General features: G+C 38.0%; 2 pseudogenes; one reads left to right on the forward strand and one right to left on the reverse strand.

Moving 5' to 3' along the window:
* Positions 1-27,665: 27,665 nt before the first annotated feature.
* Positions 27,666-28,247, forward strand: LOC122735820 (annotated as a pseudogene).
* Positions 28,248-51,454: 23,207 nt separating this feature from the next.
* LOC122725477 lies at positions 51,455-51,962 on the reverse strand (annotated as a pseudogene).
* Between the last annotated feature and the right edge of the window lie 20,127 nt (positions 51,963-72,089).

Genomic DNA, 72,089 nt, shown 5'->3' on the forward strand with positions numbered 1-72,089 from the left:
GTATTTTGATGCTTTTGGGTTTAGCAAACACAACTTAGTCACATTATTTGACTCTTCATGGAATACCTGTGAATAATACTTCTATTTATCTGCAAATTCTTTATGACTTTCTGTTTCATTGATGGCAAGAATACCAATTTTGATGTAGTTTAGCTATTTCTGTCAGTGTTTTACCTGCTTAGTTAATAGGCAAAAACCTTTCATTTAGGCCAATGATAATTAAATTGATATTTTTCTTCTAGCCTAAAAATGAAGTGATTCTTAAATGGTCTGCTGTCGTTTCTGCCTCTCTGCACCTTTCCCTACAGAAATATAAGGGGGCAATGGAGGATTAGGGTAATTTTGTATTTTTGTCTCATTTGTTCGAAGGAAAAATATATCTGTTTCATGGATTTTGGGGGCAGGGCAGGGAGATAGACCTCTGATTTCATTGGTAAAGGGAATTCCTCAAGAATTAACTTTCTGTCCATACAAATATGCACTTGCTCTGTTACTTATATTCTTAAAAAGTTGCCTGGGGTGGGGGCAGCTAGGTGGTGCAGTGGATAAAGCACAGGCCCTGGATTCAGGAGGACCTCAGTTCAAATCTGGCCTCAGATACTTACTAACTGTGTGATCCTATGCAAGTCACTTAACCCTCATTGCCCCACCAAAAAAAAAGTTGCCTGGGGAACTGGAGAAGGGAAAGGAAATAAATAATCATTTAATAACCACCTACTATGTACCAAGCACTTTACAAATATTATGCCACATAACCCTGACAGTAGATGCTATTATTATACCCATTTTCCAGTTGAGGAAACTGAGACAGACAGTGGTTAGCTGCCTTGCCCAGAGTCAAACAATTAATAATGTTTGAGGCCATATTTGAATTCAGACCTTCTTGACTCCAGGCCCAGTGCTCTATCCATTGAGCCATCTAGTTACTTCTAGTTAAGTGACTCACTCAGGGTTACCCAGGGACTTGAACTTAGATATTCCAAACTTTAAGGTTAGCTATATGCTATGCTTCTTCATTTCTCATCAGTTACTCTATTCTGTGTACCCTTCATTTCCCCTCACCCCCAATCCTTTTCAGCACTCTTTCATGTATTGTCTTCTCCCACTAGACTGTAAGATCTTTGTGGGCAGGGACTATCTTTTTCTCATTTTCATCCTCAGCATTTAGCACAGTGTGTGGCACATTGTAAATGCTTAATGTTTATTGACTATTGACTGATGATTTCCATGCTATCTCTCACTGATATCATGGAAGAAATGAATAAGAAAATAAGGAGAGAGATTCATCAGAAGGATGATGAATTTCCAATGAAGCCTTTATGGTAAATTTGTGGAAAGATATAGACTAGAGTCAAATAGGATAGACAAGTATGGATCAATTGTGATCTGCATCATTAAAAGAATTACCCGGGGCAGCTAGATGGCGCAGTGGTTAAAGCATTGGCCCTGGATTCAGGAGTACCTGAGTTCAAATCTGGCCTCAGACACTTGACACTTACTATTTGTGACCCTGGGCAAGTCACTTAACCCCCCATTGCCTCACTAAAAAAAAAAAAAAAGAATTACCCACATCTGTGAGTTCACAGATACATTGAAGCATCTGTCATGGAGTTCCTTAGATAAAAAAAATGTCACGTCAAAGGATATGAATAGGCAGTTTTTTGATGAAGAAATCAAAGCCATACCCACACGCACACACATATATAGTCATATGAAAAAATGCTCTAAATCATTATTGATGAGAGAAATGCAAATTAAAACAACTTTGATATATCATCTCAAATCTATCTGATTGGCTAAAATGATAGAAGGAGGAAATGAGAAATGTTGGAGTGGATGAGAAAAATTTGTACCCTAATTGGGATACTTAATGCCAGATCATTCTTACTGAACAGGACCAGAATAGTGGCTATCAATGCTAGGTGGTGGTCAAATTGATTAACCTTCCACTTATCAGTATCAAGTAAGCCATAAAATAGGGGAATATATGTTCATCAAATGTATTTTCTAATCTTGGGTAATAACTGCACAGACTCTGAAAGGAAGAAGGATCCCTATAGATAGCAATATTCTCCAGATGCTCTTATTTTCTGATGATACTGTGCTAATTACATCAGGATACAATATATTGTAGGGCCTCCTCATTGCAATTGAGTCAATCAAATGAGGTCAGTCTAGCAACCAATGTGCATATTTACTCATAGGTGAATATGGAGTAAATATTATCCAGTTTTTAACAAGCAATTGGATGAGTAGTCCATTGGGTTTCTACACCAATTCAAGTATCTTGCACTGCCAACACAGATGTAAAAATATCTGGATAAACATTACTATTATAAAGAGGCTTGAATAAGATACAATCTGCTTAGATGGAAGGATTACCCACAGTGATGAGGTCATTGAAGAATTTAGATGTAAAGATAAGTTGAGAAGAATCTCTATATCATTGGGTAGGCTACCTTCATCCACAAATGGTGAATTTTAAGATCCTCAAACCATTTTGGAAGCAGTTGGTTCTAGGATCCTCAGTTGGAAGGAAGCTTAGTACCATCTAGTCCAACCCTCTAATTTTATACAGATGAAGAAACTGAGTCCCAGAAAAAGTAAGTGTTTTTCTTTTCCTATGGCCATATAGATAGTAAGTGGTATAATCAATATTTGAATCCAGGTGCTCAGATTACAAATTCAGTGTTGTCTTTCTAAATGGATCTCTATGCAAATCAGAATCATTAGGTCAGTATTCCAATTTCCTTATTTTCTCTAAGGTTATTTAGATTTGAAATGAACTAAGTTTGGGTAGACCCAAGAATCATCTGAAATTCCTAGTTTCTTCATGTAAAGGAGGGTGGGAATTTGGTTTCCATGAAGCCTCCCCACAACCATAGCTTATAAAGTTACAGAAAATTGAGGATAACAAAAGCATAGTAGTGATAATGTGTTAAGTTGTTATCACCTAGTGAATCCTTGGCGGAGGGTGAACACCTTTATCTTATTAAATTAAATGTCCAGCCACTTTGGATTTAAAAAAAAAATGGTCATACCTACATAGGGTGTTAAAATTACTAATACCTGGACAAATGCATCAATTTAAGGGACTATACTCTAGAAGCCACTTGAGACCCAGAAGGAAGGAGGGAATTTATGTCTTTTCTCTACCCCCTTAGGTCATGTAGCTTTGAAGGGGAGTTATTTGGCCAGGAGGAGACACTATATCCAGTGGGGAGTAGAGATAAACATCATAGACAGACAGGGACACAGAAAGGCAATCATGTGAATTTGAAGAAGCAGCATCTCTTGCAGCAGAAAATAAATATTCCACACATGCCAGAGACCTGTGGATTCAAGAAAGTGATAGTCCTGGCATTTGAGAGACACACTGTAGAGAGAAGATGCTGGAAGCCTACCTGAGCAATCTGCACAGCAGGGATGCTGAACCCAAGGGGAAATTTGTGACGTCAAAGACTCTGTACAAAGAAAAAGACATTGAGGTCATGGATCTGAAAGCTATGAGTTGCCTTGGCCACATTTTCCCTATGTATTGGCCTTTCCAACATTGTACTCTAAATCTGTACCCACTCATCCCACAATATTATGTCTATTTATAGGAAAGTGTGGCCCAGATTTGTTGGAAGAATACTGTATAGCTATAAGTACTTTTTTTAGTATGTCATAATAACAAATGTCATCGTTAATATCTAATCATATTGATTTATTAACTGTTCATTGGAAACCCACTGGTGGGGACTCATGAGCTATATCAATAGAAAAACATGCTTATGGTATGTAGGTATAGGGTAATCTCTGGAATCTGACACATCACCTACCTTCTATGGACATAAATCATGAATATAAGTGCAAGTTGTAGAAGGAACTCCAAGGTAAGGGGTGCTAAAATTATGGAGCAAACCAATAATATTATATCATACTCAACCCCTTGGATTAGATAGCTCTGCTATTTTGTCACACAAGTGAGGACACAAGCTTTCAGTTCCACACTCTGCTCATTGTTGTCATTTAGTAAGTGTTAATGATCTTTCTTTCATCTATGTTTCACCCTCTTACCTCATCCTGATATGAAGGTGGTCTTGAGTTCTTAGTTGCCAAGGCTTTGTGTTTAAACCTAGTCACAAATGGTATTTGTGTATTGAGGGGATCTATCTACCTAAATTCAGAGAGGCTCATCACCAGTTTAGCTTCAGGATAGTAATTTCGTTTGGCTGTTAGTAACTCAAAGACAGATCATCTCCTAAGTCAAAAGATTTTAGATCTGTATAAGTATATGGAATAGTGTAATGATGAAATCATGGATCTAAGTTGAAGGAAAAGAGGTACATGGTATAGATATTTGCTGGTGTCTAACAATTCCTTCTCTGTGGCTGCAGTAAGTTGAAGGGAAATAAATCCCTGGTGAGAATACTCAGTTAAAAAAAAATAAAGCAGTAATTTCCTTGTTTCAAATGGGAAATGAGATACATTGATGACAGAGAAATAAATACGAAATGTGAAAAAAATGGTTCAGTTGAAACAGTTGGGAAAAATAAAGATAAGAGAATCATCGGATTATAGACAGATAGGATTATAGGTTTAGAGCTGCAAAAGACCTTCAAGGTCCTTTATCTCAATTCCCTCATTTTACAAGTGAGGAAAATAAGTCCTAAAGATGATAAGTAGATTGGTCAGGGTCACACATGTTGAAAGTTGCATAGCTGGGATTTAAGCAAAGGGCTTTTGACTCCAAATCCTTCCCTTTTTCTACTGCACCATAGTATCCCATTTGATGTTAAAGGCTGACATACATTTCTCCTAAATCCCCATTGATCAGTTTATTTCAGAGCTCTCACTTAACAACCATAACTAATGAGTCACCTGCCTTCATTTAATGAGATTCTCTTGTCTCAGGCCTGATCCTTTTTGTCCCCCATTGACTTTGCCATCACACTAAATCTTGGAAAATGGTGGGCAGAATTCATTTTCAAAATGATTAAACTGTGAGTGAAGGCTAAAGAAGACCTCACCAGCAAAATTGAAAAGGCATAATAATTTCCACCTTCAGAAAAGTCATTCTTTGGCAAGTCTAGGCAAGTAGAAAACACGGCATATAGAGGATGTGATCACTTTTCCATTTTTAGTGATTCTCCAATTAAAGCAAAGATAATTTGTATATGATTTGTTTTCTGTTTATCTCAGTAATGCAAGCATGGTTTATTTCTGAATGTTGCTGGGTGATATATTTGATAAAAAGGTTATTGCATATAGCTATGGTTTTATCTTCTCCTTGATCTAATCACTTCCTATAGGAATTAGGGTAAAGTTAAACCTATTTTGGGGGCATCTTTTATTCAATTTCAAAAGTGCCCCATGCAGATTTGTTAATGTATGTACATGTGCTTGTGTGCATGCATGCACATGTGCATATATGCGCATACACACACATTTTGACCTGTGATTTTGTTGGTATAAGGAATGCATAGTGAGTAAACCCTCTCTACTTCATCTACTTTGCAACTTGATAGGCTCAGAGAGTTACCTGGGTGCACTGAGAGGTTAAATAACTTGCTCAACCAGTCAGTATGTATCAGAGATTTGACTTGATCTGGTCTTTCTGGCTCTGAGGCCAGCTCTCTATTCATTATACCATATGCAAGAGGCTGCAAAATTAATTACAGGTTGTGTAAGGGCCAAATTTAGTATGGGGAGAGTTAATTGGGCAGATCATTGTAATATTGGGGTAAGAAAGGAGATTAATAGCCTCTTTCAAAAAAAACAAAGCAGGTTTTATTAATGGGAACAAATGTAAAACACGAGTAAGTTTAATAGAACTAGGGACAATGAGAAAGGGAATAAGGGAAGGAAAAAATATGACCCACTTCCCAAATGATTAGAATCTGAATCTCTGGGTGAAAAAATGTCCCAGGCACCCCCGAACCTGCCTCCAGAGCTAGCTTTGCCTCAACAACACAAACTCACCACCTCCCAGAATCCACAGTTCTAAGGAGAACCAGCTGTGCAATGCCCCTCTCCCTCTCTCTCACATGCCAGAGTGAGTCCTCTCCTCCCTTCTCTCTCCCAGAAGCCCCCTCTCCCACAGGAAACAGGGCTACACACACACACACACACACACACACACACACACACACACACACACACACATAGCCCCAAGCTAATTGGCTGGCAGCCCTGACTGACAGGACTAACAGGCGGCTCTACAAATGCAAGCCAGCCAGCTTCTGGATGCCAAAGACCACCTGACTTGTCCTCAACAGGCTTCTCATCATGGCAGAGCTTCCCTTCAGTATAATTTGGCCAGGCCCATGTAGGTGTGTGGGTGTCCAGTGTGAGGTCAGATCTCATGGGTGTGCACTGGGGTTTCTAATTTTAGCCAAAGATGGGGTCATAGAAACCCCAAATCACGATTAATTCCTTACAGTTGTAACTTTAAATTCCCTACTTTTGAAATTTAATAAATGCTAATTACCTAATAGCAGCAATGTTAATAAGGATAGTAATAGTGTATCTGAACTTCATTGTTGCTGTTCAGTCATTTCAGTCATGACTGACTTTTTGTGACCCCATTTGGGGTTTTCTTGGCAGAGATACAGGAGTGGTTTGCCATTTCTTTCTCCAGCTCATTTTACAGATGAAGAAACTGAGGTAAATGGGGTTAAGTGATTTGCCCAGGGTCACATAGCTAGTGAGTGTCTGAGGCAGACTTGAGTTCAGGAAGATGGGTCTTCCAGATTCTAAGACCAGTGCTCTATCCACTGTGCAACCAATGTATAGGATATTGGGCATGGAATCAAGAAGACCTAGGTTCAAATCCAGTCTCAGATACTTAATAGTTGTAAGATCCTGGGCAAGGAGTTTACCCTCTTTATGCCTTGGTTTTCTCATTTTTAAAATGAGGAGGTTAGATTCAATGTCCCCAAATGTCCCCTCCAGTCCTAAATCCATGTTCCTATTTTCATTCAATAGTCTTTAGTTAAGTGAGTGGCAGCATGACTTATTTGTCAGAGAGCTAGCCTTGAAACCAAGAATACCTGGGTTTGAGTCCTACCAGAATCCTGGGCAAGTCATTTAACCTCTTAGTGCTCAAAGTAACTCTCTAAAACTTTAGATTGTATAGAAGGTACCAATCTGAATTAGTAGAATCCCCTATGCCATAACATCCTAAGTTCAGTCCCTAGCTGTATCCCTTAGATAAAGTCATTCAGTCAAGTATACATTTACTTAATGATAGTATTGCTCAGCTCATATTATTCCTTGTATTCAAGGATAGCAAATGCCTTGCTAAAATCAAAACAGGTTACGTGACTGTATTTTCTGAGCTACCTAATAGAACTCTTAAAACAGGAAGTGAGTTCAATTTGACATGATTTGTTCTTAGTGAACCTATACTGGCTCCAATTAATCATCACAAAGTGCTCATAAGCCCTATATTTTAATTGGTTTAAGAATGTTTCCTGGGAGGAGTCATTCCCTAAATGATAAATGGTAAAGGGATATGAATAGTTTTCAGAAGAAGAAATTCAAGATATCCAGAGCATATAAAATAATTTTCCAAATGACTACTGAAATAGTGAGAGAAAACAACTCGGGCTTCACCTCACAACCAGTAGATTAACAAAGATGGCAAAAAATGAAGATGATAAAATGCCAGCAGGGCTGTGGGAGGACAGGCACACAAACACTGTTGGTAGAATTGCAAACAATTTCAAAATTTTATATAAATATGGATATGGATATGGCTATAGATATAGCTTATCTGTACATACACTTTGACCCATCAATAGCTACATCTGTACATAATCTCTGTGATCTATCAATAGTTATACTAGACATAAAGTCCAGGGAAGTTAAAGACAGAGGAAAAAGTCAAACATATACAAAATTGTCCATAGCAGCTCCTTGGTAAGTAGCAAAGAACTAGAAGGAAGGTTGATGCCTATTGTAAGAAAATAATGGGTTTTGCCAACACCCAAAGGTCCCAGCTTGAGGGGATTAATTTGGATTGATTGGATTGACTGAGATTGACTGACTTCACTGATTAACTCACTTAAAGTTAATTCACTTGAAGCCACACCTGCCTGGCCCTCAGGAGGGTGTATTCTCAGAGACTGTGGACTCTAACCTCAACACAGGACCCCTCTCAAGTCCAGTGAACCAATGGATTTGGGTGATGCTAGCCAATTAGCTTGAAGCAGTGTGGAAGGACTGCCTCTCCTTGGGACACAGAGGGAGTTTCCATGCTCAGTTCATCTCTCAAACAGGCTGGTGGAGGAATACTTGAAGATTCTAGGCTAGATAGGCCTTTCCTTAACTTTCTGAGCCAGGCGTTCTCTTTTTACTAATAAATGCTTAATGCCCAAAACTGCTGCTAAAGCTTCTAATTTATAAGTAAACCCTAGCTAGCTTTCCCTACACTTGGGACAAGAATAAGGCGACCACACATTAGATTTTAAACATCACAGTAGCAAAGTAAGTCAATCTCAGTCAATCCAATCAATCCAAATCAACCCCTCAAACTGGGCCCTTTGGGAATTTGGCAAAGCCCATTATTTTCTTACACTATTGATAGGGGGATGGCTTAACAAGTTGGTGTTGGTGGAAGAATTGGTAGAAATTTAAAGATTATAACTTAAAACTTTTCTAATATTTTGGATACACCCTGTATAGTGGAACCTTATCATACCATAAGAAATAGCACCAGAGTGGGCAGAGCCAAGATGGCAGAGAAAAGGTAATAACCCTCTCAGAGTTCTCCACATGATCACTCCAAATAACCTCCAAATAATGCCATAAGACAATTCCTAGAGCAGCAGAACCCACAAAAGGATGGGGGGTGGGATATCATTTTCCAGCCAAAGATGATTTAGAAGGTCAGCAGGAAAGGTCTCCTGTGCCAGGGTGGGAATGGAGCCCAGACCTGGGCCACACCAACACAGATCCAGCAGAAAGCAGGCTGCACCAGAGAAAGAGACATCTGGAACTGCTTAATCAGCTGCAGCCATGACTACTTCTGAAACTCAGCTCATGGTTTGGGGAGAATGTGGAGAGGCTGGCTGGGGGAGAATACCGGGGTCGATGCTGGTGCTGAGGTGGAACTCAGTTGTCTTTCTCATGCTGGGAACCAGGAAGCAGTCTTCAGTGGTGGGCCCAGGTCAGGGAGGGGCACAGACATGCCTGCAAGCCAGCAACCATAGTGAGACAGAATTTTGTTTCCAAGTTAAAGAGCAAGTGAGCCTGGGGCTATTTATAAACCAAAGCACAGGCCAGCAAAGTGAAGAACCTGCCTTTCCTTAAATTAATCCACCTGGGACCCCCTAAAGCTTGGGACAGTACATCCTGGAGGTAGTGCCCCACTTTAAGAAGGAGTTAAAAGTCAAGAAATAGCCTAGAAAAAAAGCGAACAGACAGAAAAAAATGAAGACCATTGAAAGTTTCTTTGGTGACAAGGATGATCAAAATATACCTTCAGAAGACAACAAAGTCAAAGCTCCTACATCCAAAGCTTCCAAGAAAAATATGAATTGGTCTCAGGCCATGGAAGTGCTCAAAAAGGACTTTGAAGATAAAGTAAGAGAAGAGGAAAAAATGGAAAGAGAAATGACAGTGATGCAGGAAAGTCATGAAAAAAAAAGTCAACAGCTTGAAAAGCCAAATGGAAAAGCTCTCTGAAGAAAATAATTGCTTAAGAATTAGGATTGAACAAATGGAAACTGATGACTTTATGAGAAATCAAGACACAATAAAGCAAATCCAAATAAATGAAAAAAATAGGGGGCAATATGAAGTATCTCCTTGGAAAAACAGTTGAACTGGAAAATAGATCCAGGAAAGATAATTTGAAAATTATTGGACTACCTGAAAACCATGATAAAAAAGGGATTATCAGGGGAAATTGCCCTGATATTCTAGAAGCAGAAGTTAAAATAGAAATTGAAAGACTCCACTGATCACCTCCTGAAAAAGATCCCAAAATAAAAACTTCCAGGAATTTAAAAAAAATGACTAATTACCCAGAAATTATGCCTCTCAAACATTGTAAACATCACAATATGTATCTCATCCTATGTCTAAAGCTTGGAGCTGATGAGTATTTGTTAAGGTAATACCTATTTGTAATACTTCATCTGGGACCACTCCTGAACTCAAAGCCTCTCAATTAAAATTAGATGGTAAGTTTAGGCTAGAGAGGTTTTCTTATTGAATCAAAGGATAGGCTCTAACCTAGAGGTAAAGTTCTCATTCCTCTCTGGCTTGCACTCTGGACTTCTACCATGCCTCAGCTTTTCTTCCTGAAGCTTCACTCCAGTGCTAAAATTCCCACATTGGAAGTACCTCTGTGGCCTTTCCCTCTCTTTGTATGGCTTCTCCCAGAACCTTCAATGAAGGATGATGCCCAGGTCAGCTATGCCTCAATCTTCTCCTGGATGGACTCCAGACTTCCTCTACCAGGCCCTTATACCAGATACCTTCCCTACCCCACCTTTCAGCTTACTTTTTTTAGTGTGTCCTATTCATTTAAAAATATATATACTTTTTAAATTTTTTCCCTCAATTTCTTCAATTACACATTAAATGGATTTAAAAAAATTAAAAGTAGTTCTGAGTTCCAAATTCTATCCCTCTCAACATCCTTGGGATGGTAAGCAATCTGACATACTTTATACATGGACTACCATGTAAAACATTTCCATATTAGTCATTTTGTACAAGAAGATGAATAAAAGAAAGGAAGGAAGGAAGAAAAGAAGAAAAAAAGGAAGGAAAGAAGGAAGGAAGGGAGGGAGGGAGTAAGGAAGAAACAAAGAAAGAAAAGTAGTAAGCTTCAGTATGTATTCAGATAGTATCAGTTCTTTGTCTAGAGGTGGATGATATGCTTCATCATTAGTCCTTTCAGATTGTCTTAGATTATTGTATTGCTCAGCTTCCTTTTATGTGCTATCATACCCCATTAGAATGTAAGCTTCTTGAGGAAGAGGACTCTCTTTCTACTTGTATTTCTATTTCTCACAAAGTTGCATGGTCTAGTGGTTCTCAGCATCCATATTCCACAGTTCCTTTTTTTTTTCTGGATTTGGAGGGCCTTTTCCATCATGAGTCCTTTGGAACTTTCTTGTACCATTGGATTGGTGAGAAGAATCTACTCTATCACATTTGATCAACACATAATGTTGATGATACTGTGTATAATGTTCTTCTGGTTCTGCTCATCTCACTCATCATCAATTCATGCAAGTCCTTTCAGGTTTCTCTGAACTCCTCCTGCTCATCATTTCTTAAAGCACAATAGAATTCCATTACATTCATATACCACAACTTGTTCAGCAATTCCTCAGTTGATGGGCATCCCCTCAATTTCCAATTCCTTGCGGCCACAAAAAGAGCAGCTATAAATATTTTTGTACATGTGGGTCCTTTTCCCCAACCTTTATTATTGTTAAAGCATTCCATGAGAGAGAGAGTATGGCATAATGGCTTCAATATTATCCTCTGAGTCAGGAAGATCTATATTTAACTTCTACCTCTGAGGCATATGATTCTGTTCCTGACAACGGGCAAGTCACATAACCTTTAAGTATACCCAGGTTACTAGCTAAGAGAAATAAAGACAGTTAATGTTGAGGGTCCATGGAAGGAGTTTACAGACTGAGAATTCCATAAATGGATGAAATTGTAGGTTGGAACTGTTCACAATGCTTTGTACATAGTAGCTATTTAAAATAATACAATTGTTGGATGGCTGTTGAAAGAACGAGTCCTTTAATAAGGCAAGTTGAATTTTCCAATGGAGAAAGGTATGAATTCAGTCCAGCATATTTGTCAGTAGACTTTGGATTGCCGTGGTTCCTCAGCAGAAAATGCTTAGTGAAAACCGAATAGTGGCACTGTCTTTCTAAAGGAGCAACTGTTTGAGAGCTGGTGGTTCCATATGTAATCAGATTGTGATTGGTCTTTGTTCTAGGAAAAAGAAATAAATCATACTTTATTCACACCACACTTTTCATAAGGCGGCATCTGAATGGGTCTTAATGCTAGGGCCACATCTTATTTAAGACCATCTTGGGACTAAGTCATGAGGAGGAATTAGTCAGAGTTGCAGCAGATGTGACTGTTCACTCTCACCCTTAAGGTGACAAGTCTTAAATTGTGATTATATTTAAAATTCAGGGAGAGCACATGTTGGAGGCTCTTCCAACACATAAATTTGGTGTGGGGAGAAGCAAGGGCTCTGATAAGCATACTTGTCTTTACAGGACCTGTTATAATTGAACTCAGCTGGTAGGCAACTATCTAACCAAAGAAACTATTCATGACTCCCCAATCTCTTTATCCCACCAGTACACAGTCTTTTCATTCTTCTGTTTATGGGGAATAGGCTCAATGTGTGTATGCATATGCATACATTCACACACACAATGCACACATACGCACACATACATTCATTCATGCATACATACATAAAAGGGTCTATATACTAGATTGGAATAATTTATCCTTTTCCATCAGAATTTAAATCTATTTCTTCTATTGATCTTTATAATACCTATATAAGTTTGGAGAATTGTTTATTTATGTGAAATAAATGTGATAAATGGATAGAAGCAGAGATAGGTAGATAGGTTAGATAAATGTATAGAACTATAATTTCAAGGGTATAGAGAACTCCTAGGAAAGAAACTTCCTCTCTCAATGCAGATGCATAGCTATTATAATCTTACAGAGTTGCTTGGGGACACTGAAACGTTAAATGACTAGCCAGCCATTGTAGCCAGGATTTAAACCTAGGTTGTCCTTAATCTAAGGCTAGTTGTTTTATGTTTGTGTACATGTGTGTATGTACATATGTATGTGCATGTATGTATCAGCTAGGTGGCTTAGTGGATTGATCTGGGCTTGAATCAGGAAGACTCATTTTCCTGACTTCAAATCTGGCCTCATACACTCACTAGGTGTGTGACCCTGGGCAAGTAACTTAACCCTGTTTGCTTCAGTTTCCTCATCTGTAAAATGAACTGGAGAAGGAAATGGCAAACTACTCCAGTATCTTTGCCAAGAAAAACTCAAATGAAGTTACAAAAAAGTCAGACATGACTGAAAAATGACAGAACAACACACACACACACACACATATATGTGCATATATATACACATACATATAACATTGTTTATATTCTGAATATTCTTCAGTGATAGAAAAAAAAATGAAGGTGGAGAAATGCCTGATGCCCCAAATCATTTGATGCCCAAACTTCCTTATTTGCACAAAATTCTAAATCTTAAATAAAAACACATCTACATGGCATTTAAAGTGTACTAAGCCCCTTTCTCACAATAGCCTGTGATAGAAGTCTAAGTATTATTCTTCCTGTATTATGGATGAGGCTACAGAGCCTCTTAGAGGTTAAACAACCTGTCCAAGGTCACACAAAGTTAGAGATTCAGGTCTTCTGACTTGAAATTGAGTGCTCTTTCTACTAGATCATAAATGCCCCTGCTCTACAAGAAAGAACAGCTCCTTGGATGGTTTTCAAGTATAAAACTTCCGCAAAGAGGGGCTGATTGGTTGGGTAGAGTGACTGTAGTAATAGGAGGGTGTGAAATTCCCTGAGTGACATAACAGTACCCAGTACCCCAAATAATTATACACCTGTTATCTAGTTCCTAAGATCCAGTCTGCTCTTGATATTATTGGATCCCCATGAAAATCCCAGGGAGGAGGCCTGCATTTCCTCAGCAGCCTATGGTTAAGAGAGAAAGGAGAAAAAAAAAGCAATCAGATTTCATGGTATGTCTCAGAGTCCTGGAGAAATCCCATTAACATTGTCTGAAGCATTTGTTAAACTCAAACAAACAATTATCCAAGCTTACCTAGGTTTTATGAAAAGCAATAGAAGAAATAGGCTTAAACACTGGGTGATAGGATAAACCATTCAAATCTAGTACATCACCTATAAACAGCAGTTTCCAGGAGGCCCTGAATGGAAAACAGTGAACCCAGACCCATGAGACACTTGAAATTTGATGCAAAATAGCCAAATAAATGGAAACCATACAGATTTTCATTGTTAAGGTTGCTAGTACTATTATTTGTTAAAGAAAAAAGATAATAAGGTAACACCCCCCCACCCCACCCCACTCCCCATGAAGCATTTCCTAATTCCATGGATTCTATCCAATTGTCAACTCAGAGCCCCTAAGGACAGTCACGTATAGGCACCTTTCTTTTCCCAGAATACCAAAACTCTGTAATTCCCATACAATTCTTGTCCTCCAACACTAGCATTATTTGGAGGTTCTCCTGTACCATTTCTTGTGCTCAACTGGAAATTTGACTGTGGAAGATGGAGTCAGGAAACCCAAATCATCACTGGGTAATCCAAATGTACATAAACCATTGTAATCTTAATTCTCTTTTCTATGGTATAGTGGCAAAATAGGGAGAGCGCTAGACTTTATTATAGAGTCAGGAAGATCTAAGTTAAAAACCAATCATATACTTACTTAGCAGCTGTGTGAAGCTGGGGAATTCACTTAACCTCTGCCTCAGTTTCCCTGTATCATAGGGACAATAGCATCTACCACGTGGGATGTTCGTGACATAACACGTGTAAGATACTTTGCAGACCTTCTAACACTATTTTTGTATTCCTCAGTTATTGTTATTTTTACTATTCTTCATGATCATAACAATAGAACAACGGTAGTGTCAGGGCAGGGTTTATTACACTTACACAGTAAAAGGCAGGATTTCTAGGTGTCTTTCTAATACAGTTATCCCTTCCACATTGTGGGAGTTAGGGATGCTTCCACCCCTCCCCCCATCCCCCATTCCCACTCCCTGTGATCTGGAAAAATTGGCATAAAATTTTTTTGTCCTCCTTTCATACCAGAGAAGAAGTATGAATTTTTTCCTTTTATTTTATGGAGTATTTACACTATTAAAAAAATATGTTATTATACAATAGTATACATATATTTTATGTATTTCTGAGTTTCTAAATTTTTTTCTGTGTCATCTTCTGGTCTTTGAATGTTTTCTGTGGCTTCTGTAAAACTCTCCTGAAATTCCCATTTAATTTCTTTTGCTGACCCACAATATGTCGATACCACAATGGAGAAAGTCATGATGTGGAAGGGATAACTGTGGTCTATTCCTTATACAAAGTAGATGAAGAGGGTATGCTGGGGGAAAGAATCTGCTTACTTTTCCAGTCTTCTTACCTGTTCCTCCAGTCTGTCCATTTTACCATCCAGTCATACTGGTTTTTTTGGTTTTTGTTTTATTTGAAGGGCAATTGGGTTTAAGTGACTTGCCCAGGGTCACACAGCTAGTAAGCAGTCATACTGTTTTACTAGCCATTACTTACACATGCCGCTTCTTCTCCCATCTCTGTGTCTTTGTACTGACCATGTCCATTGGGGCAGCTAGGTGGTAGAATAGATAGCACTGATGCTGAAATTGGAAGGACCTGAGTTCAAATATCACCTCAGACAGTTACTAGCTGGGTGACCCTGGGCAAGTCACTTAATCCCTATTGCTTTAAATATCTGGGGCTATCTCCAGTCAGCTGATGTATATCTTGCCACGAGACCTAGATGGCTCTGGAGGAGAGAGTGAGCTTGGTGACCTTGCACAACCCTCCCTCACTTAAATCCAATTCAGTGCAAGTCATGATATTACCCTGATGTCACCATCCTCTTCAAGAATGAAGGAAAAACAGCAACAACTGACTAAATTCTTGCTTCCTACTTCCAACTCTTTCATTTTCTTGTTTCCTTTCAGATTAATTTCAAAGGATTCTTCCTGCATAAAGCTTTTCTGGTCTTCCCTGCTAGTGAGCACCTTCCCCTCCAAAGTTACCAGGTTTCTGCTTTGCATCTGTTTGGTATACCCTTACATATGCATTTGCATAAACCCATAAGTCTCTACATTATCTCCCCCACTGGAATGGAAATTCCTTAAGCGATCTGGCTTTTGTCTTTGTAATTTCCTTGCCAGGTGCCTGGCACCCAGTAGGTCCTTTAATAAAAACACTTGCTTGTAGGATCAGGTGATTAAAATCACTACATGAGTATTAGGGAAAATGCTAACTAAGGTACTTTACTAAAGTAAAGGTCTTTAGGAAATGATGAAGATGAACATGGTAGCTTAAATTAATTTCTTGCTTTTTAATGTTTGCAAAGCGTTTCTTATATGTTAACTCATTTGGCAATGTTCAGAGACTAGTTAAGAAGGTTAGAAGTAAAGAGCAAATACTTTTAGGGACCATCAAATGAACACATCTACAAATAATGCAAAAACAGAAACTGCCTATGTGAGTTGTTCTCAACTGCACTAAGACTTTTGAGACAACCTGCATATTTCTTTAAACGCTTCATTTTTTTTTTCTAAATTATGGTGGCAATGGAATACTCACAGATTCAGTGATCTTTCCACTATGCTATTCAAACTTCCTTACTTTGGTTGTGAACTTGCCCTAGCCATCATTACCACCTTCCCTCCCCGAACCAGAAACTATTGCTGCATTTGTTAAATAATTTTTGCCTTGATAAAATCCAAGCCTTAGCTCAGTGGGCTTTCCTTCTTTCCTGCCCACCTGCCTCACACACACTACTCAGTCACATTTCTATCATTCTCTCTGTAAATCAGTATCACTAAAATGAAATATGTTTCTTCTCGACTGGGGCCAGGAGGCAAACAGTGGTGACTAGAGTTCACAAATATGCAAGCAGTGGGTAATGCAAAACCCAAATGTTTATCTAACGATTATTATGCTGAGTGAGAGTATAAGCAACCTTATCTTTGCATGCAGAACAGCCTTTATTTGCTGAACATGGAGAGAAACAAGGAGACCTTACCTTGGACAACTCCATGTTCCTAAAGCTTTCTTTTAGGAAAGGGGGATGTGGTAGCCAACAGGGACAAACTACTCTTCTTTTACACTTGGACATACGAACATGCCAAGTCAAAGTTGTCTAGAATAAAGAGGGATTGAAAATTATTTGTGAAAGGATGCTGGATGCCAAGGAGAGGTCATTGCTTGGGAAATTATCACAGAAGTATAACAGAGGAAATACCCAGAACTATCTCAAGTGTAAGGTAAATCAAGGTGACCACCCCAAGGGGCTCTGCCTTAGGGAAGACGACCAGGTGTTAGATTAACAATGACTTAGGGAGACATTTGGTAGGGAAAAGTAGAAATATCTAGCAGCTGGTACTGAAAATGACCAAAGATTTACTGTATACACACACATACTGTATACACACACATACACATACACACACACACACACTCATACACAGTGCATGCATGTGTGTGCAATTCATATATATGAATATATTATATACATGCATAATTGATATATACATCTATGTTCACAATATTTGATTAATGTATTTTAAGTATTAACACATTTAATCTTAAGTATTAAAATATTTCACATTAAACAATGATTAATATTTATATGAATATATTCAATGATATATAATTACCCACCAACATCCATGTATACAGCTAAGTGACTTGCCCAGTATCACAAAGCTAGTAAGCATGTGAGGCTGGGTTTGAACTCAGATCTTCATGACTCCAAGGCTCCAGTGCTCTATGCATCACACTACCTAGCTGCCTCTATGAATAAGCACTTTCTAAAGAAATGCAAACTCTTAATAAGTATATGAAAGAACGATATAAATCACTTACAGTAAGAGAAATGCAGATTAAAACAGAAACTTCATAATTATGGATAGGACAGTGCAATGGGAAGCTCTCCTGCTACTTACTTTCAGAGTACAAAAAACCAGAGAGGATTCTTTGCTAAAAGTGACTGCCTTGCCCCTGTCAATCACCTCACTATTAGAATCCTGCTGCAAAACCCTGGATCTTACACTTTGTACTAATCTTCCCCATTTTTAAAATCCTGATTTTTGTCTCTGCTTCTACTTTGTCCACTATGGGGCATCTTTCCATGAGGTTTTGGTTTCCCGTATGCTTAGGAACCTCCTGATCTGGCTTTTCTCTGGATCCCCAAACTAGAAAGACTTCAACCACCATCATAGAATGCATTCAGACACAGCTCTTGGTGAGTTGGGGAGTAGCAACAACAACAGAGCAATTCAATAGACTGTTCTTTTGAGATGTCTTTTCCCCTTCAGGGAGAATTTGGTATTCATTCTAACTTCATATAATTATAAAAATCATAGAGGATGACTTGGGAAACACTCAGTATGATTGACCTCTCACTAATCACCACAACATCTCTCTCTCTCTCTCTCTCTCTCTCTCTCTCTCTCTCTCTCTCTCTCTCTCTCTCTCTCTCCTATACTGGGTTGCATCTCTCATCATATTCAGGAAGAGATAGCTTGAGCACCATGTCTGGCAATCATCTTTTCAGCCTCCTTGAAATGGTTTCAGACAATGGCTCAATTCTACCTCTAGATGTAATTTTCCACTAGCTGCGGGATTATTCAAAAAGGTAGGGAAACAGATGGGAAGGGGAGATGGGAAGGGGAAATCTGATCTTGAATTTGAATCACCTGAGCTGAATCCGAGTGCTAGATTATTACAACATGAGGACACACTAATGGGAACTGGTTCAAATACAAAGCCATTCCAGGATGATCTTTTCTCGTGTCATCTTTGAAATTCCTCTGCACTTCTGCAGTTTTCTCACCATTAAATTTTCTCACCATATTATGCAGCTCCCAATGAACTTCAATGCCTTGACTTGCCCCACCCCTAGCCTCGAGTCTAGGGTACATGGTCAATGATTGTGAATTACTTTGAAACCATAATTTGTGAGATAAATACATTAATAAGATAACATGTCCAACTAACTGCTCGACTTTCAGTAATCAACTAAAGTCCATGCAATGATTTCACTTCCATTGCGTTTGAAGCTCTCTGTATAAACAGAAAACATTATAAGAAAAAGCCAGGCTTAGTGGAATAAGCCAATTGTTGGCAGAATGACACCTCCTAGGGAGGAAAGCATAAGCAAGCATTTGGATTATTTTATGATTGCTTCATGGAAGCCAGGGATTTCCATGCAGGATGTGGGAGGAAAAAAAAATTGGCTTCTTGTCCAACACATCCAATCAACTCTCCATCCTTGTAAACTTTCAGAGGTTCACTCACGACCCAAACTTCTCTGGCCATGCCAATTTTCTTTTCTTTTTCTTTTTTTTTTTTTTTTTTTGGTGAGGCAACTGGGGTTAAGTGACTTGCCAGGGTCACACAGCTAGTGTCAATTGTCTGAGGCTGGATTTGAACTCAGGTACTCCTGACTCCAGGGCCGATGTTCTATCCACTGTGCCACCTAGCTGCCCCACCAATTTCCTTTTATAAGCATCTGACTTGGCAAGGAAGTACCTTTTGCCTTGTTGAATAGACTGCTTGTAGGGTTATGCTTAATTCTATTCAAATTAGCATTTAATTATCAGTGATGGCTGAGGCAGGATTCGAAACCAGTACCTCTGACTCTAGAGCCATACTATTTTTACTCCATCACAATATTTCTCCATTGAAATCAATCACTCAACCAACAGGTATTTTAAAAGTACCTACTATGTACCAGGCACTGTGTTAAGTTGAGGAATAAAACAATCCCTACCATCAAAGAGCTTATATTCAAATGGGAGAGATGAAAAGTATATATATATATATATATATATATATACACACACATGTATTTTGTTGTTGTTTCAGTCATGTATATTTACATAAATATAAAGTGAATAAATGTAAATATATGCAAAGTAGTTAAATGCAAAGGGTTTTTTTTGTTTGTTTTTTTGCGGGGCAATGAGGGTTAAGTGACTTGCCCAGGGTCATACAGCTAGTTAAGGGTCAAGTGTCTGAGGTCAGATTTGAACTCAGGTCCTCCTGAATCCAGGGCTGGTGCTTTATCCACTGCGCCACCCAGCTGCCCCAAATGCAAGGTATTTTAGGAAGGAATTAGCAGTTGGAGGAATTCTAGAAGGAAATTAGAAAATTTATTTGTACTCTAATACATATTTGTTATTTACCTCTAGTAACTCCACAGGTCTATTGTGGATCCACAATAAACCCCATTCCACTCCCAAATGCCAATCTTCTCATACACAAATGAATTTTATAACAGCTCCATGGTGATATCTCTGTACTGGGGTCCCTTAATCCCCCCAACCTAAAGAAAATTCAGACTTTTCTCTATCATTGCTCCCTGAAAACAGCATGCCATCTTCGAAGTCTAAGGATGTCATAGTCCTGTATGAATCTAGAATCCATTAATTTCCATAATTCCTCCTTGAAAATCTTTTTATTTTTTAAAAAAGATTTTCATTCTGTTTAGCTCTAAACAGAAAAAAGGAAGAACAACATTGTGTAGTCAATAGAGGGGGAAAGGAAACAAGCATTTATAAAGTACCTAATATGTGCCAGGCACTATGATAAGTACTTTATAAATATTATCTCATGTGATCCTTACCACAATCTTGTAAATTAGGTGTTATTATTCACATTTTACAGTTGAGGAAACTGAGGCAGACAGATGTTAGGTGAGTTGTCCAGTGTCCCACAGCTGGTGAATGTCAGAGGCTGAATCTGAACCCAGATCTTCTCAGCTCTGGGCCCAGAGCTATACTCACTGTGGCTCATAGAGAGCTATGGGACTCAGGGCTAGTCACTTAACTTCTCACTGTTCTAAGTGACTCTCTAATATGGTAAGTAGTAGAAAAGCTTCTGACCTGCAGTGATAAAGGGAGTTTGCACACCTGAGAGCTCCCCATTCCAATGAAATGAAAGGCTAAGGCTCTCTCCCTGTGGTCCCAGGAAGATTTAATACAACTTGAAGGTAAAAAGCAGCTTTTGCCCTGTGGTTTAGGGAAGAAACAAAGTAGAGGACAACTAAAGGAAACAAAAGGAGTGGATGCTACCAGCTACAATATAAACCAGTTAGTGTAGTTGGACAATAAATTTGACTTTAAGTGTTCTGGCTGAAAAGATAAAACAGGAAAATGCACCGAGTTACATGGTTCTTGTTTTCTGCCCACAGAAAGCACATAAATTCATCAGCAAAGACAGAATTTCCCACCCTGGTACTAAAGTTAAATATGAATTTATTACATGGGTTCTTATATAAAGGACATTGAGTAATAGTTGAAAAATAGCTTTGAATAAAAGTTTACATAAAACACAGAAACAATCCTAGAGGTAGACCCAAGATGGTGGATTTCCCTCTCAATAATTTTAAAATAATACCTTCAATCAAATTTTGGAGTGTCAGAGCCAACAAAAGTTCAAGGTGAGACATTTTTTCCCAGTCAAAAAAAAATTTAGGAGATCTGCAAGAGAGGCCTATGACACCAGGGTAGAGGTCTGTCTAGAGTATGCAACAACAGCAACAGCAACAGCAGCAGCAGCAGCACTGTGAACTCTCAGCCCAGAAACAGTAAGGGAGTCAGACAAGTGGTCAGAAAGGGATGGCTGGGGACTCTGTTGGCACTGGGTGTAGCTAGCACTGATTGGCAACTCTATTGCTCATATGCAGTTCTGGATCACAGTTCCAGAGCCAAGAGTAGCATTAGTATTTGCAGTGTCAAGAAAGCAGGGGCCCTTACTGGATAAAGAGAAGACCACAGACCAGTAGATCACTGACCACACCTCTCCCTGGATCATGCTACCTTGGAAGCACCAAAAACTTTCTTAGAATTAAGTCTGAAAATAGCAACGTGAAAGAGTCTGAAGCTTGGGTAGTGCTTCTCCAGCCCCAGTCTTTTTAAGTAGAGTCTTTAAAGACTATTAAATAACTAAGAATCGGGATCTCCTTTCTTTAGGCAAAGCCAGCTATCTCAGGCTAACACAGAAAGTGAAAAATCTCTTCCCCTGTTGTACCCCCCAAAAAGGGCTCCTCCTTGGAGTTTTCTGTTCATCTAGCAAGAAGCCTGGGTGTGTGTATACACACACACACACACACACACACACACACACACACACACACACACACACACAAATAATATAGTCTTTTATTCAAGTTTTCTTATATAAAATGACAAATATGGTAATGTTTTACATAATTTCACATGTATAACCTATATCTGATTGCTTACCACCTTAGGGAAGGAGGATGGCAGGGAGGGAAAAAAGGATAGAATTTGGAACTCAAAACTTTAAATAAAAAATGTTTATTACTTTATTTTTTGGGGGCAGGGCAATGATGGTTAAGTGACTTGCCCAAGGTCACACAGCTAGTAAGTGTCTGAGGCTGAATTCGAACTCAGGTCCTCCTGAATCTAGGACTGGTGCTTTATCCACTGCGCCACCTAGCTGCCCCCTCAAAATGTTTATTATTAAAAAAAGAAGAAGAAGAAGCCTGGGTATGCTGAAACAATATAACAGTTGAAGTTAGGGTTAAGTATATTCAAGGCAAATTTGCTACAGTCACCTGTTCTCTATTCTCATCCCCACATTAAGTTTTAGTTTTCATGGTTTCCCTCTGAGCCCTTGTAAGGGATACTGGATTGCTCATTACTAAGCTAGGCTTGTGGTAATGCAGATGTCCAAACCTTTCTTTAGCCACAATTAGGGTTCAATTACCTCAGAGGATGGAGGAGTAAGATGGAATGGTGACTTTATTCTCCTCTATAATTCTGGAGGTTTATTATTATATTCTCTGAGAGCTAAAAGGATTACATGATAATAATTATCATACACAGTGTACAGTTGTGGATCATGTGACCTTGAGTCTCTTGTAATTTTATCTTTTGGCGAATGCTATGCCTTTTTTTTTTAATGAGGCAATTGGGGTTAAGTGACTTGCCCAGGGTCACACAGCTAGTAAGTGTTAAGTGTCTGAGGCTGGATTTGAACTCAGGTACTTCTGACTCCAGGGCCGGTGCTCTATCCACTTCGCCACCTAGCTGCCCCAATGCTATGCCTTTTTAACAAAGTGCCTCCTTTCATACTCTTGAGAATGCAAAGTTAAGGTGACTCATCAATGTGACAGTCCAATAAAAGCTTTGATCTAGACTTCTGACATTATCAATATAGCAAAATCTTTGTGAGGAAATTCCCTCTACCAATGATTTGTCAATCACTGCATAACTAGGATCGGTCAGAGGTGGGAGGTCTTCCTGACTACAGGGTTGGCTCTCTATCCATCATCTTATGCTACCTCCCTCTGACAACTTAGCTTGTCTTAAAAGAAGCATTGGCTTTAGAACAATAGAGACCACAGTCTTCCTCAACTCTACCCCGAGCACATCTAAAGCACTGTGTCCTGCTGAATATTCCACATTTTAGGAAAGATATTGATAAGCTGGAAAACATTCAGAAGAGTAACAGGAATAGGAAAAATGTAAAGAATTCATTGTTATTTGAGGTTTTTATGCCCCGGCGCGCACTGGCCTCGGGCTCCGCAAACCGCACCGTGCTCCACCCACTGGTTGTAGCCGTTGCCAGGGCTCTGGCACCTCACGTCATCACCACTCGCCGAGGCCTACATGGGCCTGGCAAAATTATAATGATTGGAAGCCTAGTGAGGGCAGTCATGTGACTGTCAGAGGGGCCATCCCATTGGCTGGGGCTGTGTGGGGGTGTTTCTAGGTTTGGGGGAGGAGAAGTGGGCATTCTAGGTGGAAGCTGGAAAGCGACAGGCGTTCTGCTGTGTATTTTCAGCTGATTCCTGGGCAGTGGTATTTTTTCAGGTATTATAATTTCCCTTTCCCCATTTTATTTCCTTTCCCTTGATCTTACTGATCCTGTTTGTGTTTTGTTTTTTTTAAGTTCGTTCTTGTTAAAATAAATCTCGTTCTGTTTTGAGGGAGACTGTCGATCTCCTTCCTTGCCCTAATATTGCGGCGAGCAGCTTAGCTAGCACTCCCCAATTAAAAATTGGGCCCCACAAAAGTGAGATAAGAGAATGGAAAATCAACCATGCCATAACATAGCTGAATTGATGGGTTCATGGTGTGGTGGAAAAAAATACAAGATTAGAAATCAGAAGACTTAGGTTTGAATTTTGACACTACTGCTTATATTAACCATGGGGGAGTTAGTTAACCTATCTGGGACTCGGTTTTGCCATTTGTATAATGGATGACTTCTCTGGTTTCCTTTCAGTTCTACATATATGAGCCTAGCTTTAGCTTGGAGAAAGCTTCAAGAGAGGTAGGGGCATAATAGTTATCACCAAGTACTTGAAGAGCTGTTGCATGGAAGAAGGATCAGATGTTCTCTTTGCTCACAGTGGGTAGAACTAAGGGCACAATCTTTATATCTATAAACTAGAAAGATGTAAATTTCAGCTTTATATTAGGAAAATCTTGCTAGCAATTATAGCTGTCCCAAACTGGGATGGGTCACCTCATGAGGCAGTGAGCTCCCCTTTCCCCCAACATATACACATTATTGACTTTTCAAGCAGGGATGGGAAGACTGTTTGTTGGGAACATTATGGAAGCATCTGCTGTTCAGATATGCTTTGGGCTAGATGTCCTCTGAGGTCCCTTCTAATTCTGAGATACTATGATTCAAAATTCAAGTATTGGGCCAAAGATAATAGATCTAAGAACATTTCAACAATTAGGAGAAAGGATCTAGGATTTTCGTTTTTCTACATAATGACATGTAGAATTGCACCATTAGCTCCAATCATTGAACCATTTCATTCAGTTTAAAACATAAAATGCACCGAGCCAAGAGATTATCCTGTTTGGCCAATGATTGTAAGGATCAAATACAGAAGAACATATCTTGCCAAGTTTAGAACCTACTCAAAATTCATGCATATGATATTTCAACCTGAACTCAAACCTTTTGGTGTTTGAATTAATTTACTCTTGGCAAAGAAAGTGTCCAAAGCAAAAAAAAAAAATCCCTCATGGAGGCTTATTTTAAAAGTTCACATAGTTTTTTGGACATCTTATAGCTTTTAGAAAAAAAAAATCCCAATCTTTTCAGTGTAAATGAATTGGAAACATATGGATTAAATTACCCTCAAAATACTTTGGGGTTTAAAAATTTAAAAAAAACAACAACAACATGATTTTGGTAAATCTGGATAATGTTTTGGTTTTTACAAACTCTAAATATTTGAAGCACATGTAGAAATCCAAAATATATCCCTGAAATGGACTTCTCTTCATGCCAAACTTATTCTAATTATTTGTTTTATAGCTAAGGCACATAGAGACTAAGGGTTGGGTCATCCATTTGACAGTTCTTGAAGAGATCACACTGGAGCTTTTTTTTAACAGATTATTTTGTTGACCATGTGGAGGACTGGACAAATTAGAAAGGAGAACTGCAGAATTAGATGAGGTTATTGCAATAGATCAGGCACGATGTAATATGGGTCTGAACTGGCTGTGTAAATGGGGAGAAAGGGGTGAAGGCAATATATTTTGTATAGTAGGATGACATTTAGTTGAATATAGGGAAGAGAAAAGGGAAGGGGTCAATAAAGACAATGAATTCCGCTTTAGACATTTAGAATTCGAGATACTCATGGGAGGGCCAGCAAGACACAGGCAGAAAAACCACTGGCAATCGAATCAGAGGACTGGCATGCACACTTATCCCTTTGACATCATGGCGGTTAGGGTTGCAGGGCCCCCACAATCTGGAAAATGCATGTAAAATATTTTGGTCCTCTCTTTGTATCAGAGAAGTCTGAATTATTATGGTATTAAAAGATAAAACATGTTGATATTATACAATACTATACATATATCTTATGTATTTCTGATTTTCTAAACTTTTTTCTGTTTCATCTGCTGGCCTTCATGTGTAATCCATCTACAGTTTGCACAAAACTCCCCCCAAATTCCCATTTAATTTTTTATGCCAACCCATGATATATGGAAACTGTGATGTGGAAAGTTGCAATGTGGAAAGAATAACTATAACTTTAGTCAAGTCAGTTGACCTTTTTGGGTCTCAGGTTATTCATCTGCAAAATGAGGACAGGTATGTTGGTTGCCCTTGCAATCCTTGACATAGTGACTTGGCATCATGAGACTTTTCCTATGTCCAACTCAATTTGAAAGGCGGCCTTACTTGAGATGATAGTAACAAGACTTCCCTGCTTGCTCATATCCCCTACTTAACTTCTTTCTTCCCTCTTTCATGTAATTTTTAATGTATCATTGACATTCTTCCTTTCCCTTCCCTTCCCTGCCCTGCCCTCCCCTCCCCTCCTCTCCCCTCCCCTTCCCTTTTTCTCTCATTTTCTGCCTTTCTTTTCCTTTATTTTTTGTATCACTACTCTTTTGACACCACCCCCTTCCATAGAGGGCCTCTTTTGCATCAGACAAAATAAATTACCATAATGGCCACATCAAAATGTGTTTGTCTCATTCTACAATTTGATCCCATTACTCCTCTTCCAAGAAATGGAAATCATGTTTGTCATCAATCTTTCAACATTTAGCCATTGTATGAAATTATGGTGTTTTTTGTTTTGTTTTGTTTTGCAGTGCAATGAAGGTTGAGTGACTTGTCCAGGGTCACACAGCTAGTAAGTGTCAAGTGTCTGAGGCCAGATTTGAAATTGGGTCCTCCTGAATCCAGGACCAGTGCTTTATCCACTGTGCCACCTAGCTCCCTCCTAAATTAGTTCTTAAATATTTCAAGGTAGTTTTCCATTATAATACTATAGTCATGGTATTAATTAATCTCCTGATTCTGCTTATTTCCCTATGCATTGATTCATGTAAGTTTTTCCAGGTCTCTTTAAATCTGTAATTTTTGCCATTTCTTATAAATTATAGTATTATAATATTCCATTGCATTCATATATCATGTTCAATTATTCTCCATTTGATGAACTCTCCATTTCCAATTCTTTGCTACAATAAAAAATACAACTATAAATGTTTTTGTTCATGTGGGTCCTTTCTCTTTTTAAAAAACTTCTTTAGGGTAAAGGCCTAGTTGGGGTATTTCTATCTTGTTGGGCCAAGAGTAATCACAATTTGAACTCTTTCTTTCTAGTCACTTGAGATATTTTTTTTTCCTTTGACCAAGAAGCTACAGATATTGGCTATGATATTTTTGGATGCTGCCAATTTGGGATTTTTTCAGGTGGATTCTTTCTATTTTTTTCTTTGCCCTTTTGCTCTAAAAGACATGAATAGTTTTCTTTTATGGTTTCTTGAAATATAATCTACAGTTTATTTATCTAGTCATGGCTTTCAGAGAGTCTGCTGGTTCTAAAATAATCTCTACTTGGGGCAGCTAGGTGGCACAGTGGATAAAACACTGGCCCTGGATTCAGTAGTACCCTAGTTCAAATCTGGCCTCAGACACTTAACACTTACTAGCTGTGTGACCCTGGGCAAGTCACTTAACCCCCATTGCCTGCAAAAAAAAAAACAAAAAGAGAGGTCAGAGTTTCTGATTCCCCTAGTGTGCCCAGACCAAAGCACCTTCAAGTGTTTTGCCAACTTATTGTTCAATACTGAATTTGATGTTCACTGGTGTTTCCCTTTGCCTTCATTGATCACTGCTTCTTCTGGCACCTTTAAAAACTTTTCTAGGGTGTTTCTGAGGGGCTCTAAGTTTGGCTATAATCTTTCATAGCACCATCTTTACAGAGAGAAAATCAATGTTAATTGAAAAATTGAAAACAACATAAAAATTGTTGAACCCAGATGCTCTTTCTTTGGCCCTTTCACCACCAGAATGAAGACCATTCAAAGCAACCAGACTGTCGACAACCCAGAAAATGCTGACATCTCTCTTAAGGGTCATACAGTTATTGTGAAGGGGCCCAGAGGAATCCTCCATAGGGATTTCAACCATATCAATGTTGAGCTCAGTCTCCTTGGAAAGAAGAAAAAAAGGCTCTGGGTGGACAAATGGTGGGGAAAGGGAAAAGAACTTGCAACTGTTCAAACTATCTGTAGTCAAGTACAAAACATGATCAAAGGTGTTACTCTGGGGTTTTGTTACAAGATGAGGACTGTCTATGTATGCTCACTTCCCCATCAATGTTTTTATTCAAGAGAATAACTTGTCAAAATCAGAAATTTCTTGGGTGAAAAATATCTCCAAAGAAGTGCGCATGAGACCAGGTGTGGCTTTTGCTGCTTCTCAAGCCCCAAAAGATGAGTTAATTCTTGAAGGAAATGATATTAAACTTGTATCAAACTCAGCTGCCCTGATCCAACAGGCCACTACAGTAAAAAAACCAAGGATATGAGAAAAATTTTGGATGGTATCTATGTTTCTGAGAAAGGCACAGTGTGACAAGCTGATGAATAAGTTGGAAAAGATGCCAAAGGCAGTGTCCTGAGGAGTCAACACTTATTCAGATGTCAAAATAAAAATGCTTTTTGAAAAAAAAAATATTGTTGAGCTGGATGGTGAAAAACAAAACCTAAAAAAAAAAAGCCTAGAAGAGATCAGCTAATAAGAGGAGAAAGTTTTGTTGTGGTTTTTGAAAACTTTATTGCAACTCAGAAACCCTATGGAAGAAATCCTGTTCACAGATTTAGTTAGCTTCCAATCACTTTCATTTGCTTTGAGTTTCTATACCCAAAATTTCATGAGAAAGTTCCAAATGATTAGGAAGTATCTTTATTAGGCAACTCCAAGAGTGTGGTAAGAGTACTCAATTTAAAATAAGGAGATGGTAATTTGAAGTTCAGCTCTAACATTTAACTCCAAACTGGGAGGAAAAAGAGAACACTTAGGGGATGTTGCTGGGGAAGAATTTACTCAGTTGGGCATTGTTGGGGAAAGAAACAACATCTGGTAGTTCCCTAGTTTAACTATCATTGTTTTATGAACTGGGGAAATAATGAAAGTACTGACAAAATGTAAATATAACAAAATTTTTAAAAATCCCAAAATCTTTTAAAATTATTTCATATTTTTATGCCCTTTAAGTATGATAACATAAAGCAAAGATTCAGTCATTTCCACTTCTTAGTTAGAACTTTGCTGACTATGATATTATCAGGATGTCATTTAATTTCTTTGAGTTTCAGCATCCTAATATGTAAAATGATTGCCTATCTCTGATTCAGGGGTTCTTAGCCTTTTTTGTGTCATTAGCCTCTGTGCCAATCTGGTGAAATCTATGAACCTTTTCTCAGAATAATGTTTTTAAATATATAAAAATAAAATACATCATATACAAAGGTATTTAATTATATTGAAACATAATAATTTAATCAATTTTAAAAATCTATAAACCCCAGTTTAAGAACCTCTGGTCTAAGTGTTCTTGCAATTATAAACTATTAAAACACATGAGAAGGGCAAGCTGCTAGAGGAAATTTGACATAGTAGGAGAAGAGAGGATTTGGAATTAGAACACCTAGGTTTAAATCTCAATTCTACTATTTATGTGACAGTAGACAAGTCACTTCCTCTTTCTGGGATTTCATTTTCTTATCTTTAAAACATGGGTATTAGATTAGAAGATCTTAAAAGTCTTTTAAAGAACAAAAACCTATGATCCTAAATATCAATTACTCAACAAGTATCTATTAAGCACCAATTATATGCCAGGCATTTTGCTGGGTCCTTGGGGATACAAGTACAAAGAATGAAACAATTTCTATTTGCACTGAGTTTACATTCTAAAAAGTAGGGGGAATTTATCTTTCAGTACTTTTACCTTTCTTTTCATTAAAAGCCCTGTTCTCTCATGTGGATCCCCAGGCCACCATATTTCATATACCATTTTTCACAGGGCTCTATTTTTTCTGTCTGTCAATCTATTCTCTGCTTTTTAAGGACTAAATATTATCTAACCAGCTTGCAAAAGATAAAAAATGAATTCATTGTGTTTTTCTATCTATCTATCTATCTATCTATCTATCTATCTATCTATCTATCTATCTATCTATCTATCTATCTATCTATCTTCTACCCACACACATATATACATAAACATATATAGTTTATATATATATATATAATTGCTTATAAACAATAATTATTTATATATAATAAATTCTTTGTTTATTTTTTAGCACTTATCTTGAAAAAATTTTGAGTTCCTAATTCTTTCTTTCCCTTTTACTCCTCCCCCACCCATTAAAAAGGCAAGAAATACAATATCAATTGTACATGTGAAATCACACAGGACATATTTCTGTATTAGCCATATCACTATGTCCAATGTTCTCCTTACTTCACTTTACATCAGTTCATATATCTTCCCAGGCTTTTCTGAAACCCTCCTGCTCATCATTATGCATAGCATAATAATATTCCTTCACAATCATATATCATAAATTGTTAAGCTATTCAGTTCCCAGTTGTTGGGCATCCCCTCAATTCCCAGTTCTTTGCCACCACAAAAAGAGTTGCGATAAATATTTTGAATAATATTTGATTTTTCCCAATTACATATAAATACAATTTTAAACTTTCATTTTTTCATGTGTTCCCTATCAGAGTGGCTAATATAACAAAAAAAGAAAATGTTGGATGTTGAAGGGGATATGCAAAAACTGGGATGTTAATCCACTGTTGGTAGAGTTGTGAATTGATGAAACCATTATGGAGAACAATCTGGAACTATGCCCAAAGGGCTATAAAATGGCATATCCTTTAACCCAGCAATACCACTGCTAGGTTTATATCCCAAAGATATCCCCCAAAAGAGAAAAAGACCTATTTATACAAAAATATTTATAGCAGCTCTTTTTTGTGGTGGCTAAGAATTGAAATCAAAGCAATGTTCATCAATTGAGGAATGGCTAAACAAGCTGTGGTATATGATTGTAATAGAATATTATTGTGTTATAAGAACTGACAGGCAGATTGATTTAAGAAAAACCTGGAAAGACTCATATGAACTAATGTATAGTGAAGTCTTGTCCACTGTGTCATCTAGCTGCCCCATGATGACATCTTTAGGGTAAAATTTAATGGGGAGAGGAAAGAGGAGAGGTAGAATGGGGTGAAATCTCACATAAAAGAAGCAGGGAAGGGCTTATGGAGTGGGGGAGAGATGGGGAAGGAGTGGAGCAGTAAATGAGCCTTACACTCATCAGAATTAACTCAAAGACGCTAATCTCATCAGAATTGGCTCAAAGAGGGAATAACATACACACTCAGTTGGGTAGAGTAATCTATCTAACCCTGCAGGAAAGTAGGAGGGGAAGGGGATAAGGAGGGAGGGATGAAAGAAGGGTGGGCAGAGCAGGAGAGGGGGAAGTCAAAAGCAAAACACTTTTGAGGAGATAAAGGGTAAAAGAAGATAGAAAATAGAGTAAATATCCTAGGAAGGGAATAAGATGGAGGGAAATGGTTAACAATAGTAATTGTGAAAAAATTTTGAAGCAGAGGCAAGAGTAATGTAAGATTGATGGATTGATGATGATTGAAGAAAGATGAGGATTGCTTGTTGAGGATTGACTGATGAGGAGGACTGACTGATAATGATGAGGATTGAATGAAGAAAATGAGGATTGATTGACAATGATGAGGATTGACTGAGGATGATGAGGATTGATGGATGATGATTGATGATTGAGGATGATCATGGCAAAATGTACTTACTTTGCTGGGCTATTGTGAAGAAAGTTCTTTGTCAAGTTTAAGGTATATAAATGTTATCTATTACTGTTGTTGCAATAATCAACCTCATGGCTTTATTGTAAGGAAATCCCTGTTTAAAGTACTATATAAATGTAGTTTACTATAAAAAATGATGAACAGGGTACTATCAGAAAGACCTGGAGAGATCTGCATAAGCTGATGCAGGGAGGGGTGAGGGGATGGAGGGAGGGACAGAATTTGGAACTCAAAATTTGGAACTCAAACTCTTAAATTGGAATGTTTATTTTAAAAATTGTGTTCTCTATGCTAAGAGCTGGGACTACAAATACAAACAGAAAGAGTCCCTGCCTTCATAGAGCTTATATTCTACTGGGAGAAGACAACAAGCATATAGGCACATGGTAAAGCATGGTAGAGAAGTCCTATGGAGAACTCTTCCAGTTCCATATATATAATATGTATTTATTTATGCACATATACATATAATATGTATTTATATATGTGCATATACATATATGTATTTATATACATAAATATACTATGTATTTATATATACATATATGTATTATACATATAATATATTTATATATGTACATACAAATTCATATGGTTATGTATAATATGATTTTTATGCATGTTTCTTTAGTGGTGGAAATGTTGATTTTTGTATCTTCATCCCTAATTCATTGCACAGTACCTGAACATAAGAAACATTTAATAGATATTTGTTAATTGATTTTTAAAATTGTGTTCTAAATTCTCTCCTTCCCCCCTTCTCCTCCCCACTCCTTGAGATGGTAAACCATTTGATATAGATTATACATGTACAATCATGTAAAATGTATTTCCATATTAGTCAGGTTTTGAAACAATCCACAGACTAAAAAAAAAAACACAAAAAAGAGTGAAAAATAGTATGCTTCAATCTGCATTCAGACTCCATGAAGTCTTTCTCTGGAGGTGGATAGCATCTTTCATCATGAGTCCATTGGAATTGTCTTAGATCATTGTATTGCTGAGAATAGCTAAGTCATTCACAGCTGATCATCATACTGTACACAGTAACATTGCTGTTACTGTGTACAATTGTTCTCCTGGTTCTGCTCACTTCACTTTGCATCCATTCTTGAAAGTCTCTCCAGGTTTTTCTGAGTGTATCCTGTTCATCATTTCTTATAGCACAAACGTATTGCATTATAATAATATACCATAACTTGTTCAGCCATTCCCCAATTGGTAGACATCACCTCAATTTCCAATTCTTTGCCACCACAAAAAGAGCTGCTATAACTATTTTCATACAAATAGGTCCTCTCCCCCTTTTTAATTCTCTTTGGAATATAGACCAAGTAATGGTATTACTGGATCAAAGGGTATGCACAGTTTTATAGTCCTGTGGGTATAGTTCCAAATTATTCTCCAGAATGGTTAGATCAGTTCACAACTCCACCAACAAGGCATTAGTGTCCCAATTTTCTCATATTTCCTCCAACATTAATAATTTTTTCTGTCATATTAGCCAATATGATAGGTGTGAAGGGATGTCAGAGTTGTTTTAATGTGCATTTATAGCTACATACATACATTATACACACACACACACACACACACACATATATATACACACACACATACATATACACATACTTGTATACACACACATTTGTACGCATAGGACCTTTCCCTTTAACTTTGATCTCTTTAGGATACAGACCTAGTAGTGGTATGGCTAGGTCAAAGGGTATACATATAATATATTGTTGAACAATAGCAAGACAATGAATCACCTTTCTCAAGAATCATAGAATCAGAGAAGGAATGAATCTTAGAGATTATCTAATCTAAATCTCTCCTTTTACAGATGGGAGACAGTTAAGTATATTTCCCAAGGTCACAAACCTACTAAATAGTAGAAATAGGATTTGAATTTAGGTCTTTTGACACCAAGTCAAACAGTCTTTTTATTGCACTACCCTGCTGGTTGTTCATTAAAAAGGGATAATTTCTTAGCCCAAAGGAATTAATTTCTAATGGCAGAGTTTCAGGTGCTACTGATAGATTAATGGGGGACATATTTTTAGTAGGTAACTCTTCAAATCATACCAGGTATGAACACAGTCTATCCAAGAGACTGACCCTGGTAGCTTTGTGGGAGTCATTATGTTGCTTCTGGAAAGATTAGCATTTCACCAAGATAAAAAAAAAAAGAGTTTCTCAGGGTTAAACCAATAGGATTCTGCACTTTCTTTTATTCATCTTGTTTTGACAAACGGCTTCTTTCTCTCTGAAGGTCAATGGGTTTTCTAATCAGACAGCAGCATTCACATGTGGCACTCCACACCTTCAGCACCCCAGAATTTCTAAATGAATTTTCCTCTGACTTTCCAAGGAGTGAGAAATGAGAGCTGTCAGCAGGACTGAAATTCTTGGCATACAGCTTGTCTGCTTAGGATGGTGGACCAAGTTTAATGTAGACAAGGGAAGTCGGTAGGTTCCAAAACTCTTTGAATGAGATAATAAGAGTTAGCATTTATTTAGTGCTTTAAAGCTTACAAAGCTTTTTATAGCCATCATCTCATCTGATCCTCACAGCAACCCTGTGAAATATGTGCTATTATTAATCTCATTTTACAGATGAGGAAAGAGGCTGAGAAAGGTTAAGGGATTTGCCCAGAGTCACATAGGTAGTATTTGAGGAAAGATTCAAATTCATGTCTTCCTGATTCCAAGTCCAGGGCTCTACTTACCATGCCACCCAATTGCTCCTATGGCTCACACACACATTATTAAAAATTCTTTTATAATTACCAGGTATGGCAAATTTAATATACACTTGAAAAAAACTGTATATGACCGAAGCTCACAGTTTTGTATATAATCCTATTCTCTTTTTATATTGAAATGTTCACTTTTATAATTAACTTTATAGCAATAATAACAACAATACATCAATTTGCAGAACTCAAGACCAGTCCTGGGACAAGGGTGCAGACAATGCTTGTGACTGGTTTACCCATTGGCCCTTTTCTTAGTAAATCCAATGGTCATCAATTGCTTGGGTGGTGTAAGTCCAAATGTGTTCTGCCTACACCCCCCTCCCCACAGGATCATTTGATTGGTTCTGTCCAACTCAGAAAAAAGTAAAATGATTTATGCCCTTCTCCTGTTCTGCTCTCCCCCTGTGAGTCTGATTACAGAAGGAGTCCAGCAGCTTCTTGGTGCCAGAGCTGACAGGATGATACCTTATCTTTGTCAGTGGAGAGGAAACAGTTTGCTACATGCCTGAATGAAACTCCTCATTATCAGTGTCAGGAAAAAAAAGAAAAGGAAAAAACCCTAATGCAGAAAGAGAAGAAGGAATAAGAAAAACCAAATCTTTTCTTCCTAAAGTCATTCATCATGAGCTTTAGTAGCAAAATGTTCCCAAACTCCCAGTGCAGTCTCATGAAACCAGAGCTGACTTCTTGCTAAATTCCAATATTAGTCACAGTTCTGTGGTCACGAAGTACACTTATTTATTTATTTATTTGTCTTAAAATTAAAAAAAAGAGGAAAGTTTCTCATGCCTGTAACAATTTACTTTGTGTGGTGGGGGTGTGGGGGACTGGCAGGAAGAGAAAAGAGAGAAGGGGGGAAAGATTGTTTGGCTTCTCCATTTACAGGTGACCACAGAAAGCACTATAGGGGAAGAAAGGAATCTCTTGGAGGCCAGTAGAAGCCAAATTTCACCAAGTAGGAACAATGAAGGCAGTGTTACAAATGAATGAGAACCTTTCAACAAGCATGGGTATATGGTGGGGGTTGGGGGGGGGAGTGATATTAAAAGTAAAACCCTGCACTGCTTGCTAACAGACTTGTTCCAACAGCCCTGACCAAAGAGGGACATACAAGCTTGCTCCCATTAGCTTGTTAACAGAGAGCAATGCATCTGATCAAGATGTCACATCAGAATGATTCATGGGAATAGTCACTGACAGGATAAACTCTACTTCCTTTCATATATCTTTGTCATGATGAGGCACCTGCTCCATGACAGTGGTACGTTATCTCCAAATCTGCAAGTGGACCAAGGGTAAACTTGAGCAGGCTTGAGCAGAATCCTAAACCTTATGATATATAGAAATGGCATGTGTCTGGAAGCCGAGCTACAAGATGCATACAGGTTGGTGATGCTGTTTGGGACCTTTGATCAAAGAGGAACTATGGGATGTTGAAAGGAAAAAGAGCTTGGGTCCTGGAATCAGGGAGTCAGGGTTCATGTTCTAGTTTGGCCTCATGTTAGCATTGGGAATGTGGGCAAGTTACTTGGAGGCTTCATTTTAACTCTATGCCTCTCTCCATATATATTCATATATAACTGGTATTTTCGCATTTGTATTACAATACTTTTCAAATATATTCCCCCTTCTGTAGCCAAAGCAACCCCTTGTACTTTTAACAAAAACCACCCCTTTTAAATAATAACAAAGTAAAAGCAACCAACATATTAGCAGAGTTTAGCAGCATGTACAATATTCCACACTCATAGACCCCCACCTCTGCAAAGAAGGGACAGAAGTGCATTTTCACAACCTATCTCCAGAGCCAAGCTTGGATTGAGTTTCTTTTTTTGTTGTTGTCATTGTTCTTATTGTTTTTTCATTTACATTTGCTGCCGTTATATATAGTGTTTTCCTGGTTCTTATTTCATTCTACATCCATTCATAGGTCTTCCTATACTTCTCTTAATTCTTGTTTGTTTGTTTTTTTTTTGTTTGTTTTTGGTGGGGCAATGAGGGTTAAGTGACTTTCACAGGGTCACACAGCTAGTAAGTGTCAAGTGTCTGAAGTTAGATTTGAACTCAGGTCCTCCTGAATCCAGGGCTGGTGCTTTATCTACTGTATCTGTATTTCTATTTTCCCATTTTCTTATCTTTGATTTTTATTAGTTTCACCTTTGTTGTTTAATCAATTCCTGAGTAATAAAATCTGCTCCTTTTGTGAACTAAAGCTTAGAGGCTCCTTTCTTATTGGCCTGGGAGAAATATCTAAAAAGAATAGTTCAGAGGGGAGATTAAACCTAAAAAGGTGCCTCATATTTCCGGGACCCCAATATTAAGGCGAGTCACCCAAATAACACTCAGTATATCTAATTTTGGGCCTCACACATTGCACCATCTTACTTCCCCCGTGGTGGGTGTAGGGGGGTGGGAGGTGGAGAAAACATGTTAGAATTAATCAAGAGACCTGGATTTGATTCCTGGATGTCACTTAATAGCCAGGTAACTTTGAGCAATTCACTTAAACTCTCTAGACTATAACATAATGGGGTTGGACTCTAAGTTTCCTCCCAGATTAAAAATGAATGTGGGGGCAGCTAGGTGGCACGGTGGATAAAGCACTGGCTCTGGATTCATGAGAACCTGAGTTCAAATCTGCCCTCAGACACTTGACACTTACTAGCCATGTGAACCTGGGCAAGTTGCTTAACCCTCATTGCCCCCCCCCCCATGAGTGTGATTCTATCAAAATGCATCATCTACAGCTGGGCCTTTGGGATTGTGGCCAAATTTAGTATAACGGAAACATTCCATTAGCCTAAAGAATAGATTCTAATTGGTCTTGGGAAGTGTTCTGGCCTTCCTATGGAATAGACAACTCAGATCCCTCTCCCCCCACCCAACTCCAGCACCCCTTTGCCAAGCTTGCTTTATAGAATCATAGGATCTAGAGCTTAGAGACCATGTAATCTAACTTTCTCATTTTGAAGTGCAAGAAATTAAGGCCTTGAGTGAATACTCTTCAGGTTTTTGGAGATTATGTAAATCTTCTTCAATGATAGAGCTCGACAATTGTGTTGCAGCTAAATGTGGAAAGCTTTAGGGAAACTTGGAAAGGCTAATAGGCTATCCTGAAGGAAGAGCAGTTCTAAGAATGTAAATCTCACAGAGCTAGTCATTTCCTTTGCCTTGGGAATAGGCTAAGAAGCAACAAGTGAAAATAGAAGTGGGACAGGTTGCTGGAATCTTCCATTGGCAGCCCCACTCCACAAAAGTATGTATGAACAATGATTTCCAATGTCAACTCTTAGGGAAAAATGAATTATCATGCACTGAGGATTGTTTTATCTGATAAAGAATTTAGGAGAGCTTGGTGCAAAGCAAGAAGAAGTAAATCAAGATAAAATCACAAATTAATGATAATGTAGAGAATGAGAGGGTAGAAGGAGAGAGAATATTTTGTGATAGAGGGGAAAAGGAACATTGAAAGAGGCTGAGAAAGAAAGAGGGCATAATATGACAAAACCATAACCACTTTTAAACTAGAGGTCTTTTTTTCTGAGAATAATTTACACTGAAATGATTAAACATAACTAGCAGAAAATTTATATCTTGTCAGAAATTTAGTTCTTGGGAACAAATGTGGATCATGTTACACATATCATAGAAATAAGCCATCAGACTAGGTAGGAGAGCTCACAGAGGGCATAAATGGATCAGGGTTATCTGCCTGCATGGTAGTCCCTTAACCTAAGTATATTGTTAGTGTCCCAACAACTCTTCCTTCCAGGGTCCCATGACCTTTGACACAGGAACATCCAGGAAAATAAGGAAAGACTCAGAAGGTACCATTAACAATGTGCTGACCTTGTGGTACAACCATCATCATTCAAACTCACCAAAATTCTCTGTGCCCAAAGTCTTGGGCAGCTGAAAAGTATGACTGAGGCTCACTCACACACACACACACACACACACACACACACACACACACACACACACACACACACACACACACCTCCTGAGGATGCAGTGAAAGACATCTAGGAGCATTAGAATCATCTAATTGGCACTATCCTAGCACAAAGAGGTCTGAACTTAGTTTTCTTGCTATTCCTCATTTTTTCTACATTTGATGTCATTTTGTTTTTCCATTAAGAAGTACTGATTTTCTCTCCTTCCCTCACCCTAATTTAAAAGAAAAAAGAAAAACCAAACCATTGTAACAAATGGACATAGTCAAGCAAAACAAATTCCCATGTTGGCCATGTCCAAATGCCATGTCATGCTACATCTTGACTCTATAACTTCTCTTTCAGAGTTAGGTAGTATAATTCATCACCAATCCTTTGGAATAATGATTGGTCATTGCATTAATCAGAGTTCTTATGGCTTTCAAAGTTGCTTATTTTTACACTGATTATATCAATTCATCTTTTGGTTCTGGTCACTTTATTCTGTATCAGTTCATGCATATCTTCCTGAGTTTTCTGAAACTATCCCTTTCATGATTTCTTATAGCACAATAATATTCCTATATACATACACACATACATATATGTATGTATATGCCATAATTTGTTCAGCCATTCCTCAATTGATGAGCACCCGCTTAGCTTCCAGTTCTTTGCCACTGTAAAAAGAACTGCTATAAATACTTTTTGTATGTGTGGGTCCCTTTCCTCTTTCTTTTATCTCCTTGGGGTATAAGCCTAGTAGTGGGTCAAAGGATATTCAGAGTTTAGTGCTTTCCATCCTTCTAAGCCAATCACCTCTCTAGCCTTTCTGTTTTCCTGACCTATGTCTTACCACTGGAACATGATGGCTGTGGAGGAGAAAGTGAGGCTGGTGACTTTGCACAGCCCTCCCTTAGTTAAAAAATCCAATTCACTGCAAGTCATGACATCAACCTGATGCCATGGTCCTCTTCAAGAATGAAGGACAAACAACAAACAAATAGTCTTTTTGTTTATAACAGAAACCAGCCAATGAAGGGCAGGTCACACTGCTTTTAACTCTCAGAAAAATAGAGTCTGATATAAGTCCCTACATTTATTGTCCACAGCTGTTGCTTGGCAAACCCACAGCTCAGCTGGCCTGGCTTCCTTAATGAGGCAGTAGCTATCAGTTACATTTCAACTAATGAATGTTCCTTTTGCCTACAATATCCCTAGCTGATGGAAGTCACCCATTGGATAGAGTGAATGCTTTGTATCACATAAGGCTAATCTACAGTTTGGTTTTGCTTTATTTATTTGGGAGGAAAGCTTAGAAGGAATTTTTTAATAGAGAATGTTCAGTTAAATGGATGATACCATTCTTCCACTGTTCTGGCAGGACCTGAGCAGAACTTTCCTCTAGATCAGAAACCAAATCGAATTCCATTTATTGGTGCAGGGTAGAGGAGGCAGTACTTTTGTCATCAGAAGATCAAAAATATGGTTGGCAGCATGGTTTAGTGAAAGCAGTGTTAAATTTGGAATCAGAGGAAATGGATTCAAAGCCTTGACATTTATTCCCTGTGTTCGTATGGACCTTTTTGGGCTTTGGGTTCTCATTGGTTAAATGAAGAGGTTTAAACAGATTCCTATTAAATTCAACACAATGAGCACCAAATATGTGACAGACTCTATTCTTGGTGCTCAGGATGCAAAACCATTCTTGCTCAAGAAGATTATATTCTTTTAGGTGAATACAACACATTCACAAATAAATATACTTTCCCCAAGATGCTCACCCTAGACTCACTATATACCAAAATCTGGTATTTATGTTCTGCCCATGAAACTTCTCAATGCAAAGAGTGCATGTTTGTACCATATGGAGGAGGGATTTCAATCTCTGTTTCCAGGTCCTTTCTAGCAATGAATTTTGCTCTATACAAAAGAGTGAAAATGGATGATTCTTTTTTTTAGTCAAAGAAACTGAGTTTAAGGTGTGACCTTACAGTTATGAAGTCTAATTTTCTATTCAATAAAGGAGTTATTTCTCCAGTATCCTTGAAAGATGATCATTCCCCCAGCTTGAATAACTGCAGTGACAAGAAGCTCATGACCTCATGAATCAGCCTGATCCCTTGTTTGACAGTCATGGTTATTTTCTCTTATTTTTGCCAATACAAAAAAAGCTGCTATAAATGATTTTGCACATATTGGACATTTTTCTCTATATTTGATCTCTTTGGGGTATGAGGTGAGCTGGAGTTAGCTAATGAGAGTCAACTATTAATTTTCCAGTATGAGTACTTATACATCAAAAATTGGCAAATGCTAAAAATTAAGGTATGATGCGTTTTGTTCATTGTCTGAACTTAAGAAAGTGATGGAGAGGGGGCAGCTAGATGGCACAGTGGATAGAGCACTGGCCCTGGATTCAGGAGTACCTGAGTTCAAATCCGGTCTCAGACACTTAACACTTACTAGCTGTGTGACCCTGGGCAAGTCACTTAACCCCAATTGCCTTCCTAAAACAAAACAAAACAAAACAAAAAAACCAAGGAAGTGATGGAGAAAAATGATAATAATTCAGGTTAACCTTAATGGGTATCATGTATACATTTTTATTTTTAGTTGGAAATCTGGTTTTAAACATTAACCAGTATACCACTGGTATTGGCATCAATAGGTTAAAGGGTATGCACCATTTAGAAACTTTGTAGTTATAGTTTGAAATTTCTTTCCAGAATGTCTGGACCAATTCATAGCTTTACCAAAAGTATATCAATATGTTTATTGCCCCACATGCCCTCCAACATTAGTCATTTTCCTTTTTTTGATCAACTTTGCCAGTTTGATTAGAATGACATGGCACTTCAGAATTGCTCTACTTTGCATTTCTCTAATTATTAGTAATTATCCCCCTGTGTCATTTTGTTCCTCTTCAAGCATGAAAAATGACAACTAACCAAAAGTATCCATCACACAGAGAAAAAAATTCTCCCTCTTCTCCATGGCAGTTCTAAAAGTATTTAAGGATGGTTATTATTTTTCTCTGTGCGTCTTCCTGTCTTCAGACCAAACATCAATTCCTTCAGCTTTCTTGAATGATGTGCTTTCTAGACTACTCCCCATCCTAGTTACCCTCTACTGGATACTTTCAAATGTGTCAATGTCCTAAATATGGAGGTAACAGGATTATATATCATCAATTTGTGAATGATTGGAAAAGTTACGGCATGCCAATGATTATTGTGCTGTAAGAAGTAAAGAAGAAAGACCTGGGAAGACTTGTTTGAACTGATACAAAATGAAGTGGAAATTGGTTTTTCTTGATTATACTTATATGATACAAGAGTTCTATATTTCTTCCCCCTGCCCCTCAGTGGGTAGGGGCAGGTGGGACAGAAAAAATAAATAGTCATTTATTATTTATAATTGAAAAAAAAGAAATACAGTTTTCCAACTCTTACTAGACCAAATTATGGTGGTACTATGGTTTCCTTTTAAATGGATGCAACATTTCAATCACTCAAAATGTGAATTATTAAGTATCAGGCAACATTTTAGGTGCTGGGGCTACAAATACAAAAGCGAGACTGTTTTTCCCTTCAAAAAGTTAATAGTTTACTTATTTTAGAATTGTAGCATGTAGAATTTTTATAGCTAGAATGTATCTTGGAAATCATATCCATCCATCTAGCCATCTTTCCATCATATATGTATTATGCATGTTTATATGTATGTATATATACATGTATGTATGTATGTGTGTATGTATCTATCTTTTAAAACATACAATGAAACCCTGAATAGTTATAATGCACGAACTGGACCATTAAGAAGAGATGAGAAAATATTCTTCCTTTACTTCTTTGCAACATGAGAGATTATGGTTTTGGATCATTGCAGACATGAAGTCAGACTCCATTATTATATTAATTGTTTTGCTAAAATATTTATTTTCATATTTCCTATGATTTTTATAAGGAGAGTTATAATACTATAATTTGGCACACTACAGTACTGCCAGCTCAGTTCTTCTAAATCAAATCAGTCATGCCACTTCATTGATCAAAAGTTTTCAATGATTCTCTATTCCTTATAAGATAAAGTTCAACTATTTCAGCCTGGCTCTTCAAAATAAAACTTTATACTATCTTTCCAGTCTTCTCTTCCACATCTCCCTCCCCTCATATTCTCTAAACTAATTTGTCAATTTCTTCTTTCAATCCAACCAGACTACTTATTGTGTCCTGACCCTTAGTGCTTCCATAGATTTATTTGCATAGACTTCTATTCCTCAAATTCCCTCCATAATTATTGAAATAATTCATTTCCCTATCTTTCCTTCTCTTTTTTTCTTTCCAGTCCAGTTCAAATACTGAAACTCTGAACTTATGCCTATATTTGTAAATAAATGCTCCCACCACTAAAAACCATCCCCCTTCCCTTGATACTTTTTTCTTTTTTCAAGGAACAAAAACTTATTTTATTTCCCCATCAGAAAACAACCTTTGTAAGCAAACACTTGTAACAAATATATACAGTCAAACAAAACAAATTTCTGCACTGTCCAAGTTACAGACACACACACACACACACTCACACACACACACACACATATGCACACACACCTGTACCAGGAGTACATTACCTCTCTTTCATGTAACATGTTTCATCATGGGATTTTAGTTGGTCATTGCATCGATCAAAGGTATTATGTTTTTCAAAGTTGTTTATCTTTACAATGTTATTACTATCTAAATTGTTTGTTTGGTTCTCTTTATTTTGTACTAAGTTTGTAAAAACTCCCCAAGTTTCTCTAAAACTTCATCATTATTCTCATCTTTAATGAAATAACCTATTTTTTCTCCTATGAAGTATTGTTTGACTCACTCTTTCAGATTAATTTGACAATTTAAATAATTTACTTGGTGACCTTTTATTTAATATTATTTTACTGCATCATGATCAGTAAAAGATGTGTCTGATATTTCTGCTTTTCTTCGTTTGTTTGTGGGGGGTTTTAATGGCCTAATATAAGTCCAGTTTTTGTAAAGTGCCATCCACAACTGAGAAATATGTAGAGTCCTTTTTAATGTCATACAATAAATCACCAGGGATCTATTGTTTCTATTCAGATCCATATTTTCTTATTTCTTTCTTGTTGTATTTGTCTAGCTCTGAAGGGATTATACTGTAGTACTCCTTGTTATAGCTTTGGTGTCTATTTTCCCTATAATTTGTTTGGTTTTTCCTTCAAGTATTTAGATGCTATACCTTTGAGTATATATGTTAAATACTGAAATTAATTAATTAATTGTTTATGGTTCCACCTTGTAGTTAAATCCCCCATGAGAGCAAGACACATAGAGAGAGAGAGACAGAGAAAGACAGAGAGATGGAGACAGAGAGACAGGGACTGAGAGAGACAGAGAAATATGGGGGGGGAGAAAGGGAGGAGGAAAAGGAAAAGAATTGGAGGAGGAGCAGGAAAGAAGAAGGAGGAGGAGGAGGAGAAGAAGAAGAAGAGGAAGAGGAAGAATAGGAAGAGGAAGATGAGGACGAGGAGGGGGACGAGGAGAAGGAGAAGAAGAGGAGGAGGAGAAGTAGAAGAAGAAGAGAAGAGGAGGAAGAAGAAGAATTGCAAGGAAAGGGATGGAAAGAGAAGGAAGAGAAGAGGAAACATAATAGAGGGAAAAACAGAAGAAGAGGAGCAAATTAGAGAAAAGGAAGGAATGGAGTAAGGATGAAATGGAATGAAAAAGAAGATAGAAGGGTTAGATGGAGAGAGAGAGACATAGAGATGGAAGGTGGAAAAAGAACAAGAAAGAAAATGGGGAAGGGAGAGTCTATTGAATAAAAATGCCAAGGGAAAAAAAAACATGAGGAAAACAAAGAAGAGAGGAATTCCATGACAATTTCTTCATAAAGAAACATCAAGAAACCCATGGAGAGAGGGAAAATGACACATTGTGTTATTGTCCCGCAGAGGACTAGCATTTTTTGTACCATCTCCTGTCATCACACAAACATGATTTTGCAGATGTTCAGGCACTATAGCTGCTTAAAAATAGATCATCAGAAAAGGGCAAGGGACTAGGAACAGAAGGGCATAACTTCTTCAAACTTTCAGATTCTCATGAGTAATGATTCTCCAGCTCCTAATGTTACAACTTTTCAAAAAGTGCTATTTAATCTACACCCAGTCAACATTAAGGTATGTCCTACTGGCTCTGCATGCCTATAACCTAAATGTTATAGCAGTAAGTCATTTTGTCACTTGTAATCTATGGTTCTTGGCTGAACATGAGAAAGGATTGCATTCATATTCTTGGCCTCCAGGCTAGAGGCTGTAAGCTGACTCAAAGACATAGAAGTGCAACAATATGCCTGTGCTTCCCTAAAACCATTATGTTCAAGCAGACATTGGTCTGGTGGTCATACAAATTGTGGTTGCTGATTGATCACCCACTGGGAGCAAATCTGTCATCACATGTATGCCAAAGCTCCCCTCCTTAGTTATGCAAACAGATGAATAGTCACATCTGTGGCTGGCTCATGATTACAGACACCACATCAGGGCTTGCCATGAGAAGGGTAACTGATGTGGGCAGCATCATGTGAGGGCATATATTCATCTGCTTTCATTAATGAATCCCTTTTCAATTTGGGCAAAGACTGATTTCTTTTCCTTTATCCAGTGACATCAGACCACCATCAAGTCTGGGCAATGGGCAACCATCAACTGTGCTGGGAATGGAATGTTGCTGTCCTGAAACCTCCCCACCCCCCATAGTCACTGCTTCATGCTAGAAAATTCATGTGTTGTCTCCATGTGCAAAAAGAAAAGAGATTGAGTCTGGAATGAGGGATAATTCAACTTTAGCATATATTACCTTAGGCAATCAAAGATTTCTTCTGATGTTGAAAGCCTATTATAAAGACATTAATTATCATATGCCAGATTTCTTATTCTACTTTACAGGGAAGGGAGGTGAAACTTACTGCTATAGTGAGCCAGGCAGTGAAAGTATCCTGCTATCCTATAGCAAATATATACCCATAACACAATGCTGTTAGTCTCAGCAAACAAGCTTCCCATAGTACAAGTCTATCAAAGCCTAGTCAGAGTATTTATATGGTACTTTAAGGTTGAAAAAGCACTTCTCTCTCTCTCTTTCTCTCTCTCTCTCTCTCTCTCTCTCACACACACACACACACACATACACACACACGTGTGTGTCCCAAAACTCTTAGGGCAGTTTTTCTTAATATTTTTCTGGATAATTTTTGTTTTTTAGATCACTATGGCTTCCCTTAGTATCCATCCCCCTTCCTTTCTCAGAGATTCATCTGAGAATTCATAGTTCCATCATCCATGAATCAATATGCCTATCTTTCCACAACCCCTCCAACATTGACTATTGCAATTTTTGTCACCTTAGACAATAGACAATTGTCACAGTGCAATGTAAAACCTCATAATTGTTTTGATGTGTATTTTTCTTATCATTAGTGATTTGGAGTTGGAATGTGGTTGTGAATACTTTGCAATTCTTACATTGAGAATTATTTGTTCATATGCTTTGACTGTTTATCTATTGGGGAATGGCTATTAGATGTATACCTAGATATGTCATATGTAATCTATCTAGATACATATGATATATTATCATTATACACACATCTATAATTATAATTATGTATGTATCTGTATATATACATACATATATGTATATATTCACACACACACACACACACACACACACACACACATATATATTCAAAGCCAAACAAAAGTTAATTGTTTATATATCTTTGATACTGTTAAGGGTTAAAATTCTAGCTAAACTGTCTAAAACATCTAATGAGTGGTCGCCAATAAATTATAAGCTTTAGCAAGAGTTAGACTTTTAAGCATTTATTAAGGAGAATAAGAATTTGGTAAAGAGAGAGAGAAAGGCCTAGATTTCTATCTATTAAAAGGAGAGAGCATTTCTAGCTCCACTCTCCACCAGCGTCCTCAGGAAAAAGCGCGAGACTGAGCGCCAGTCTCTTCCTTCCTCCTCCCACTAGTCCGCGTCACTTCCTGACTCCTGAAGAAAAGACTCCTGGTCTTGCCCTCAAAGACCTTCCCTTCATGGGCAGAACTCTTCTACAGTAAGTATCCAGCAGGTGGCGTTATTCCAATCGTTACAGTCCCCCCTGTTGTTCCTCAAGAAACAAAATGTTTCCTTGACGGAACAGTAAAAAGAATATAATAACTATTGCTAACTAATAATATGTGAACAACAATATAGAAAAGGAAGAGAGGAAAGTTTTGTTCAGAGGGGCGATTTTTTTTTTTGTCCTCATGAACCGACGCTTTGACATTAGTCTTGCAAAGGGAGGGCCTCTGCAGAGAATACATGTTACAGATGGTGTATATTATAACAGAAAGAGAAAAAAACAACAAAAACAACAAATCAAAACTGTTCATTTAAAGTCTCTGAAAGTCTTTTCTCAGATGTCCTCTAGGTGTAGTCGTGGAATGGAAGTCTTTTCAGGGGTTGATATGTGGATGCTGGTAATCAGCCAGGAAAATTTCCTACAAAATTGAGCTTAACACAACTTTAAAATAGCTTTGTCAATAATCAAATCAAACAATGAAAGTTCTCAAAAACATGTCTAAGGGAATTCAGAATCTTAGTTGTTACACATGAAACATATAATAAAACAAAAATTGAACCATTCTTTAAAATTATAATATTACTATAGTCCCCCCTTATGGAGGGTATTTGAGAAGACAATTGCTGCGATATTAATTTTTAAAAATAATTTTTATCTTTGTTTCATCACTTTTTGCATCATCTGCCTAATTATCCTCATGCCATTATGAGAAATTAGAAAATCTAATATAATTGGTAACAGGTGTCAAGGCCAAATTCAACACTGTTATTTATCATGACACCTGAGATAATTATGGGGGTTACCATAAAAGAACAGAGAAATGATGGGATATGAGCATTCCCACACTTGAGCAATATGTACTGCCCATACAGTATGCCAGGCTTAAAATAGGTGGATGGAATATATGTCCATGCCACCGAACATATTGGAAGAAACTGAGTCAGACTTAATCAGATGCATGGGATTGAGATGTCCATGGCATCAGGCATATAGGAGGGAGCATAGAAGCCAGGTGTAGAAGTGAGATGGGTGAGATGAATACTTCCAGCCATCTGTACAATATTGTGGGGGAAAAGAGAATAAAATATTAAACCAAGAGAATCCAACCTCAACATCAGTCAAAAGCCGTTCCCTCGGCCATACCTTGACTTCATGCATGTCTCCCCTCATGTGACAGTTCAGTGTCTGCTCTTGCATGTATTCCTCTTGTGATTGGATGGCATCTTGGCCAACTGGCATCTGATAACTCAGAATAAAGGCAATTAATGTTTTAAATGATAAGTTCCCATAATTCCAAGTCTCATATGGATTTAAAAATTGAGGATAATAAATGATTGCAAAAAATGTGAATACATCTTGACTCAAAATATAATATATAATTATGCAACAATTTCAAATAATACCCTTTTTTTTACTTAGTATACAATTACTTTTGTGAAAAATCAGAACATACTTAAATACAAGTTAAAGCACAACAGAATCTCAAAGAACTTTTTTTTTTTGAAAAAAGAAAACTTTTACAAATGTTCCCCTCTTTTTTTTTTTTTTTGGGAATATGCTTATCAAAAATAATACTTCTAGAATCAATTTATACTTGCCATGGCAACCAATTTGCCAGGGAAATGCTTTAAAGAGTTTGATCAAATAATCAGTTGAGGAAAAAAAAATAACAAAAACAAACAACTCAGAATATGGGAGCACAATACTCCTAGAATTAACATTGTATTATGAAATCAAAACCATGTTTCAAAATTAGATAGATGAATGAATAGAAGAAAATACACGTGGAATAATAAAAGACAATGAAATTCAAACTAGGGAAATCTAAATGAATATGAATTTAATATTAATAAGAGTCTTATAAAATATAAACTTGATCACATGACTATAAAAAGCTTTTACAAATATTCTCCTTGTTTTAAAAACTAAGTATAAAACACAATCTCAAAAGCATGAAAATCTCTATGAAAATAAACCCATACCATTAATTTCAAAATGTAGGTGTAATAGCATAGAAATCCTATGTAACCTCTGAACTGACATTAATACTCTGAGTGAATTCAGAACACTTTTGATTCCGATATCTAAAATCCCCAACACTCATATCAATACCTTGCTGCTTACTTCTACATTTCTCTAAAATATATACCCTTCCATGGCAAAAGAAGCAGAGTCTTGAACTATGTTGATGGTTGTCATTCTTATTCAGCTTAAGTTTTTCTTCTTTAACCCCTTTATATTGTCTGTCAGTCTTTTCACCATACAAATGCTTTATAAGATTACTAATTAAAGACAAAAGCAGGTTAGCAAAATTATGAACAAAACAGGCACATGTGGAATTTAAAGGGTTTTCTAAAGTTGTCTCAGAAGCACAGCCAGGCTGGGGAAGGGCTGAGCCTGAAGCTGCAAATGTAGTTAGAGAAAGTTGCGCATGAGCATTAGATCTCTGGACTTCCCAGGCAGGGGAAGCAATGGGCTTAGCCATGGGAGGAGTAGAGGGTGGGGTCTGGAGAGGAGGGGAGGGACCAGCACAATTTGAATCAGACTTAATTTTGAACTCAGGCCTGGATTCCTTTTCCCCCACTTTGCCTCCAGGTGCTAGGGGATTAAAAGCTTCTAGAGGGTGGGTCATTGCCTCCAGGCATGCAAAATTAGAGCAACAATTAGTGTTAGAATTGGGAAAAGCTGCAGGAATCTCTTCAGGTTTCTCTGAAAAAGCATGGTTGGGAGAGGGGGAGATATTTCCTTGTGTGAGTAAGTTGCTGGCTCTTTTAACAAAAATAAAAAGAAAAATAGAAAATCCAGAAAAACAAAGCATTAACATGATCTTATCTCCCATTTGTCTGGTTAAACAGACTAAAATCAAAAATAGGGTAATTAGGGAGTTTAAAAGGTCCATTTGAAAAAATTTAAAGGGAGTTTAAAAGGTCCATTTGAAAAAATTTAAAGGGAAAACGCAGCCAGTACACCAGTACTTAGCAGTTAAAGGGAGAGGGTAGAGAAAATGCCTTACCCAACCAGAAGATCAGAAGACTGAGGTTTAGCTTTCCTCTTCGTGGTCAGCCATCTGTTAAGGGCTAAAATTCTAGCTAGTCTGTCTAAAATATCTAATGAGTGGTCGCCAATAAATTATAAGCTTTAGCAAGAGTTAGACTTTTAAGCATTTATTAAGGAGAATAAGAATTTGGTAAAGAGAGAGAGAAAGGCCTAGATTTCTATCTATTAAAAGGAGAGAGCATTTCTAGCTCCACTCTCCACCAGCGTCCTCAGGAAAAAGCGCGAGACTGAGCGCCAGTCTCTTCCTTCCTCCTCCCACTAGTCCGCGTCACTTCCTGACTCCTGAAGAAAAGACTCCTGGTCTTGCCCTCAAAGACCTTCCCTTCATGGGCAGAACTCTTCTACAGTAAGTATCCAGCAGGTGGCGTTATTCCAATCGTTACAATACCAAAATCTTATCAGGCAAATTTGATGCAAATGTTTTTTTCCTAGGTTTCCTTTCTTATCCTTCCTGCATTAATTTTGTCTATGAAGAAGCTTTTTAGTTTAATGTAATCAAAGTTACCTGTTTTATTTTTCATAATTGCTCCTATGTCTTGTTTGGTTAGGAATATATCTCCACCTCATAGTTGTGAGAGGTATATGATTTGCTTTTCTTCATCACTACCACCACCACCACCAACACAACCACCACCTTCTTCTTCTTCTTCTTCTTCTTCTTCTTCTTCTTCTTCTTCTTCTTCTTCTTCTTCTTCTTTTTTCTTCTTCTTCTTCTTCTTCTTCTTCTTCTTCTTCTTCTTTGTATAGTATAATTTTGAACATTAAGCTCATGTATTCACTCAGAGTGTGTTGGAATATGGTGTAAGGTCTTAGTCTAAGCCTAATTTCTGCTGTACGGCTTTCAAAGTTTTTCAGTTATTTTTATCTAATAGTAAGTACAGTTTAAAGCACTACAGGCTTAAACAAACCACAAATAGATCATGTTATTATTCCAATTTTGTAGATAAGAAAACTGAGAAAGCAAAAGTTAAATGACCTTCCAAGTTAACCAGATGATATCTGAGACAGGATTTGGATTTGAACAGGTCTTCCTGATACTAAGTCCAGTACTCTATCCAGTGCACCATCTAATGGTCTCTAATAAGATGAAATTCAATAGGAATAAATGTAAACTTGGGTACAAAAAAATCACCCTCTCAAGTACAATTTGTGACTGGCATGGTTAGAGAGAAGTTTGAGAAAGAGCTAGAGGTTTTGGCTGATCTACCAGGTACATATGCATTACATTCCAGTCTGGCCCCAGGAAAAAATGTATATTAAAAAAGAAAATATGATCCAAGAGGGACTTGAGTAGGGCAAAAGAGACCATAGTTGTCACTTCTTTCATTTACGATCATTACTTTTTTTTTGCTGTCATGTGACTTTGACTCACACTGAGCTAGGTGTTCACACATTCAAAGATCATTTTTCCCCCCCTCACACAGAGTCTTTTTTATTTCAGGTGTTAGGGGCTAAAATTGTAGCTAGTCTGTCTAAAATATCTAATGAGTAGTCGCCAATAAATTATAAGCTTTAGCAAAAGTTTAGACATTTAAGTATTTATTAAGGAGAATAAGAATTTGGTGAAGAGAGAGATAGAAAGGCCTAGATTCATCTATCAAAGGGAGAGCACATCTTTAACTCTGCTCTCCACCAGAGTTCTCACGAAAGAGAGTGAGAGAGCCAGCCTCTCCCCCTCTTCCTCCCACAAGCAAATGTCACTTCCTGATGGTCAAAGAAAAGCCACATCTTGCCTTCAGGTGCCTTCTCCTTATGGTGGAGCTTTCCTACAGTAAGTCTCCAGCAGGTGACGTCATTCCAAGCATTACAGAGGAGTCTGAACCAAGGGTCTTCTCTAGGATTGGTGGCAGAAAACTGGAAAACCCACATCAGGATTTCTCTCTAACAGCCTGAAAGGTGGGGAGGGAGCCAAAATCCCTGAGAACCCAGAGTATGGAAAATGAAAAGGAGAAGCATGGTCCAGCATAAATGTCGAGAGGAAAATATGGTGATCCGGCTGAGAAAGCAGTTGAACTCTGTCCCACTACTTGGGTGTAACACGGAAGACCCGAATGGGAATTGAGTTATTTCATTTCAGGTTAGTGGCTCCTGATTGATTGTTAGTCTCAGGCTCCAGCTCATCTACCAGCTCCACAGTGGAGGTGTTGGCAGCCACTTGCAAGACCCCAAAGCTGCTGGCTTGTAACTGCAGGGCATTGTTGATGGTTCTATTAATGGCCAGCCCCAAGCCATGAATGTAAATCTCAGTACAGCCACCCTGTCGCCTACCCCCTCCATCACCCTCCAGAAGCTTCCTGACATCGAGCCAGCTGGGCCTTGAAGTCATTCTTCATGTTAACATAGATGTCCATTCGGTCTTCGAGGGAGACAGTGGGGAAGCCGCTTTCAAAGAGTATACTCCACAGGTATGGTTTAGCCTCACTGGTTCCCCATGGCTCTCCATTCTCAGCCATAGTTTCTGTGTCCCGCTGCTGAGGGGAGCACCTTCCCCCTGGGGTGCCAAGGCTGGCCTGCTCCTCAGATGGGAGAAGCAGCTCAGGAAGGAGTTGTCCGATGGAAGAAGAGGAGGCGGTGGCGGCAACACTAGCACTGGAAGCCTGGCCAGCTCCAGAAGCTTGAGGAACAACGCCCATGAGCACCTGGTCTCAGAGGGTTAAACCTCCCCCTCAGGCTTTGCACCAATCGCCTTCCCTCTTCTTGGTTCCACCTGTCTCCTTATCTCCTTTCCTCCTTTCCACTCTCCTGCCTTGTCTGGCTAGAGCATATTTTGGAGTACCAAAGATCATTTTTATATGAACTTTGATGTACCCATGCCTCCTCCCATCCGATAATTGTAATGTAAAGTTATTTTTTCTTGAACACAAGTGTAGGATTTTATACTTGTCCTTATTAAATCTCATTAATTTCATTTTGATCCTTTATCTTGGACTATTAAAATCTTTTTGGATCCTAAATCTGTCATCAGACATATTAGCTATTGCTTCCCCAGTGTGCCTTCTCCCATCTCTTTCATCCAGCTCTTAAATGCCTTCTTTTCCACTCACTATCCAAATTTCATCAGCTATTCCTCACTAGATAAACAAGTATGGCTTATGTGTAGCTATAAGTATAGCTCAGTGTGAGTATGATCATCAATAAAGATAGAGAGTATCTTCGGCTCTAGAAAATGTTAAAAACATAATGATTAAATCCAAAAGTGTGTCTACATACATTTTTTTCTTCTTCTGGAGAGCTGGTTGTTAAACATTAACAGCACACCACTGATTTCATCCTTCCCTTTCTTTACCACTTCCTCCTTATATATGTTACCCCTTCCCACCTCTCCCTATCATACACCCTGCAAATGTGTTTTTTTACCTTATCCCCCATTGCAAAACTTACTCCCAAGAAAGGCTCTTATATTGGTCATTTTCATCTTAGCTTGAACTTGTCAGTGTATCATATATCTTTGGGGATACCTTTAGCCTTTTTTCTAATGTGAATAGTGCAAGAGCTCTTTTTTCAGGTGTCAGAAATGAGCAATCATTGACTCCATCTCTACGAAATCCAGTCAATCCCATCCTATCTCATTCCATTGTGTGCAAAGTGATGCTCAAAGATGACATTCAAAGATGAGAAGTTCTAGTAACTACACCCAAGAAGCTTCCAGTTATAATCACAGAATCCTAGGGTTGAAAGAGATGTCAGAAATCATTTAATCCAGCCAATACTTGAAAAAAGATTCTCTTCAACAACATATCTGATGACTGGTTACTAATAAATAGGTTGGGACAATGAGGACTTTATCATAAGGCACTGAAATCTATAGGGTACAAACTATAGGTCTACCCCTTCAGGAATATTAAAATAGGTTGTTGTGAGGAAAGGTTCTTGCAAACTGTAGAATACTCTATAGATATTAGTTTATAAGATCACAGATATAAAACTCCTTGAAGGTCAACTTTAAAAAAAAAGTTCTTTGTATTCCCAGAATTTGGCACACTGCCTGACACATAGTAAGCACTTAATGAATACTTAATGTCTTATTAGCTGACTCAGTAAAAACTGCTGGCAGCATAATTAATTTATTTGGGGGCAGTTTTCTTTTGCCTATTTGCTAAAAAGAATCCTTAAATACAGAGATATAAGTTTTTCCCCCAATTGCAAAGGAAAAATCTTCACATTTATAGATAGGCATACCTATTGGAAAAGGTGAACTTTCCTCCAATCTAGTGATGAAACCTTAACAATGCAGTTAATACTATTAATATCAATTGTTAATATTTTTTTGAATCATAGAGGTATGTCACCTGTTATGCCATTATGTGGGAACTGTTGCCAGAAGTCACACTCTCTTTCTTGATAAGCTATTTCAGCATTTGCTTTATTTTAATCCCTTAAGTAGAATGAATTTATTATTTGTTACTGACATCTGGAGGTGTTACTTTTGACAATGGAGATGCACATTGTCGAGCTATTACTTAGCTAATTTTAAAAAGATTAGTTTGTTAGAGTATTAGAATTCATTTAACATTCTTGTGATCTACACTGGGGGAGATCTTATATATCTAAGTAAGTATAACTTTTCTCTTGACCCTTCTAGTTGCAATCTGTTTCCTGGCATGGGTTTCTTTTCATAAATTTAAAATGGAAGAAACATGGGCATATAGATTACTATTGTTTGTTCTGTATGCTGACCGATTTATTTCAATGGATCTGTGATTTTATTCTTTGTACTTTTATCCCCACTGCTTGACACAAAGTGCACTAAGTGCAAAATAAATGCTTATTGATTGATTGATCTCATCCACACAAGTACTCCCTTCACAGTTGTAACTTGCAATCAAGACATGCTTCTCATTTGGGACTCTTGTCCATGTCTTCCCACAAATACTCCAAAAAGGACCCATGAAACATGCTAGAAGACTTTCTTTGGTCCTTTTAATATTTTATATTTCATGGAGGGCCATGTTGTACTTAGGCTGCCCATTTTTCCTGGTACTCCTAGGGAATGGGGCAGCTGGTGGCACAGTGGATAGAGCACTGGACTTGGAGTTAGGAGGATCTGAGTTCAAATCTCACCTCGGACACTTACTAGCTGTGTGGCCCTGGGCAAGTCACTTAACCCCAATTGTCTTAAACATCCAGGACCATCTCCAGTCATCCGAATATGTATGTTGTCACTGGAGCCAGACAGCTCTGGGGGACAGAGTGAGGCTGGTGACTTTGTACAACCCTGCCTCATTTAAATCCAATTCAGTACAAGTTATGACATCACTTCCTGATGTCCTGGGCTTCTTCAAGAATGAAGAACAGGGGCGGCTAGGTGGCGCAGTGGATAAAGCACCAGCCCTGGAGTCAGGAGTACCTGAGTTCAAATCCAGCCTCAGACACTTGACACTTACTAGATTTGTGATACTGGGCAAGTCACTTAACACCCATTGCCCCACAAAAGAAAAAAAAATGAAGGACAAACAACAACAACTCCTAGGGAATAGAATCTTTTTTTCTTCTCAAGCTACTTTATTCAGTCTGGCTTTAACCACTGAATGGGTGTTGTCACAGACAAACTGAAACCTGGGAAAAACTTTAGCTTAAAAATGTCAAGGTCTCTGATTGTAGCTGGGGCCATCTCCAGTGGTCCTGATCTGTGTCTTGCCACTGGTCCCAGATGGATTTGCTGGAGAGAGTGAGGCTGGTAGCTTTGCTCATCCCTGCCCCACTTAAATCCAATTCACTTGAAAGTCAATACATCACCTTGCTGATGTCATGGGTCTTCTTCATGAAGGAAGGACAAACAAGAGCAAACAACAATAACAACAACAACAACAACAATAATGTGTTTTTTTAATGGTTTTTTTTTTAGGATTAACAGTTCTCAATATATATTTTATTAGCCAATCTGCTTCTGACATTAGTAGAAAACTTCTGAGGTACCCTGGGCCCTAACAATTACCATATTAGTCATTTTATATAAAAAGACTCAAGTAAAAAATAAAAAACCAAGGAAATGCAAAGTAGCATCCTTCACTATACATCAGTTCAAATAAGTCTTTCCAGGTTTTTCCAAAATCATCCTGCTTGTCATTTCCCACAGCACAATAATATTCCACCACAATCACATACCACAGCCTTTTCAGTCATTCTCCAACTGATGGACATTCTCTTGATCTCCAATTCTTAACCACCACAGAAGAGTTGCCATAAATAATTTTTGTACATTTTTTTCCTTTTCTCTTTTTCACAATTACTGTTGTTAACCATTTCCCTCCATCCTATTCCCTTCCTCATGATATTTACTCTATTATCTATCTTCTTTCACCCTATCCTTCCTCAAAAGGGATTTGCTTCTAACTACCTGCTCCCCTACTCTGCCCTCCATTTTTTCACACCTCCCTCCTTATCCCCTACCCCTCCTACTTTCCTGCAGGGTTAGATAGATTAGTCCTACCAATTGAGTGTTTATGTTTTTTCTTCCTTGAGCCAACTCTGATGAGATTAAGGTCTTTGAGCCTATTCTGATAAGTGTAAGGTTCATTCACTTCCCTGCTCCTCCTCCATCTCTCTTGCCACTGCATAAGCCCTTTCCTGGGAGTTTTCATTTTGGGATCTCTTTCAGGAGGTGATTGGTAGATTATTTCAATTTTTATTTTACTTTATGCTTCTAGAATATCAGGGCAATTTCCCCTGACAATTTCCTGGAAGATGATGTCTAAGCTTTTTCCTTGATCATGGTTTTCAGGTAGTCCAATAATTTTCAACTTCTGGATCTATTTTCCAGGTCAGCTGTTTTTTCAAGAAGATATTTTACATTGCCCTCTATTTTTTTTATTCATTTGGATTTGCTTTATTGTCTCTTGATTTCTCATAAAATCATTTGCTTCAATTTGCTCAATCCTAATTTTTAAGCAATGATTTTCTTCAGAGAGATTTTGTACCTCCTTTTCCATTTGGCCAATTTGGCTTTTCAAGCTATTGATTTTTTTTTATGACCCTCCTTCATCACTCTCATCTCTCCTTCCATTTTCCCTCTACCTCTCTTACTTTTCACTCTACCTCTCTTACTTTATCTTCAAAGTCCTTTTGGAGCACTTCTATGGCCTGAGACCAATTCATATTTTTCTTGGAAGCTTTAGATATAAGAGCCCTGATGTTGCTATCCTCTTCTGAGGATGTACCTCGATCTTCCTTGTCACTAAAGAAACTTTCTATGGTCATCATTTTTTTTCTGTATGCTCATCTTGACAGTCTTTTACTTGACTTTTAACTCCTTCTTAAAGTAGGGCACTACTTCCAGGATATACTGTCCCAAGCTTCAAGGGGTCTAAGGTGGTGTTTAAGAAGGGGCAAGTTATTCACTAACCTGGCCTGTTCTCTGGCCAACTTGCTAATTAACCAAGCAGCAAAACTTTGTGTGCTGTTGTTGTTAGCTCCAATGAGCCTGCTCCCCTCCCCCACCTGGGCCACCACCACTCAAGCCTACTTCCTGTTTCCCAGCAGGGATGAAATACCCAAGTTCAGCCTCAGCACCAGCAAAACCCCCTGTAATCTCCCGCTGGCCAACCCCTCAGCCAAACTGTGAGCTTAGTTCCAGACAACTCTGGTGCTGCTGATGATTCAGAGGCTCCAGGGGTCTCTTTCTCTGGTGAGACCTGCCTGGGACTTGATCTGTGTCAGTATGACTTCAGGGTTGGGCTCCACTAATAATGTGTAATTATAAAATCTCCCCTATTAGAATGTAAGCACCTTAGGAAAAGGACTGTTTATTTGTTTGTTTATTTTTGCCTTTCTTTGTATCTTTAGCACTCAGCTCAGTGCCTATCACACAGTAAGAATGCTTATTGGTTGACTGATTTTTCTTCATTACTAAATCCCCTAAAATCCTAAAGCCTCAATTTCCTAATCTATACTTGAAATGCCTAATTCACAGGGTGATTGTGAGGAAAGGTCTTTGCATATTGTGGAATATTGTTAATATTAGTTCACAAAATAATAGATGAGAAACTAGAAGCTATTATCAAGGTCAGTGAATCCAACTCCCTCATTTTTACATATGAGGAACCTGAGACCCAGACTGATTAAATGACTTATGCAAGGTCACATAGCTAATAAGTATCTGAGGCAGGATTTGAATCCAGGCCTTTCAGACTTGAAGTCTAGCACCCTAGCCACTACACCAAAATTTGGTACAATTATGACCATACCCTTTCTTTCTCTAAAGACTTCAATGGCTCCCCATTACCTATCATTGCCTTTCATTGGATAAAATGTAAACTCAAAATCTTGGTATTCCAAGCTCTCTACAATGTAATACTACCTTTCCTCCACAGTCTTATCTCAGATTTCTTCCCTTAAGCTACTTTATGTTCCTATCAAACTGAACTACTTTCTATCCTCTTATCTCATCTTTTCTCTTGTCTCCTCTCCTTTCTTCATGTCTTTGTTCATGCCATCCCCCACAGCTTAAACCATCTCTTCCTTCTTTATATGGTAATGATCCTCCTTTCATTCAAGAATTATCTCAAGTATTAATTCCTCTATTAAGCCTTCCTTCAAACCAAACCCTAAGTTACTCCTATTTCCCTACTCAATTTTCAAAAGTCGTACTTTGCTTAGACTTCTTTGCATTAATCTTATTCTCTCTGGTATCACAGTTCCAAATGTACTTTTTCTTCCCCTCGGTCATACATAGTATAACATCCTTGAGAAAAATACTTGTGTTGCATCTATCTTTGTTTTCCTATTGTCTAGCACATGAAGACCTTGCCCATGAAAGGTGCTTTAAATTATTACTAAATTGAATTCAATGTTAGAGAAAGCATTGGGGAAAGAGCCTTGGATATGGAGTCAGAATACATGGTTAAAAATTCTGCTTCTGTCATTACCTGTGTGACTTGGGGCAAGTCACAACCACTCTTGTCTTCAGTTTTCTTACCTGTAAATTGATGGCTCTAGATTTGTGATTCTGATGGCATAGTCAATATTTAAATTGATTTATATTTCAAAAAGCATTTTCCCCAAGTAACTGTTAAATGTAAAGGAGGAAAAGGTTGAAAGAGAAGGAGAAGGGAAAGGAGAAAAAGCAGAAGGAGGAAATGATGGAGGGGAAGGAGGAAGAAGAAAAGGGAAGAAAGAAGAGGGGAGAGGAGGAGGGAGAGGAAGAAGAAAAACTGAGTCAAAAGCCAAGATGAATTCAATTCAATGGAGAAAAGTTCAATCATCCTTTTGTAATGAAATATGTACTCTTTATATCCTCTCTCCATAGAAAACTGCTTGTTTCAAACAGGGAAGATGTGAACACTATGTCCTTTTAAAATACAGTAAGATCTCATTATAATGGTTTTAGTTATTCTACAGATTCAGTTATATTATGAATCAAGTTATATCCCCGTATATGTAGTAACTGAGAAAGCATCTCTCTCAATTAAACATGGGGATCCTATAATACAAGGATTATCCTCAACTACCTTCTTCCAATATTCATCCCTACCCTCCGCCTCAACACAGACAAGAACATTACAGCAGGGAACTCTTATTGTAGCTTTAACTACAAAAACTATTTGTCACTGAGTTCTAACAAAAAGTTACCTTTTTTTTTAAACAGGACGCAATCTAAACCTCAAAGTGACAAGCAATCACCCTACTCTCACATCTGTCTGCCTCAAACATGCTCACTATTTTCTTTTTAAGCTTCATTTCTTTTTGGACATCAAACCACTTGGAGTCACCCTCAGCCCACTTCTCAACATGGTGCATATGCATTTAGGATTATGGGATATGATGGGTGAATACAGTGGTATGGACACAAATGATTAAACAGAGGCTATTAATAGAAGGTAGAACTCTCCATGTAATGTGGCAGAGTGGAAAGAGTAGAGGCCTGGAGATAATTACAAATATTTATGGAGGGCATAGATGTAAATACCATGGAACCAGTCCATGAGTTTGGAGATGAAGGGAATGGGGGCAAACTCATGAAAGGGAGCCTGCTGAAGATTTGCTCATTCAGCTGCTAATTAAGGGCAAGGAAACCACTTCTAAAAGCCTTGCTTCAGGGACAGAATTTAAAGTTATGCCACTGATTGTGTGCCCTGTGGGCAGAGTCTAGCACAAGGGGAATGTGCAAAAGAGACAGTCCTTCACAAAGAACTTACACCCTATTTTGGGAGAGCGTACTCAAAGATGATTATTAATGGGTAGCTATCAAAAGCATTTAGTTAATTAGTCAACAAGCATTTATTAAATTCTCAATATATGGTAGATACTGTGCTAATCACTGGGGATAAAAATAAAGTCCAAACCAACTCCTGATTTAGAAGAACTTATATTCTAATGGGAGACAAAAACATGAAAATAACTAGGTACACATCAGTTATAAACAGTCAGTACAATGTATCATCAGCTGAGGAAAGTGGTAGAAGAAACCTAGACATGCATATTTAAAGGAGATAATGAAAATCAGAGAGAAATCACATTGGGTCCCTAAATTTGGTCAGGGTTACAAGGAAGCTGTGTTGGCTATGCCTAAGTGGAAACTAGAGAGAAAGGTCAATGAAGGCATAAAAGAGAAGGAGAATCATCTGCCCAAGTTAGAATTAAATTAGAAAATAAAGATAAATCCACCTGTAAATAAAATCATCTAATTATAGCACTTAAGACAATTTCATATGAACCTTCAATTTTTTTTGTGATTATGGAAAAAATGAAGCATATTTAACATACTCATAAAGACATTCCATCCTCTTGTTGTTTGAGCCAGTTATGGGCAAGAAAAGTTCCAGAAGAGTGTCGCCTGGGGTTACCAAACTGACCATTTCCAGGCTGCAATAAATTCTTCTACTTCCATTAATGCATAATTTAACTTTCTCAGGAGGTCCCAATAAGATCAGGCAGGTAGTAGATTTACTTCTTTTCAATTATTGAGAATTTCTGGTACCAACTTATCTCATGTCAAGTGATATTCCTGTAGACTCTGAGAAGGCATGTCTTTACCTATACCATACTCTCCCCCCTCCCAATTCTCACATGCCAGACACTTTGAAACACTCAATCAGCAAACCACCCCGTTAAAAGTCAATAAATAAGGAGCAGCTAGGTGGTGCAGTGGATAGAGCACTTCAGGAGGACCTGAGTTCAAATCTAGCCTCAGACACTTATCACTTACTAGCTGTGTGACCCTGGGCAAGTCAGTTAACCCCAGCTGCCCTGCAAAAAAAAATTTTTTTAAGTCAATAAATATTTCTTCTGGGAAATTCTCCTGACCTCATAACAGGTCTTGGCACAAGGTGGCACCCAGATCTTCTAGATCAGTGAAAACTCCAGGAACTCTCAGCAGAAAGAATTAGGTGTGAATGATTCATATGGCAAAAGGCAACTATTTGGTTCAGAGAAGGTGAGACCTGTTATAAAGCCATGTTAACTTAGACTGTATGATCAATACCAGATACACTACCCGAGGAGGACTCTTGCTTGTTTATTTCCAGCAACACTACTTCCACATGGCTAGCCAGACACAAAACAGTCTAGAGTCTTAAGAAAAGCAAGCTTAGGTTCATTGGGCCACTCAACCCTGAGAAGGGGTTGGTATTTTCAGTTCATCATACCAGAGGAGTCTAATGGTTTCTTTGCCCTTGTTTTCTAGGAGTGGATTCTTTAGTCAGACCATGTTGAGAATAAAGTATTATGTTCCATTCAGGGAGCCATGTTTTAAGAAGACCATTGAGGGGCAGCTAGATGGCGCAGTGGATAGAGCACCAGCCCTGGAATCAGGAGTACCTGAGTTCAAATCTGGCCTCAGACACTTAACACTTACTAGCTGTGTGACCCTAGGCAAGTCACTTAACCCCAATTGCCCCGCAAAAAAAAAAAAAAAAAAAAGACCATTGACAGGCTGGAAAATATTCTGAGAAGGGTGACCACAATTGTGAGGGAACTGTAAACTGTGACATACAGAGATCAGTTGAGGGAGAATGTTTGGTGTGGAGAAAAAGGAGAATTGGGCAAAGGTAGAAGAATAGCTGGTTTCGAGTATTTCGATGACTTTCAGATGGAAGAGAATTTAGACTCTTGCTGCTTGTTCCCAGAGATTAGGAGCAGCTATAATAAAGACAAGTTTCAGAGAAGCAAATGTGAGCTTGATTTAAGTCACGATCTTGCTAAAACTGAGAATGGTCTAAAATTATAATGGCTGCTTTAGGAGACAGTAAGGCCCCTGTCATTTGAAGTCTAGGAGACTTGTCAGGAATGTCCTAAAGCACCTCATTACCTTCTTTGAATATCAGTTTTCTGCCTGCCAAATGAGTATAATACTATATATGAGAAGCACCATGGTGCCATGGTTGGGAGGGGCAGCCCTGGAATTTAGGTTAAGTCCTGGTTAAGTCCTACCCCTGGCACATAGGGAAATCACTAAGACTGTAAGTTACAACCAAGTTGTTGATCTGTACTGATATAAGGAATTGCCACAAAGGGAAGTCTGCATACCTATGAAATCATAGATATAAATCAAAAGGCAATAATGACAACCTAGAGTGATTGTGAGGAAAGAATTTGGAAACTTCAAAATAAAACATAATTTTGTGATGCTGTTAGCAAATAGACATTAAGTAGTCTACATTTGCTGCTGGGGTAAATGGTGTGTTCAAGAAGGACTAATAGCTCTGGTATGAGGGCTGCTGAGCTCTTTTCAGGGCTGCTCATCCACTTCTGGTCTCCACCTATCACCCAACTCTCACCTGTGGCTCCAAGATACACAGCAGCCATATTGTAAACTGTCTTGGAAGATAGGCTAAAACAGGTTGAGGGTCGGGGGCGGCTAGGTGGCACAGTGGATAAAGCAGCGGCCCTGGATTCAGGAGTACCTGAGTTCAAATCCGGCCTCAGATACTTACTAGCTGTGTGACACTGGGCAAGTCACTTAACCCCCATTGCCCCGCAAAAACAAAACAAAACAAAACAAAAAAAACAGGTTGAGGGTAACTGAAAGGCCTCAGACCCATCACTGAGTTAGGGGTATGTCTACCCTAAGCACATGAAGATTTCCTACTGTGGAATGATCAGATGAAAATAATTTGTTCCAACAGCCATGAAGGCGGCTGAAGCAGGTTCTGTGGAGTGCTTGGGGCTTGGTCAGACATCAAAGACATCAAGGTCACCCACTGCATCTTGGCTCATTGCCAGTCATCCTGACTTTTGTCTTATCACTGGACTTCAATGATGATGAGAGAGTGAGGCTGAAGACTTTGCACAGCTCTGGCTCATTTAGATCCAATTCATGTGCAAGTCAAGACAACATACTGCAATGTCTCTGGTCCCCTTCAAAAATGAAGGACAAACAATATTTGCTGCCTCAACTAGTAAAAGGCTTTACAAACCTTAATTTCTGTATAAATGCAAAGTATTATTGTTGTTGCCGTCATCCTCCTCTTCTTCATCATCATCCAGCATACAATATAAGTCCTTCCTCAAATCTTATCTCATCCATGAAGACTTCATGGATCATTCCAGTCTGATGCGAGCTCTCCTTCTGAACTATGATGCTATTGATGCTATGAGGTTATTGATAGTACTCTTTCATAATTGTAACATTAATAAAGTTTATTTTGATAGCACTTTGAAAATTACAAGGTAACCACTTTGGGCACTTACCATAGATATTATGCTCTGATCCTTTTAAGTGTCAAGTTAATAAATATTTATTAAGTACATGATATGTTCTAAGTGTTGAAGCACACAAAGAAAGGCTAAAGAGTAGCTTCTGACCTCCAAAAAGTCTTGTTCTAACAAGCAATATGCAAGCAGTTATATACATATAGATATTTTTGAGTATAAATGGGAGATAATTTCCAAGGGAGGGCACCAGTAGTGGGGAAACCAGGAGGACGGAACCTGGAAATGTTGTTTTTTGAAGGTGAGATTTTAGCTGAGTCTTGAGGGAAGGTAGGCAAGTTAATAGGTTAATGAAAAGGCATCAAGTTGGGAGATAAAGTGCATTTGTCTTATCCTCCCAACTAGATTATACAATGTGTTCCAAAAATTTCAGTTTAATTTGAAAGTAGGGACCATGTCTTATCTGTTTTTGTATCTTCCAGGGAACCCAGAATAGTACTTTGTATAATAGAGGTGCTCAATAAATGATGATTTGACTGACAAAATCCCACAATTTTGGGGTTCTCATTTTAACTAAATGGGAGCCAGAACATCATTCTTTGTTTTATTTTTCAATGTGACTCATCATGTCTAAACTAAATAATGTTACCTCTTTGATTGTACTGTCAGGACCTTAAGAAGAGTTACTATATTTAATATAAAATCTGTGAACCCATACAGCTTCTAAAAAGAGTGCCAGATACCCTGTTGGTCCCCTAGTAAATATCCGAAGACCATGAAAATGGAGAAAAAATAGAGTGAAGAAAAACAATCCTCACAGATTAAGAGCTGGAAGAGACCTTATTTTATCTGTGAGTAAAATGAGGTCTAGTAATGCTTATTAAGCATCTGTCTAGAACAAAATCTACTCTCTTATAACTCCAAATCCAGCACTCTAAAGACTTGTGAAGGGAAAGAAAACCACCTTTTTCTCATAAGTTCCAGAATCATATCAAACTAGGAAAAATAATGCTCTTATTTGATCAAACTACAGCCTTACCAAAACCTCCACTGAATCTCATATCTTAGATACTCATATTTGTACAAATTCCCATGCTATTTTTTCCATTATAAAGTATGGTAATTATGTTAAGTGAGAAGTTATTGGGTTTTTTCCCCTTTTGTTTTATGTTTGGGGATGGAGTGATGAGTTGAGGAAGAGGTTAAGAATAATGTATGATGAGATATAAAACTCACTAATTATTCCATTTCTGCTCATCTTGTTTTAATTGTCAGTTTCAGTCACTAAAATGTTAGAAAGACAGTCTTATAATATGTAGGTCTGATTCTGGTTTGGCATTACCCCACGAGTGGTATAGACATCATCCAGGGATGGGAGGCACTTTCTTTTTTTTTTAAATTAATAAAGTATTTTATTTTTTTCCGTTACATGTAAAGATAGTTCTCAACTTTTGTTTATAGAGGCTTTCCAATGTCAGATTTTTCTCCCTCCCTCCCCTCCCTCCCCCCTCCCCTAGACAGCAGGTAATCTGATATAGGTTATATATAACATAATAACATTAATCCTATTTCTGAATTAGTCATGTTATAAGAGAAAAATCAGAGCAATGAGGAAAAACCTCAAAATAGAAAAAACAACAGCACCAAAAACAAAAGAAATAGTATGGTTCATTCAGCATCTATACTCCACAGTTCTTTTTTTTTTTTCTTGGATTTGGAGATCCTCTTCTATCATGAGTTCCCTGGAACTGTTCTGTACCATTGCATTGGTGAGAAGAATATAGTCCATCACAGTAGATCAACACTCAATGTTGATGATACTGTGTACAATGTTCTTCTGGTTCTGCTCATCTCACTCATCATCAACCCACACAAGACCCTCCAGGTTTTTCTGAACTCCTCTTGCTCATTGTTTCTTACAGCACAATAGTATTCCATTGTATTCATATACCACAACTTGTACAGCCATTCCCCAATTCATGGGCAACCCCTCAACTTCCAATTACTTGCTACCACATAAAGAGCAGCTATAAATATTTTTGTACATGTGGGTCCCTTTCCCCTTTCCATGATTTCTTTGGGAAAAAGACCCAAAAGTGGTATTGCTGGGTCAAAGGGTATGGACAGCTTTATCGCCCTTTGGGCATAATTCCAAATTGCTCTCCAGAATGGTTGGATCAGTTCACAGCTCCACCAATAATGCATTAGTATTCCAATTTTCCCACAGCCTCTCCAACATTTATTATCTTCTTTTTTTGTCATTTTAGCCAATCTGATAGGTGTCAGGTGGTACCTCAGAGTTGTTTTAATTTGCATCTCTCTAATCATTAGAGATTTAGAGCATTTTTTCATATAGGAATAGATAGCTTTGGTTTCTTTATCAGAAAACTGCCTGTTCATTTTCCTTTGACCATTTCTCAATTGGGGAATGGCTTGGATTCTTATAAATTTGATTTAGTTTCCTATATATTTTAGAGATGAGGCCTTTATCAGAAGTACTGGCCTCAAAAATTGTTACCCAGCTTTCTGCCTCCCTTCTAATTTTGGATGCATTGCTTCTGTTTGTACAAAAAAATTTTAATTTAATGTAATCAAAATCATCCATTTTGCATTTTATAATATACTCTATCTCTTGTTTGGTCATAAACTGTTTTCCTTTCCAAAGATCTGATAGGTAGACTATTCCTTTCTCTCCTAATTTTCCGACAGTATCACTGCTTATGTCTAAATTATGTATCCATTTTGACCTTATTTTAGTATAAGCTATAAGATATTGGTCTATGCCTAATTTCTGCCATACAATTTTCCAGTTTTTCCAGCAGTTTTTGTCAAATACTGAGTTCCTATCCCAGAAGCTGGAGTCTTTGGGTTTATCAAACATTACATTACTAGTGTCATTTACTACTGCATTTCCTGTGCCTAGCCTACTCCATTGATCTACCACTCTATTTTTTAGCCAGTACCAGATAGTTTTGATGACTGCTGCTTTATAGTAAAGCTCCAGGTTTGGTACTGCTAACCCACCTTTCTGTGAATTTTTTTTCATTATTTCCCTGGATATTCTTGATTTTTGTTTTTCCAGATGAATTTTGTTATTATTTTTTCTAGCTCTATAAAATAATTTTTAGGTAGTCTGATTGGTATGGCACTGAAAAAGTAAATTAATTTAGGCAGTATTGTCATTTTTACTATATTAGCTCTGCCTATCCATGAGCAATTGATATCTTTCCAATTATTTAGATCTGATTTGATTTGTGTGAAGAATGTTTGGTAGTTGTGTTCATAGAGTTCCTGGGTTTGTCTTGGCAAGTAGACTCTCAAGTATTTTATATTATCTACCATTACTTTAAATGGGATTTCTCTTTCTACCTCTTGCTGCTGGACCTTGTTGGTCATGTATAGAAATGCTTATGATTTATGTGGATGTATTTTATATCCTGCTACTTTGCTAAAGTTGTTAATTGTTTCAAGTAATTTTTGAGTTGATTCTCTAGGATTCTTTAAGTATACCATCATATCATCTGCAAAGAGTGATAGTTTTGTTTCCTCCTTGCCTATTCTAATTCCTTTTTCTTCTCTGATTGCTAAAGCTAACATTTCTGGTACAATATTAAATAATAGGGGTGATAATGGACATCCCTGTTTCACCCCTGATCTCATTGGGAAGGCCTCTAATTTATCTCCATTGCATATAATATTTGCTGATGGCTTTAGGTAGATACTGTTTATTATTTTAAGGAAAGCTCCACCTATTCCTAAACTCTCTAGTGTTTTTATTAGGAATGGGTGTTGTATTTTGTCAAAAGCTTTCTCTGCATCTATTGAGATAACCATATGATTTTGGTTGGGTTTCTTATTGATGTGGTTGATTATGTTAATAGTTTTCCTAATGTTGAACCAGCCCTGCATTCCTGGTATAAATCCCACCTGGTCATAGTGTCTTATCTTGGTGATCACTTGCTGTAATCTCCTTGCTAATATCTTATTTAAGATTTTAGCATCAATATTCATTAGGGAAATTGGTCTATAATTTTCTTTCTCTGTTTTTGCTTTGCCTGGTTTTGGTATCACCACCATATTTGTGTCATAAAACGAATTTGGTAGAACTCCTTCACTTATTTTTCCAAATAATTTGTGTAATATTGGAATTAATTGTTCTTTAAATGCTTGGTAAAATTCACCTGTAAGCCCATCTGGCCCTGGGGATTTTTTCTTAGGGAGTTCATTAATGGCTTGTTCAATTTCTTTTTCTAATATGGGTTTATTTAAGGATTTTCTTTCCTCTTCATTTAACCTGGGCAGTTTGTATTTTTGTAAATATTCATCCATTTCATTTAGATTGTCAAATTTATTGGCATACAGTTGGGCAAAATAATTCCTAATTATTGATTTAATTTCCACTTCATTGGTGGTAACATCACCCTTTTCATTTTTGATACTGGTAATTTGGTTTTCTTCTTTCTTTTTTTAATCAAATTAACCAATATTTTATCTATTTTATTGGTTTTTTCATAAAACCAGCTCTTAGTTTTATTGATTAATTCTATAGTTTTTTTGCTTTCAATCTTATTAATTTCTCCTTTAATTTTCAGGATCTCTAGTTTAGTATCTAATTGGGGATTTCTAATTTGTTCTTTTTCTAGCTTTTAAAGTTGCATGCCCAATTCATTAATCTCCTCTTTCTCTTTTTTATTCATGTAAGCATTTAGAGCTATCAATTTTCCCCTAAGCACTGCTTTCGCTGTATTCCATAGATTTTGGTATGTTGTCTCATTATTGTCATTCTCTTGGATATAGTTATTGATTGTTTCTATGATTTGTTGTTTGGCCCATTCATTCTTTAGAATGATATTATTTAGTTTCCAATTGATTTTCATTCTACTTTTCCATGGCTCTTTCTTACATGTAATTTTTATTGCATCATGATCTGAGAAGGTTGCATTGACTATTTCTGCCTTTCTACATTTGACTATGATGTTTTTGTGCCCTAATACATGGTCAATTTTTGAAAATGTGCCATGTACTGCTGAGAAAAAGGTATATTCCTTTCTATCCCCATTCAATTTTCTCCAGAGATCTACCATGTCTAACTTTTCTAGTAATTTATTCACCTCTTTCACTTCTTTCTTATTTATTTTTTGGCTAGATTTATCTAATTCTGAGAGGGGGAGATTCAGGTCCCCCACTAGTATAGTATTACTGTCTAATTCCTCCTGTAATTCATTTAACTTCTCCTCTAAGAACTTGGATGCTATACCACTTGGTGCATACATATTTAATATTGATATTACTTCATTATATATAGTACCTTTAAGCAAGATGTAATTTCCTTCCTTATCTCTTTTAATGAGATCTATTTTTGTCTGCACTTTTTCTGAGATAAGGATTGCTACCCCTGCTTTTTTTTTACTCTAGCTGAAGCATAATGTATTCTGCTCCAGCCTTTTACCTTTACTCTGTGTGTATCTCTCTGCTTCAAATGTGTTTCTTGTAAACAGCAGATTGTAGGATTCTGGTTTTTAATCCACTCTGCAATTCGCTTCCATTTTATAGCAGAGTTCATCCCATTCACATTCACAGTTATTATTACTGACTGTCTATTCCCCTCCATTCTATTTACCCCCTTTATACTTTCCCCCGCTTCTTTCACCCTATTCCTCCTCACTGACATTTTACTTCTTACCCCTGCCTCCCCCAATCTGCCCTCCCTTTTTATTACCCCCTCTCTTTTCTTTACCCTTTTCTCCCTTGCTTTTGTCCTCCCTTCTATCAGTTCCCCCCTTTCCCTTCCCCTTTTGTTTCCCTAAAGAATGAGCTAAGTTTCTTTATCCCAATGAACGTATATGTTATTCCCTCTTTGAATCAAATCTAATGAGAGTAGGGTTGAAACAATGTTCACCCCTCCTTTCTTTCCCTCTATTGTAATAGGTTTTTTTTTCACCTCTTCATATGATATAATTCATCCCATTCCCCCTCCTCTTTCCTCTCCTCCCCATAGACTCCCTTTTTAACCCCTTATTTTTTTTGTATCATCACATCAAAGACAATTTATATTTATACCCTCTGTGTAAACTCCTTCTCTCTGCCCAAATACATTTACAGTTCTTAAGAGTTATGAGTATTATCTTCCCGTGTAGAGATAAAAACAGTTTAACCTAATTGGGTAACTTTTTTTTTCCCCCCTTCTGTTTACCTTTTTAAACTTCTCTTGAGTCTTGTATGTTAAGATCGAATTTTCTCTTCAGTTCTGGTCTTTTCACCAGGAGAGATTGAAAGTCCCCAATGTCATTAAATGTCCATCTTTTCCCCTGAAAGATAATGCACATTTGTGCTGGGTAATAGATTGGCTGCAATCCAAGCTCCTTTGCCTTCCCGGAATATCATATTCTAAGCCTTGTGGTCATTTAATGTTGAAGCTGCCAGGTCCTGAGCAATCCTGACTGTGCCTCCATGATATTTAAATTGCTTCTTTCTGGCTGCTTGGAGTATTTTCTCCTTCACCTGATAATTCTGGAATTTGACTACAATATTCCTTGGAGTTTTCCTTTTGGGGTCTCTTTCAGGAGGTGATCAGTGGATTCTTTCAATGATGATTTTATCCTTTGATTCTATGATATCAGGGCAGTTCTCTTTAATAATTTCCTGGAATGTGGTGTCTAGATTCTTTTTCTGGTCATGGCTTTCAGGCTGTCCAATGATTCTCAAATTGTCTCTGCTGGATCTGTTTTCCAGATCAGTTGTCTTTCCAATGAGGTATTTCACATTTTCTTCTATTTTTTCATTCTTTTGATTCTGCTTGACTGATTCCTGGTGTCTCATGGATTCCTTATCTTCCAACTGTCCCATTTTAATTTTTAAGGCATTGTTTTCTTCAGTGAGATTATGTACCTTTTTTCCATTTGGCCAAGTGAATTTTTTAAGGCAGTGTTTTCTTCAATGAGATTATGCACGTTTTTTTTCCATTTGGCCAAATGAAATTTTTAAGGCATTGTTTTCTTCAGTGAAATTATGTGCTTCCTTTTCTAAGCTGCTGGTTCTTTTTTCATAGTTTTCTTGTTTTGCTTTCATTTCTCTCCCTATTTTTTCTTCTATCTCTCTCAATTGATTTTTAAAATCCTTTTTGAGCTCTTCCAGGAAGGCTTTTTGTTCTTGAGACCAATTCACCTTCCCTCATGAGGCTTCACATGTAGGCAATTTGAGGCTATTGTCCTCATCTGAGTTTGTGTTGGCTTCTTCCCTATTGATACAGAAGCTCTCAATGGAGAGGGCTCTTTTTTGCTTCTTACTCATTATTGCAGCTTGTTTATTTTTTAAGTTGAGGTCTGCTCTGGGGGCACCAGGGTCCCTGTTTTGGGCTTCTTGTGCAGGGGTATAGGTGCTGTGTGACCAGCTTTTTACTCTGAGACCTTTATAATGTGTGCAGTTCGACCCCCTGAACTTCCAGTCTGGGTATGCTCGGCCAGGCGCCTGATCCCACCTGTCCTGTTCCTGGCCCTACAGCCTGCCCTCCCAGCCAGTGCAGGTAGGTTTTTCCACTGTCCTTCTTGGCCACCAGATTTTTAAGCCAGGTTCCAGGGGCCTCAATTGTTCAGCTGGGGCCTGCAGCTCCTGCTAACTTGCCCCGACCCCCTCAGTGCTGAGCTGCTGCCCTGCGCTGGGCCTCCCTTTTTCCCGAGTCAGACCGACCTTTTCCTGAAGTCTTCTAAAGTATCTCTGGTTGGAAGACTGTGTCTCTCTGTCTCTTTGCAGGTTCTGTACTTTCAGAATCCGTCCAGAGGCTTGATTTAATGTTCTTTTTGAGGGAATAGAAGGAGAGCTCAGGCAGCTTGCTGCTTCCTCTCCACCATTGTGGCTCCCCCCCCCCTCCCCTCCCTCCCTCCCTCCCTCACTCCCTCCCTCCCACCCAGGCACTTTCTAGGGGAAAAAATAAACAGAGGAAAAACAAAAAAAAATTTTCTTGCTCCCCGCTTTCCTACACAGAAAATGTTTATTTACCCAAGTATTGGAAGCTGCAGAACATTCTCTGTCTGAGAAAATGATTCATGGATGTGATTTTCAAAGTAACAATGGAAGCTGAAGACTTGGAGTTGTCATCCCTGGTGACAGGGAATATTTTAAGGAACCATTAAGAATGACTAAGCTAAACTTAGGTTTGGTTTAGCTGAATGAAGAGATAAAGAAGCCGTTTTACTTTCCTTCTCTTCTCTTTCCTCCATTCTTTTTCTTCTTTTCTTCATTCCTTTTTCTTCTTCCTTGCTTTCATCATCAACATCATCAAATTTATATAGTACATTAAGGTTTATAAAGTTCTTTACTTATATTATATTATTTGAACCTCATAATAACCCTGGGAGGGAGGTGCTATTATTATCTCCATTTTAAGGATGAAGAAACTGAGACTGGCTAAGATTAAGTGATTTACCCAACATCACACAGCTAGTAAATGCCTAAGGCAGGATACACCTTCAGGTCTTCTTAACTCTAGCATTCTACCCATTCTATAATCTAGATGCTTCCTTCCTTATTTCCTTTCTTCCTTCCTTACTTCCTTCCATCTGTCTATCCATCTGTCCATTCTTCCTCCCTCCTTCCCTTCTTTCTTTCTCTCTTTTTCTCTCTTCCCTTCTTCCCACCCTCCTTTCTTCTCTTTGTTGCTTCCCTACCTGCCTGCATTCCCCTCCCATCTCTGCTTCTGATTTTCCTGACTTTGCTACCAATCCTCAGCTGCTATCTCAGCCTGGAATTTCTCTCAGTGCCTAAAACCTCCTTGCCAGGAACATGCACCTATATCTCATTTTGGGATAATCTTCCCCACTCCAAACCACTTTTCTCATTGGTAAGTACCTTCATGCCCCTCCAGATTCTATTTCTGACCTTCAGGACTTTGACAATACATCCTTCAGGGTACCTTCCCTTCTCCACCTTCTTCTACCTTCCACCCCTCCACTTTTCAGCCTCATTTCATGTGCTATATTTCACCATTAGCATGTAAGCTCCTTGAAGGTGGGCATTATTTTTCTTTGTACATTTGATTCTCAGTGCTTAGATCAGCACTGGGCACATAAGTGCTT

The sequence above is a fragment of the Dromiciops gliroides genome, chromosome 1 (genome assembly GCF_019393635.1).
Source record: "Dromiciops gliroides isolate mDroGli1 chromosome 1, mDroGli1.pri, whole genome shotgun sequence".
NCBI classification, from domain to species: domain Eukaryota; kingdom Metazoa; phylum Chordata; class Mammalia; order Microbiotheria; family Microbiotheriidae; genus Dromiciops; species Dromiciops gliroides.